Here is a 67,142-nt window from a genome sequence, read left to right on the forward strand (position 1 = left end):
CACATTTATTTTCTATTCATATATCTTGGTGAAATGTCTTATCAAATATTTTGCCCAATTTTTATTGCTCTCTTTCTTCACTATTGAATTTTCAAAGTTTGTTATATATTTTGAATGTTACTTATTGATTAAATATATGTTTTGCTAGTATTTTCTCATAGTGTTTGGCTTGTCTTTACATTTTCTTAACAGGGTCTTTCAAAAGGCAGGATTCCTTAATTTCGATTAATTATATTTGACCTTTTCTTTCAAGGACAGTGTTTTTATTCTTATATCTAAGAACTCTTTGCTGAACTTATGGTCATCAAGTTTACTTCTAGAAATTTTATATGTCAAAACCACAATGATATACCATCTCACGCCAGTCAGAATGGCGATTATTAAAAAGTCAAGAAACAATAGATGCTGGCAAGGCTGTGGAGGAATAGGAAGGCTTTTAAACTGTTGGTGGGAATGTAAATTAGTTTAACAATTTTGGAAAACAGTGTGGTGATTCCTCAAGGATCTAGAACCAGAATTATCATTTGACCCACCAATCCCATTCCTGGGTATATACCCAAAGGAATATAAATCATTCTACTATAAAGACACACGCACATGTATATTTACTGCAGCACTATTCACAATAGCAAAGACTTGGAACCAACCCGAATGCCCATCAATGATAGACTGGATAAAGAAAATGTGGCACATATACACCATGGAATACTATTCAGCCACAAAAAGGAATGAGATCATGTCCTTTGTAGGGACATGGATGAACCTGGAAGCCATCATTCTCAGCAAACTAACACAGGAACAGAAAACCAAACACTGCATGTTCTCACTCATAAGTACGAGTCGAACAATGAGAACACATGGACACAGGAAGGGGAACAACACACACCAGTGCCTGTTGGGGGACGGGGGGCGAGGGGAGGAAACATACAGGACAAGTCAATAGGTACAGTAAACCACCATGGCACACGTGTACCTATGTAACAAACCTGCATGTTCTGCACATGTATCCTGGAACTTAAAGCAATTTTAAAAACAAACTTTATATGTTTTAATATTTAAGTCTATAATCTATTTTGAGTTAATTTTTCTATACAGTGCAAGATATGGGTCAAAGTGCAATTTTTATGCATATGAATATCCCAGCATCGATTACTACAAAGACTTTCCTTTCTCAATTGAATTGCCTTTGCAAAGCTTTGTAGAAAATCAATTGACAATATTTAGCAAGTCTATTTCTGGACTCTTTTCAGTTTCATTCATTCAGGTGTCTATCCTTCTGCTAATGCCACACTGACTTGACTACTGCAGCTTTACAGTGAGCCTTGAGCCAGGTAGCGTGAGCCCTCCAATTATGTTCTCCCTTTTTCAGTGTGGTTTGGGTTATTCTTTTGAATTTTTACTAAATTTTAGAAGCACTGTGTCAACTCTTATTTTAAAAATCACGTGTGATGTTGATTCAAATTGCATTAATTCTATAAATTAATTTGGGGAGAAATGACAATATCACTTGAGTCTTCCAGATCATGACTAGAGAACATCTTCATGTCTTTTTAGGTGGTCTTTAATCAATGTTTCTTTCATACATTTTTTTAAAATTTTTTGACATACAGGTCATTCACAGAGTTTGTTACATTTATACATCATAATTATTTTAGGTTTTTGGTGCTATTAAAATGGCAATCTTGAAATTTCAATTTCAAATTGTTCATTGCTAGCACATTAACATGCAACTGATATTTATTTATTTATTTATTTATTTGAGATGGGGGGGTCTCACTCCATCACCTAGGCTGGAGTGCAGTGGCACAATCATAGCTCATTGCAGCCTCAAACATGGAGGCTCAAGCAATCCTCCCACCTCATAGCTGGGATCACAGGCACACACCAACATGCCCAGCTAATTTTCTTTTTTTGTAAACACAGGGTCTTGCTATGTTGGGCAGGCTCATCTGAAACTCCTGGCTTCAAGGGATCCTCCTCCCTCCACCTCCCAAAGTGCTGGGATTACACATATGAGCCACTGCACCCGGCCTGATTTTTTTTTTCTTTTTTTTTTTTGAGATGGAGTCTCACTCCATCACCAGGCCGGAGTGCAGTGGCGCGATCTCGGCTCACTGCAACCTCCGCTTCCCAGGTTCAAGCAATTCTCCTGCCTCAGCCTCCTGAGTAGCTGGGATTACAGGCGCGTGCCACCATGCCCAGCTAATTTTTCTATTTTTAGTAGGGACGGGGTTTCACCATCTTGGTCAGGCTGGTCTCAATCTCGTGACCTCGTGATCCACCCACCTCAGCCTCCCAAAGTGCTGGGATTACAGGCATGAGCCACCGTGCCCGGGCCCCGGCCTGGTTTTTAAACATTGTTTTGCTAATATCATGTTTCAGTTCTAGTAGCCTCCTATGGATTCATTTCTTACACAATTACACTATCTGTAAATAGAAACAGTTTTTGTTTTGTTTTGTTTTGTTTTGTTTTTTCAATCTATGTGCTTTCATTTCTTTTTTCTTGCTCCTTATTGAGCTACCTACAATGACCAATAAAAATAGTAACGGGATATCCTTTTCTTGTTCCTGATTTTAGAAAGAAAGCATTCAATCTTTTACTAATAAATGACTTCATTTGTAGGTATTTTGTCGGTTTTTTTTTTTTTTTAGTTGAGGACATTTTATTGTATTGAATGAATAAACATTGAATTATTTCAGGGTTTTATTTGCATCTCAAAAGATGATCATATGCTTTTCCTTCTTTAGTCTGTTAATATGGTTTATTAGCATTGATTAATTTTTGAATATTAAACCACCCTTTCATTTTCAGAATAAACCATACATGGTGATGACGTGATGCCATTTTTACATGCTGCTGGTTTCGCTTTGCAAACATTTTTAGAATAATTCACATCCTTTCTCATCCAGTGCCATTGTCTTCTGCCTGAAATATTTGCAATGCCACATTAGTCATTTCCTCCAATCTTATCCCCACTTGAATCCACTTGAGTCCCAGCACCATCCATCCAAAGTAGAATATCAATCATCCCTCTTTCTTAGCTTTCTAAAGACCCCTTTCATCTCTAAGTGTATAAATTCCTCAGCATATTAAAAATGGATCTCTAGCAAAAGCCTGCGGCTTCATCTCTTCTTTTTCCTGAAATATTGTGGTCTACAAAAGCTACATTTCTTGTCTTTCTGTGACTCTACTGTATTGCTCACACTATTTCTTTTCCTGGATTTTTTTTATGCCATATTTATTATGAAGACATATTTTCATCATTTTTTATGTCTCCACTCAGGCACCCTCTCATTCTCCAAGAAAAGGCTATTTTCCTCTTTTATGTATACCATAATGGGCAGTTCAGATACCTATTATATATGGGTATATATTTACATGCAAATATGTGAAAGGGAAGTTACCTATCTAAAGGTTGCCTTCCTTATAAGTCTAAGCTCCCGGAGAGCAATTCAGGTGGTATTACATTTATTTATTTATTTATTTTTATTATTATTATTTTTTTGAGACAAAGTCTCACGCTGTTGCCCAGGTTGGAGTGCAGTGGCATGATCTTGGCTCACTACAACCTCCACCTCCCGGGTTCAAGCGATTTTACTGCCTCAGCCTCCCGAGTAGATAGGATTACAGGCATGCACCACCATGCCTGGCTAATTTTTGTATTTTTAGTAGAGATGGGGTTTCACCATGTTGGCCAGGCTAGTCTTGAACTCCTAACCTCAGGTGATCCACCCGCCTCTGCCTCCCAACGTGGTATGATATTTATATCCCTTGCTTCTAGCCCAGTGCCTGGCTCCATAATAAGTACCCGATCATGTTTGTTGAACTATTCTGGGTTAAATAGCACTGACATGGGTGGATTCTTGAGGAAAGATGTCACCATGATTTGTGTCTCATTAGCCAGCGTCCCGACAACTTTGCTGGGCACTGGCTGGAGTGAAGAGTGACTGGAAGTCAGATAATCCTCTTCTGCAGTTCTGCGTTCACTATCTGTAATGCCCTTTGGACTCACAGACCACATCAAACTTACGATGAATGTAGAGAGTTCTTTACTACAAATAAATCTATCTAAGCACAGACACAGCAAGTTTTTAATTCCAAAAGGCTCATAGAACTGTCGGTTCCATCCCTTTCCCAATGTGTAAACAGGTTTTCTATTGTGAGTTGCACAGAGGAATTATAGCAGTGTCCGATAAGACCGGGTGATCCAGGAATGGAAGACGGGATGAACAGACAGATGAACGGAGGCTTGGGATAGACCCAGGGTATCTTCTTTCCACCTTTGTTGGAGATCCTTGGTTAGGAGACCGTAGGACATAAACTGTCGGGCTCTTCTCTGTCGTCAGCGCTGGGGCTTGAGAGCAACATCATGGGATATTTACTGTTCCTCTGCAGATACCATTCACAAATGGCCAGAGTCTTAATGGTGTTGTTTGGAGTAGAGAATTAATACGGGCAAAGCTCTAATAGCCTCGAGGAAGCTGTGGTTTTCTGCTGAGAAGTGTGTAAGGGTTGCTGCATGACAACTCTGCAGTAGAAGCAGACAACCCAGTTGTTAGTTCCTGAGGAGAGAGGCCTGTCCTCCCACCTCTCATTAAGGAGCCATTTCTCTCTGCTTCTCTACCCGCTGATGACATCCAAGCTCTTCTTTGTGCCAAGTTTTCCCTCTTTTAATGAGGCCTTGCCCTCAGCAAATAAACACAGTCCAATGCCCGTTAACAAAAAGGCAACAAAGCAAAACTAAAATAACAAGGGCAAAAGAAATCTAAACCCAAAACACAAGAAAGTTTCGTCACTCTGACCTCATCTGGCTTTCATCCAATCTCTCCATTCACAGCCAAATTCTGTAGAGAAGAGTGCAGGGCCTACACATCCTGCCTCCTCACTTTTCATTTACTCTCGAATCTTACGCGATGAATCTTGCGTTCATGTGGGTCACACTGAAGCCGCTTGTGTGAATGTCACCAATGAACTTGTCACTGCTTCACCTTCCCCTCCTTTAAGCAACTTTTCAGGCTAGTGTCTGAGATGCCACCGTATAAAAATCGGAATGTCTTTAGCTTTGTTTTTTTAAAAAATGGGTAAAAATGAAAGACTCTATAAGGAAATTTTATTATCTCAGGCAAACTAGCCACACTTGGCAACAAGAGCTCCCAATATCTGGAGTCCCCAAGATTAATTCATCATCAGGGCCCACATCATCAAGGCGCTACTGCTGCCTTTTTCAATGTGGCCATGTTCAGATGTTATGCTGATTTGGGGGCTTGATCCACTCGAGCTTTCGTGGTGTGTGTGTGTGTGTGTGTGTGTGTTTGAGAGAAGGCATAGGAAGTTGGAAGGAAGGGAAAGAGGGAAGGAGGGAGGGAGAGTAATAGAGAGAAATAGAAACAGAGAGTGCTGTGTGCATGTGTGTGACATGTGACAGTGTGAGAGTACCTGTGTTTGGAAAGAGCAAAACCAGACACATCACTGTCCACCAAATGCAAGGAAATTGTTTCTTCCCCGGCTTTGAGAACCTGAAAAAATTTTCTAGGAATCCTTCGGCAGCCCCTTGTCCCAGCATAAATGATTCACAGCCTAAAAAGAAAAGACTCCCCTTAGCTTATGAGTTCCTAAGTAGAGAAAGTCCTATTTGGGCTTAGGAGCCATTCCCCCCTCTAAATGATTCAATCCCATAGGGAAGGGGACCACAGGACAGGCTTACGCTCATCAGGACTGTCCTGATTCACGAAGAAAGGGGTGGCCAGGTTCTGCCAGTGTGGATGGAGGAGCAATGCTTGTTGAGTGGACGACCAGTAATGCCTGCCAAACTCCTTCCACTGGGTTCTCCTTTCCTAGTTCTGCGGTACAAGCTTCATGGTCTCAGCTTCTGCCCATCCATCAGTGTCCTTGTTAATGGAGGTGTTCAGGACCCTCTCCCATCACTTCTTCCTCCCCACTCTCCACTCACAATTTTGGGCCTGTCCACCGCCTGAATGCGCTTGACCTGGACATCCATTTATCAGGAGAGCTATCTCACTTGTGTTCAAATTGGTATTCTCTCCAATAGATAAGACAGAAAATCTGAACTAATCACACACACTTATACACACACAAATGCACTCACACTCAGACACACACATTCATACGCAGACATGCACAGAAATACAGACACACACACCAACACATGCACAGACACACAGACACCCTCAGACACACAGAGACACACACAAACACACACAAACTCATGGACACACACACAATGACACAGATGCACAGACTCATTCCAAATCTTTCCTCTTGCCTTGCACTTTTATAATTAGTGAATTAAATCATAACCCACACCATTACCCAAGCCAGGAACCAGTGAATATTCCTGGCTGTTACTCCTCTCTTGAGCCCCACAGTTGCTGCAAGGAGTTGTATCCTGCTGATGGCTCCCCTTCCCCCATGTCTCACCACCTTCTCCTCTCCTGCACTCTCTGAGATTGTTTAGTGCAGGCCTGTACAATTGCACACAGGTGCTGCCTGTCACCCCAACAGTAGGCTTGTTCTCTCCATCTGCACCCAGAGAGAGGCTTTGCAGCTGGGGGTGCGAATGTGGCAGGATTTCCATCCTTTCCAACACACATTCATTTTATGGCCCAGAGTGCGTTCTCTTCTCTCTTGGTGAATGTCCCAAATGCCTGTGAGCAGAATGTGTATTTGCTTCGGTTGGATGTGGTCACTAATGTCCCGGGCAGGGTAGAGTTGTCCGGCTCTTCTGTCTTTTCACAGATTGTCTAGGCACTGATTCTATCCATTACTGTGTTGAAATCTCTAGCTAGAATTGCAGACTGATTTCCCCTTTTCAGTTCTGTCAGCTTTTGATTCCTGTATTTTGAAACTCCAATATGAAGCCCACACTCATTTAGGATTAATATGGAAGCCAGCCTTTAAATAAGAATTTTATCTTAAAATTAATATCACTCTGTCATCTTAAGAAGATGTGAGGCCTGTGAGAGCAAGTACTGTGTATTTTGTGTCTGTATTCTTTCTGTTTCACACCGCAACCATAATCGATGATGAATAAATAATGTTCCCTCTTGAAGATCTGGTCCCTGTCTCCAGGGCAGTGCTATGTAAAAAAAAAGAGCAAATTCCTGCCTTCTAAACACTCCTCCACTCCAACAAACACACTGTGCTGGGAAAGCAGCAGTGATGAAGGTGCTGGGCCTCCGGTGGAAAGGTAACACACATTTCCCATCCTCGGGAGCTTGCAGCACCGGCAGGCTGGCCGTTACACAGATAACACAGTGTGCTTCTATGCCAGGGTGGACCCAGGAGTCGGTCCTCCCTGTCACTTACGAGACTGGAATCCTGAAAAGTTACTGAACTTCTCTGTGCCTTGGTTTATCCATCATGAAAGTCGGGTTAAAAAGAATACCCCACCCCTAGGGTGGAAGTGGGACTTGCTTGAATTGAAACAGTTGGTTTTTAAGTATTTTGCATAGCTGTTATTATTAAATTAACATCAAAAAAGTTGCCTGGTTATTTTAATATGGTCTTCACATAGGCGGTACAGCCGGCCAGATTTAGCGTTTGCATTTGTAACTGAGTCTCTCTTCTGCCTCCGTGAGACTTCCCAGGAGTTGCTTTGATGCTGCAGGGAGTCACACATCTCCAGATGCATCACTGGTGACTCAGCAAGCACCTGATCTGGTCCGTTACACATGGGGCTTATGTGCTTAACTCCTATGCGATGATGATTCTTCTCCAGTTCTTGGGGGTCGTTCCATTGCTCCTACTGTACTGGCTGTGTAAAGTCAGCACTGTATGAGTTGCATACATAAGCCAAATGTCATTGACTTCTTTTTTTTTTTTTTTTGACAGTCTTACTCTGTTGCCCAGGCTGGAGTGCAGTGGTGTCATCTCGGTTCATTGTAACCTCTGCCTCCTGGGTTCAAGCAATTCTCGTGCTTCAGTCTCCAGAGTAGCTGGGATTACAGGCATGAGCCAACGTGCCCAGCTAATTTTTTTTTTTTTTTTGTATTTTTAGTAGAGACAGGATTTTGCCACATTGGCCAGGCTGGTCTCAAACTCCTGGTCTCAAGTGATCAACCCGCTTCGGCCTCTCAAAGTGCTGGCATTACAGGCATGAGCCCTTGAGCCCAGCATAGATGTCATTGAAATTCAAGGGGGGAAATCATTTGGAATGATCACAGCGACTGGTCCAGAGATGACTAACAGCTTAAAATGACCCCACCTGAAACAGCGGCAATCAGTGGAATGTCCAAGTATATATATATATATATATATATTTTTTTTTTAATGAAGCTCTTTTGGACCAGAAACCCTAAGAATGTTTAGTCTGGAGTTCCATAATTATAAAAAATCTTCTGAAGTTAATCACCATTTTTATCTGGAACCATACTCTAACTCAGTAACTCTTTCTCAGGGTTTACTTCCTCTTGAGCCACAAGCTTCCATTTGTTCCCTACCAAAGGGACTGGACTTTCATGATGGATAAAAGGACACTAGTGCCAGATAGCTTCTGCTTCTAAATTTTGGTTTAAAAAATGAAACATCTCCTTTTAGATATTCTAAAAAGTCATCTCCCCTAAAATCATGAAGCCTGGTTTATAAACTATATAGAAGAAACTAGGTCTTTGAGGCTAACACATATTAGTGTATTAAAAAATACAGTAAACCAGCCGGGCACAGTGGCTCATGCCTGAAATCCCAGCACTTTGGGAGGCCAAGTCAGGTGGATCACTTGAGGTCAGGAGTTTGAGACAAGGCTGGCCAACATGGTGAAACCCCGTCTCTACTAAAAATACAAAAATTAGCCAGGCTTGGTGGCATGCTCTTGTAATCCCAGCTACTCGGGAGGCTGAGGCACGAAAAAGGCTTAAACCGGGAGGCAGAGGTTGCAGTGAGCAGAGATCCCATCACTGCACTCCAGGTTGGTCAACAGAGCAGGACTCTGTCTCAGGAAAAAAAACAAAAAGGTAAACAAACATTGCCTTAAACAAAAATTGTATCGTATAAGATTTTACAAGTTGCACATTATCAACACATTCTAGTTAAATACTTAAAAATTACTTCACAATTAACCCTATGGATTTTTAAAAGAAGGAAAGCTTAGACACAAACTCAGGAGCCAGATTGTTTTCCAACCCTTGGGCCTGCCACTTACTAAGTGTACCAGCCTCCCTCGGAGTCACTCTATTCCTCGTGGACTCTGAACAGTAAGTGTACACTTGACAGAACATACGGAGTGGTAATGTGAAACAAAAAAATAGAACATTTAAAGGACTTACCTAACAGTAAGAAAAAAAATAAGTTCACTTAAAAGTGTTTTTATTTTCATATTTGCAAAACACCCCTTATGTGGTAAGGTCTAACAATATACTATACATGTAAAAGTTTTACAGAAAATTACTGTAGCTTTGGATAATTTAATATATAACTCAAATACTTGAGATGGCATAATTCGATTTTATGTCAGTAATATCGAGTGAGACTAATCAAGATAGCAAGATTATGTCGCAAAATTAAAATGAGGAAACTGAGAGGATTTCTCAGGCTTCTGTGAGTCACTGCCTGGGCTGTATTAATACTTTCATTGTGCTAGGTGCAGTGGTTCATGCCAGTAATCCCAGCACTGTGGGGGGCCAAGGCAGGCTAATCACCTGAGGTCAGGAGTTCAAGACCAGCCTGGCCAACGTGGTGAAACACCATTTCTACTGAAAATACAAAAATTAGCTGGGCATGGTGGCAGGCGCCTGTAATCCCAGCTACGTGGGAGGCTGAGGCAGAAGAATCGCTAGAACCCGTGAGGCGGAGGTTGCAGTGAGCCGAGATTGCGCCATTGCACTCCAGCCTGGGTGACTATAAAGAAACTTCGTCTCAAAAACAAAACAAAACAAAGCGAAAAAACAAAAAATGTTTCATTGTTTCACCTACAAACACCTCTGTCTGCATTTTGAGCAATGGCCACGAGAGGGTAGGAAGAACCAATCTATAAAGCACACAACAGTTCCACGAACTTTGAAGTTCTACGTTAGAAGGAAAGTTGTCCACTAATATGTAGGAACGATTAATGGACACCAGAGGGCAGGAAGAACCAACTTATAAAGGGCACAAGGGTTTCATCAACTATGAAGTCCTCCATTAGAAGGAAAGTTGTCCACTAACATGCAGGAATGATTAATGGCCACCAGAGGGCAGGAAGAACCAATCTATAAAGGGCACAAGGGTTTCACCAACTTTGAAGTCCTCCGTTAGAAGGCAAGTTGTCCACTAATATGTAGGAATGATTAATGGCCACCAGAGGGCAGGAAGAAACAATCTATAAAGCGCACAAGGATTTCACCAACTTTGAAGTCCCCCGTTAGAAGGCAAGTTCTCCACTAATATGTAGGAGCGATTAATGGGACCAGAGGGCAGGAAGAACCAATCTATAAAGCGCACAAGGGTTTCACCAACTTTGAAGTCCTCCGTTAGAAGGCAAGTTCTCCACTACTACGTAGGAGCGATTGATGGGACCAGAGGGCAGGAAGAACCAATCTATAAAACGCACAAGAGTTTCACCAACTTTGAAGTCCTCCGTTAGAAGGAAAGTTGTCCACCAATATGTAGGAAATATTAATGGCCACCAGACAGCAGGAAAAACCAATCTATAAAGCGCACAAGGGTTTCACTAACTTTGAAGGCCTCCGTTAGAAGGCAAGTTTTCCACTAATATGTAGGAATGATTAATGGCCACCAGACGGCAGGAAGAACCAATCTATAAAGGGCACAAGGGTTTCACCAACTTTGAAGTCATCCGTTAGAAGGAAAGTTGTCTACTAATATGTAGGAACGATTAATGGCCATCCGAGGGCAGGAAGAACCTATCTATAAAGGGCACAAGGGTTTCACCAACTTTGAAGTAATCCGTTAGAAGGCAAGTTGTCCACTAATATGTAGGAACGATTAATGGCCACCAGAGGGCAGCAAGAACCAATCTATAAAGCACACAAGGGTTTCACCAACTTTGAAGTCCTCCGTTAGAAGGCAAGATGTCCACTAATATGTAGGAATGATTAATGGCCACCAGAGGGCAGGAAGAACCAATCCATAAAGGGCAAAAGGGTTTCATCAACTCTGAAGTACTCCGTTAGAAGGGAAGTTGTCCACTAATATGTAGGAACAATTAATGGCCACCAGAGGGCAGGAAGAACCAATCTATAAAGCGCAAAAGGGTTTCAACATCTTTGAAGTCCTCCGTTAGAAGGCAAGTTGTCCACTAATATGTACGAACGATTAATGGCCACCAGAGGCAGGAAGAACCAATCTATGAAGCGCACAAGGGTTTCACCAACTTTGAAGTCCTCCGTTAGAAGGCAAGTTGTCCACTAATATGTAGGAACGATTAATGGCCACCAGAAGGGAGGAAGAACCAATCTACAAAGCGCAAAAGGGTTTCACCAACTTTGAAGTCCTCCGTTGGAAGGCAAGTGGTCCACTAATATGTAGGAAGGATTAATGACCACCAGAGGGCAGTAAGAACCAATCTATAAAGCGCACAAGGGTTTCACCAACTTTGAAGACCTCCGTTAGAAGGCAAGTTGTCCACTAACATGTAGGAACGCTTAATGGCCACCAGAGGGAAGGAAGAACCAATCTATAAAGGGCACAAGGGTTTCACCAAATTTGAAGTCCTCCGTTAGAAGGAAAGTTGTCCACTAAAATGTAGGAACAATTAATGGCCACCCGAGGGGAGGAAGAACCAATCTATAAAGAGAACAAGGGTTTCACCAACTTTGAAGTCCTCCGTTAGAAGGCAAGTGGTCCACTAATATGTAGGAACGATTAATGACCACCAGAGGGCAGGAAGAACCAATCTATAAAGCGCACAAGGGTTTCACCAACTTTGAAGTCCTCCGTTAGAAGGCAAGTTGTCCACTAATATGTAGGAAAGATTAATGGCCACCAGAGGGCAGGAAGAACTAATCTATAAAGCGCACAAGTGTTTCAGCATCTTTGAAGTCCTCCGTTAGAAGGCAAGTTCTCCACTAATATGTAGGAGCGATTAATGGGACCAGAGGGCAGGAAGAACCAATCTATAAAGGGCACAAGGGTTTCACCAACTTTTAAGTCCTCCGTTAGAAGGCAAGTTGTCCACTAATTTGTAGGAACGATTAATGGCCACCAGAGGGCAGGAAGAACCAATCTATAAATGGCACAAAGATTTTACCAACTTTGAAGTCCTCTGTTAGCAGGCAAGTTGTCCACTATTATGTAGGAACTACTAATGGCCACTAGAGGGAAGGAAGAACCAATCCATAAAGGGCACAAGGGTTTCACCAACTTTGAAGTCCTCCGTTAGAAGACAAGTTGTCCACCAATATGTTGGAACGATTAATGGCCACCAGAGGGCAGGAAGAACCAATCCATAAAGAGCACAAGGGTTTCACCAACTTTGAAGTCCTCCAGTAGAAGGAAAGTTGACCACTAATATGTAGGAACGATTAATGGCCACCAGAGGGCAGGAAGAACCAATCTATAAAGGGCACAATGGTTTCACCAAACGTGAAGTCCTCCCTTAAAAGGCAAGTTGTCCACTAATATGTAGGAACGATTAGTGGCCACCAGAGGGCAGGAAGAACCAATCTATAAAGGGCACAATGGTTTCACCAACTTTGAAGTCCTCCGTTAGAAGGCAAGTTGTCCACTAAAATGTCGGAACGATTAATGGCCACGAGAGGGCAGGAAGAACCAATCTATAAAACGCAGAAGGGTTTCAGCAACTTTGAAGTCCTCCGTTAGAAGGCAAGTTCTCCACTAATATGTAGGAGCGATTAATGGGACCAGAGGGCAGGAAGAACCAATCCATAAAGGGCACAAAGGTTTCACCAACTTTGAAGTCCTCCGTTAGAAGGCAAGTTCTCCACTAATATGTAGGAACGATTAATGGCCACCAAAGGGCAGGAAGGAACAATCTATAAAAAGCACAAGGGTTTCACCAACTTTGAAGTCCTCCGTTAGAAGGAAAGTTGTCCACCAATATGTAGGAAATATTAATGGCCCCCAGAGGGCAGGAAGAACCAATCTATAGAGCGCACAAGGGTTTCACTAACTTTGAAGGCCTCTGTTAGAAGGCAAGTTGTCCACTAATATGTAGGAACGATTAATGGCCACGAGAGGGCAGGAAGAACCAATCTATAAAGCGCGCAAGGGTTTCAACAACTTTGAAGCCCTCCGTTAGAAGGCAAGTCGTCCACTAATATTTAGGAACGATTAATGGCCACCAGAGGGCAGGAAGAACCAATCTGTAAAGGGCACAAGGGTTTCACCAACTTTGAAGTCCTCCGTTAGAAGGCATGTGGTCCACTGTTATGTAGGAACGATTAATGGCCACCAGGGGGCAGGAAGAACCAATCTGTAAATGGCACAAGGGTTTCACCAACTTTGAAGTCCTCCGTTAGAAGGAAAGTTATCCACTAATATGTAGGAAGGATTAATGGCCACCAGAGGGCAGGAAGAACCAATCTATAAAGCGTACAAGGGTTTCAGCATCTTTGAAGTCCTCCGTTAGAAGGCAAGATGTCCACTAATATGTAGGAACGATTAATGGCCACTAGAGGGCAGGAAGAACCAATCTATAAAGGGCACAAGTGTTTCACCAACTTTGAATTCCTCCGTTAGAAGGAAAGTTGTCCACTAATATGTAGGAATGGTTAATGACCAACAGAGGGCAGGAAGAACCAATCTATAAAGGGCACAAGGGTTTCAGCATGTTTCAAGTCCTCCGTTAGAAGGCAAGCTGTCCACTTATATCTAGGAACGATTAATGGCCACCAGAGCGCAGGAAGAAACAATCTATAAAGCGCACAAGGGTATCACCAACTTTGAAGGCCTCCGTTAGAAGGTAAGTTGTCCACTAATATGTAGGAACGATTAATGGCCACCAGAGGGCAGGAAGAACCAATCCATAAAGAGCACAAGGGTTTCACCAACTTTGAAGTCCTCCAGTAGAAGGAAAGTTGACCACTAATATGTAGGAACGATTAATGGCCACCAGAGGGCAGGAAGAACCAATCTATAAAGGGCACAATGGTTTCACCAAACGTGAAGTCCTCCCTTAAAAGGCAAGTTGTCCACTAATATGTAGGAACGATTAGTGGCCACCAGAGGGCAGGAAGAACCAATCTATAAAGGGCACAATGGTTTCACCAACTTTGAAGTCCTCCGTTAGAAGGCAAGTTGTCCACTAAAATGTCGGAACGATCAATGGCCACGAGAGGGCAGGAAGAACCAATCTATAAAACGCAGAAGGGTTTCAGCAACTTTGAAGTCCTCCGTTAGAAGGAAAGTTGTCCAGCAATATGTAGGAAAGATTAATGGCCACCAGAGGGCAGGAAGAACCAATCTATAAAGCGTACAAGGGTTTCACTAACCTTGAAGGCCTCCGTTAGAAAGCAAGTTTTCCACTAATATGTAGGAACGATTAATGTCCACAAGAGTGTAGAAAGAACCAATCTATAAAGTGCAAAAGAGTTTCAGCATCTTTGAAGTGCTCCGTTAGAAGGCAAGTTGTCCACTAATATGTAGGAACGATTAATGGCCACCAGAGGACAGGAAGAACCAATCTATAAAGCGCACAAGGATTTCACCAAATTTGAAGTCCTCCGTTAGAAAGCAAGTTCTCCACTAATATGTAGGAGCGATTAATGGGACCAGAGGGCAGGAAGAACCAATCTATGAAGGGCACAAGGGTTTCACCAACTTTGAAGTCCTCGGTTACAAGGAAAGTTATCCACTAATATGTAGGAACGATTAATGGCCACCAGAGGGCAGGAAGAACCAATCTATGAAGCGCCCAAGGGTTTCAACATCTTTGAAGTCCTCCGTTAGAAGGCAAGTTGTCCACTAAGATGTAGGAACGCTTAATGGCCACCAGAGGGCAGGAAGAACCAGTCTATGAAGTGCATAAGGGTTTCACCAACTTTGAAGTCCTCCATTAGAAGGAAAGTTGTCCATTAATATGTAGGAATGATTAATGGCCAACAGAGGGCACGAAGAACCAATCTATGAAGCGCACAAGGGTTTCACCAACTTTGAAGGCCTCCGTTAGAAGGCAAGTTGTCTGCTAATATGTAGGAACGATTAATGGCCACCAGGGGGCAGGAAGAACCAATCTATAAAGGGCAAAAGGGTTTCACCAACTGTGAAGTCCTGCAGTAGAAGGAAAGTTGTCCACTAATATGTAGGAACAATTAATGGCCACCAGAAGGCAGGAAGAACCAATCTATAAAGGGCACAAGGGTTTCACCAACTTTGAAGTCCTCCGTTAGAAGGCAAGTTGTCCACTAATATGTAGGAACGATTAATGGCCACCAGAGGGCAGGAAGAACCAATCTATAAAGCGCACATGGGTTTCACCAACTATGAAGTCCTCCGTTAGAAGGCAAGTTGTCCACTAATTTGTCGAAACGACTAATGGCCACCAGAGGGCAGGAAAAACCAATCTATAAATGGCACAAGGGTTTCACCAACTTTGAAGTCCTTCGTTAGAAGGCAAGTTGTCCACTAATATGTAGGAACTACTAATGGCCACTAGAGGGCAGGAAGAACCAATCCATAAAGGGCACAAGGGTTTCACCAACGTTGAAGTCCTCCGTTAGAAGACAGGTTGTCCACTAATATGTAGGAACGATTAATGGCCACCAGAGGGCAGGAGGAACCAATCTATAAAGCGCACAAGGATTTCACCAACTTTGATGTCCTCCGTTAGAAGGCAAGTTCTCCAATAATTTGTAGGAACGATTAATGGCCACCAGAGGTCAGGAATAACCAATCTTTAAATGGCACAAGGGTTTCACCAACTTTGAAGTCCTCCGTTAGAAGGCAAGTTGTCCACTGTTATGTAGGAACGATTAATGGCCACCAGAGGGCAGGAAGAACCAATCTGTAAAGGGCACAAGGGTTTCACCAACTTTGACGTCCTCCCATAGAAGGCACGTTGTCCACTCATATGTAGGAACGATTAATGGCAACCAGAGGGCAGGAAGAACCAATCTATAAAGCGCACAAAAGTTTCACCAACTTTGAAGTCCTCCGTTAAAAGGCAAGTTGTCCACTAATATTTAGGAACAATTAATGGCCATCAGAGGGCAGGAAGAACCAGTCTATAAAGGGCACAAGGGTTTCACCAACTTTGAAGTCCTCCATTAGAAGGCAAGATGTCCACTAATATATAGGAATGATTAAAGGCCACCAGAGGGAAGGAAGAACCAATCTATAAAGGGCACAAGGGTTTCACCAACTTTGAATTCCTCCATTAGAAGGAAAGTTATCCACTAATATGTAGGAAGGATTAACGGCCACCAGAGGGCAGGAAGAACCAATCTATAAAGCGTACAAGGGTTTCAGCATCTTTAAAGTCCTCCGTTAGAAGGCAAGTTGTCCACTAATATGTAGGAACGATTAATGGCCACCAGAGGGCAGGAAGAACCAATCTGTAAAGGGCACAAGGGTTTCACCAACTTTGAATTCCTCCATTAGAAGGAAAGTGGGCCACTAATATGTAAGTATGGTTAATGGGCAACAGAGGGCAGGAAGAACCAATGTATAAAACGCACAAGGGTTTCAGCATCTTTCAAGTCCTCCGTTAGAAGGCAAGCTGTCCACTTATATGTAGGAACGATTAATGGCCACCAGAGCGCAGGAAGAACCAATCTATAAAGGGCACAAGGGTTTCACCAACTTTGAAGTCCTCCAGTAGAAGGAAAGTTGACCACTAATATGTAGGAACGATTAATGGCCACCAGAGGGCAGGGAGAACCAATCTATAAGGGGCACAAGGGTTTCACCAACTTTGAAGTCCTTTGTTAGAAGGAAAGTTGTCCACTAATATGTACGAACGATTAATGGCCACCAGAGGGCAGGAAGAACCAATGTATAAAAGGCACAATGGTTTCACCAACTTTGAAGTCCTCCGTTAGAAGGCAAGTTCTCCACTAATATGTAGGAACTACTAACGGCCACTAGAGGGCAGGAAGAACCAATCCATAAAGGGCACAAGGGTTTCACCAATGTTGAATTCCTCCGTTAGAAGGCAAGTTGTCCACCAAAATGTTGCAACGATTAATGGCCACTAGAGGGCAGGAAGAACCAATCTAAAAGGGGCACAATGGTTTCACCAACTTTGAAGTCCTACGTTAGAAGACAAGTCGTCCACTAATATGTATGAACGATTAATGGCCACCAGCTGGCAGGAAGAACCAATCTATAAAGTGCACAAGGATTTCACCAACTTTGAAGTCCTCCGTTAGAAGGCAAGTTCTCCACTAATATGTAGGAGCGATTAATGGGACCAGAGGGCCGGAAGAAACAATCTCTAAAGCGCACAAGGGTTTCACCAACTTTGAAGTCCTCCGTTAGAAGGCAAGTTCTGCACTAATATGTAGGAACGATTAATGGCCACCAAAGGGCAGGAAGAACCAATCTTTAAATGGCACAAGGGTTTCACCAACTTTGAAGTCCTCCGTTAGAAGGCAAGTTGTCCACTGTTAGGTAGGAACGATTAATGGCCACGAGAGGGCAGGAAGAACCGATCTGTAATGGGCACAAGGGTTTCACCAACTTTGACGTCCTCCCATAGAAGGCACGTTGTCCACTCATATGTAGGAACGATTAATGGCCACCAGAGGGCAGGAAGAACCAATCTATAAAGGGCAAAATGGTTTCACCAACTTTGAAGTCCTCCGTTAGAAGGCAAGTTGTCCACTAAAATTTTGGAACGATTAATGGCCACCAGAGGGCAGGAAGAACCAATCTATAAAACGCACAAGGGTTTCAGCAACTTTTTAGTCCTCCGTTAGAAGGAAAGTTGTCCAGCAATATGTAGGAAAGATTAATGGCCACCAGACGGCAGGAAGAACCAATCTATAAAGCGCACAAGGGTTTCACTAACTTTGAAGGCCTCCGTTAGAAGGCAAGTTGTCCACTAATATGTAGGAATGATTAATGGCCACCAGAGTGCAAGAGGAAGCAATCTATGAAGTGCATAAGGGTTTCACCAACTTTGAAGTCCTCCGTTAGAAGGAAAGTTGTCCACTAATATGTAGGAATGATTAATGGCCACCAGAGTGCAGGAAGATCCAATCTATAAAGCGCACAAGGGTTTCAGCATCTTTGAAGTCCTCCGTTAGAAGGCACGTTGTCCACTGATATGTAGGAACGATTAATGGCCACCAGAGGGCACGAAGAACCAATCTATAAAACGCACAAGGCTTTCACTAACTTTGAAGGCCTCCGTTAGAAGACAAGTTGTCCACTAATATGTAGGAACGATTAATGGCCACCAGAGGGCAGGAAGAACCAATCTATAAAGGGCACAAGGGTTTCACCAACTTTGAAGTCCTGCAGTAGAAGGAAAGTTGTCCACTGATATGTAGGAACGATTAATGGCCCCCAGAGGGCAGGAAGAACCAATCTATAAAGGGCACAAGGGTTTCACCAACTTTGAAGTCCTCCGTTAGAAGGCAAGTTGTCCACTAATATGTAGGAACGATGAATGGCCACCTAGAGGGCAGGAAGAACCAATCTATAAAGGGCACAAGGGTTTCACCAACTTTGAAGTCCTCCGTTACAAGAAAAGTTGTCCACTAAAATGTCGGAACGATTAATGGCCACCAGAGGGCAGGAAGAACCAATCTATAAAACGCAGAAGGGTTTCAGCAACTTTGAAGTCCTCGGTTAGAAGGCAAGTTGTCCACTAATATGTAGGAACTACTAATGGCCACTAGAGGGCAGGAAGAACTTATCCATAAAGGGCACAAGGGTTTCACCAACGTTGAAGTCCTCCGTTAGAAGGCAAGTTGTCCACCAATATGTAGGAAAGATTAATGGCCACTAGAGGGCAGGAAGAACCAATCTAAAAAGGGGACAATGGTTTCACCAACTTTGAAGTCCTCCGTTAGAAGACAAGTTGTCCACTAATATGTAGGAACGATTAATGGCCACCAGAGGGTAGGAGGAACCAATCTATAAAGCGCACAAGGATTTCACCAACTTTGAAGTCCTCCGTTAGAAGGCAAGTTCTCCACTAATATGTAGGAGCGATTAATGGGAACAGAGGGCAGGATGAACCAATCTATAAAGCGCACAAGGGTTTCACCAACTTTGAAGTCCTCCGTTAGAAGGCAAGTTCTCCACTAATATGTAAGAACGATTAATGGCCACCAATGGGCAGGAAGAACCAATCTATAAAACGCACATGGGTTTCACCAACTTTGAAGTCCTCCGTTAGAAGGAAAGTTGTCCACCAATATGTTGGAAAGATTAATGGCCCCCAGACGGCAGGAAGAACCAATCTATAAAGCGCACAAGGGTTTCAGTAACTTTCAAGGCCTCCGTTAGAAGGCAAGTTTTCCACTAATATGTAGGAACGATTAATGGCCACCAGATGGCAGGAAGAACCAATCTATAAAGCGCACAAGGGTTTCATCAACTTTGAATTCCTCCGTTAGAAGGAAAGTTGTCCACTAATATGTACGAATGATTAATGGCCAACAGAGGGCAGGAGGAACCAATCTATAAAGCGCACAAGGGTTTCACCAACTTTGAAGTCCACCGTTAGAAGGCAAGTTGTCCACTAATATGTAGGAACGATTAATGGCCACCAGAGGGCAGGAAGAACCAATCTATAAAGCGCACAAGGGTTTCACCAACTTTGAAGGCCTCCGTTAGAAGGCAAGTTGTCCACTAATATGTAGGAACGATTAATGGCCACCAGAGGGCAGGAAGAACCAATCTATAAAGGGCACAAGGGTTTCACCAACTTTGAAGTCCTCCAGTAGAAGGAAAGTTGTCCACTAATATGTGTGAACGATTAATGGCCACCAGACGGCAGGAAGAACCAATCTATAAAAGACACAAGGGTTTCACCAACGTTGAAGTCCTCCGTTAGAAGGCCAGTTGTCCACTAATATGTAGGAACGACTAATGGCCACCAGAGGGCAGGAAGAACCAATCCATAAAGGGCACAAGCGTTTCACCAACTTTAAAGTCCTCCTTTAGAAGGCAAGTTTTCCACTAATACGTAGGAACGATTAATGGCCACTAGAGGGCAGGAAGAACTAGTCCATAAAGGGCACAAGGGTTTCACCAACCTTGAAGTCCTCCATTAGAAGGCAAGTTGTCCACCAATATGTAGGAAAGATTAATGGCCACTAGAGGGCAGGAAGAACCAATCCAAAAAGGGCACAAGGATTTCACCAACTTTGAAGGCCTCCGTTAGAACGCAAGTTCTCCACTAATATGTAGGAGCGATTAATGGGACCAGAGGGCAGGAAGAACCAATCTATAAAGCGCACAAGGGTTTCACCAACTTTGAATTCCTCCGTTAGAAGGCAGGTTCTCCACTAATATGTAGGAACGATTAATGGCCACCAAAGGGCAGGAAGAACCAATCTATAAAACGCATATTGGTTTCACCAACTTTGAAGTCCTCCGTTAGACGGAAAGTTGTCAACCAATATGTTGGAAAGATTAATGGCCCCCAGACGGCAGGAAGAAACAATCTACAAAGCGCACAAGGGTTTCACTAACTTTGAAGGCCTCCGTTAGAAGGCAAGTTCTCCACTAATATGTAGGAACGATGAATGGCCACCAGAGGGCCGGAAGAACCAATCTATAAAGCGCACAAGGGTTTCACCAACTTTGAATTCCTCCGTTAGAAGGAAAGTTGTCCACTTATATGTACGAATGATTAATGGCCAACAGAGGGCAGGAGGAACCAATCTATAAAGCGCACAAGGGTTTCACCAACTTTGAAGTCCTCCGTTAGAAGGCAAGTTGTCCACTAATATGTAGGAACGATGAATGGCCACCAGAGGGCAGGAAGAACCAATCTATAAAGCGAACAAGGGTTTCACCAACTTTGAAGTCCTCCAGTAGAAGGAAAGTTGTCCACTAATATGTATGAACGATTAATGGCCACCAGAGGGCAGGAAGAACCAATCTATAAAAGGCACAAGGGTTTAACCAACGTTGAAATCCTCCGTTAGAAGGCCAGTTGTCCACTAATATGTAGGAACGACTAATGGCCACCAGAGGGCAGGAAGAACCAATCCATAAAGGGCACAAGTGTTTCACCAACTTTGTAGTCCTCCTTTAGAAGGCAAGTTCTCCACTAATATGTAGGAACGATTAATGGCCACCAGAGGGCAGGAAGAACCAATCTATAAAGCGCACAAGGGTTTCACCAACTTTGAAGTCCTCCGTTAAAAGGCAAGTTGTCCACTAATATGTAGGAACGATTAATGGCCACCAGACGGCAGGAAGAACCAATCTATAAAGGGCACAATGGTTTCACCAACTTTGAAGTCCTCCCTTAGAAGGCAAGTTGTCCACTAAAATGTAGGAACGATTAATGGCCTCCACAGGGCACGAAGAACCAATCTATAAAACGCACAAGGGTTTCACCAACTTTGAAGTCCTCCGTTAGAAGGCAAGATGTCCACAAATATATAGGAATGAATAATTGCCACCAGAGGGCAGGAAGATCCAGTCTATAAAGGGCAGAAGTGTTTCGCCAACTTTGAAGTCCTCCGTTAGAAGGAAAGTTATCCACTAATATGTAGGAAGGATTAATGGCCACAAGAGGGCAGGAATAACCAATCGATAAAGCGCACAAGGGTTTCACCATCTTTGAAGTCCTCCGTGAGAAGGCAAGTTGTCCACTAATATGTAGGAACGATTAATGGCCACCAGAGCGCAGGAAGAACCAATCTATAAAACGCACAAGGGTTTCAGCAACTTTGAAGTCCTCCGTTAGAAGGAAAGTTGTCCAGCAATATGTAGGAAAGATTAATGGCCACCAGACGGCAGGAAGAACCAATCTATAAAGAGCACAAGGATTTCAGCATCTCTCAAGTCCTTCGTTAGAAGGCAAGTTGTCCACTAATATGTAGGAACGATTAATGGCCCCCAGAAGAACCAATCTATAAAGCGCACAAGGGTTTCACCAACTTTGAAGCCTCCGTTAGAAGGCAAGTTCTCCAGTAATATGTAGGAACGATTAATGGCCACCAAAGAGCAGGTAGAACCAATCTATAAAACTCACATGGGTTTCACCAAGTTTGAAGTCCTCCGTTAGAAGGAAAGTTGTCCACCAATATGTTGGAAAGATTAATGGCCCCCAGACGGCAGGAAGAACCAATCTATAAAGCGCACAAGGTTTTCACTAACTTTGAAGGCCTCCGTTAGAAGGCAAGTTTTCCACTAATACGTAGGAACGATTAATGGCCAGCAGAGGGCAGGAAGAACCAATCTATAAAGCACACAAGGGTTTCACCAACTTTGAATTTCTCCGTTAGAAGGAAAGTTGTCCACTAATAAGTACGAATGATTAATGGCCAACAGAGGGCAGGAAGAACCAATCTATAAAGCGCACAAGGGTTTCACCAACTTTGGAGTCCTCCGTTAGAAGGCAAGTTGTCCACTAATATGTAGGAACGGTTAATGGCCACCAGAGGGCAGGAAGAACCAATCTATAAAGGGCACAAGGGTTTCACCAACTTTGAAGTCCTCCAGTAGAAGGAAAGTGGTCCACTGTTATGTAGGAACGATTAATGGCCACCAGAGGGCAGGAAGAACCAATCTAAAAGCGTACAAGGGTTTAAGCATCTTTGAAATCCTCCCTTAGAAAGCAAGTTATCCACTAACATGTAGGAACGATTAATGGCCACCAGAGGGCAGGAAGAACCAATCTATAAAGGGCACAAGGGTTTCACCAACTTTGAGTTCCTCCGTAAGAAGGAAAGTTGTCCACTAATATATAGGAATGATTAATGGCCAACAGACGGCAGGAAGAACCAATCTATAAAGCGCACAAGGGTTTCAGCATCTCTCAAGTCCTTCGTTAGAAGGCAAGTTGTTCACTAATATGTAGGAACGATTAATGGCCACCAGAGCGCAGGAAGAACCAATCTATAATGCGCTCAAGGGTTTCACCAACTTTGAAGGCCTCCGTTAGATGGCAAGTTGTCCACTAATATGTAGGAACGATTAATGGCCACCAGAGGGCAGGAAGAGCCAATCTATAAAGGGCACAAGGGTTTCACCAACTTTGAAGTCCTCCAGTAGAAGGAAAGTTGACCACTAATATGTAGGAACGATTAATGGCCACCAGAGGGCAGGAAGAACCAATCTATAAAGGGCACAAGGGTTTCACCAACTTTGAAGTCCTCCGTTAGAAGGAAAGTTGTCCACTAATATGTATGAACGATTAATGGCCACCAGAGGGCAGGAAGAACCAATCCATAAAGGGCACAAGCGTTTCACCAACTTTGAAGACCTCCGTTAGAAGGAAAGTTATCCACTAATATGTAGGAAGGATTAATGGCCACAAGAGGGCAGGAGTAACCAATCTATAAAGCGCACAAGGGTTTCAGCATCTTTGAACTCCTCCTTGAGAAGGCAAGTTGTCCACTAATATGTAGGAATGATTAATGGCCACCAGAGCGCAGGAAGAACCAATCTATAAAACGCACAAGGGTTTCAGCAACTTTAAAGTCGTCCGTTAGAAGGAAAGTTGTCCAGCAATATGTAGGAAAGATTAATGGCCACCAGACGGCAGGAAGAACCAATCTATAAAGCGCACAAGGGGTTCACTAACTTTGAAGGCCTCCGTTAGAAGGCAAGTTGCCCACTAATATGTAGGAACGATTAGTGGCCACCAGAGGGCAGGAAGAACCAATCTATAAAGCGCACAAGGATTTCACCAACTTTGAAGTCCTCCGTTAGAAGGCAAGTTCTCCACTAATATGTAGGAGTGATTAATGGGACCAGAGGGCAGGAAGAACCAATCTATAAAGGGCACAAGGTTTTCACCAACTTTGAAGTCCTCCGTTAGAAGGCAAGTTCTCCACTAATATGCAGGAACGATTAATGGCCACCAGAGGGCAGGAAGAACCAATCTATAAAGGGCACAAGGGTTTCACCAACTTTGAAGTCCTGCGTTAGAATGAAAGTTGTCCACTAATATGTAGGAACGATTAGTGGCCACCAGAGTCCAGGAAGAACCAATTTATAAAGGGCACAAGGTTTTCACCAACTTTGAAATCCTCCCTTAGAAGGAAAGTTGTCCACTAATATGTAGGAACAATTAATGGCCACCCGAAGGCAGGAAGAACCGATCTATAAAGGGCACAAGGGTTTCACCAACTTTGAAGTCCTCCGTTAGAAGGCAAGTTGTCCACTAATATGTAGGAACGATTAATGGCCATCAGAGGGCAGGAAGAACCAATGTATAAAGGGCACAGCGGTCTCACCAACTTTGAATTCCTCCGTTAGAAGGCAAGTTGTCCACTAATATGTAGGAACGATTAATGGCCACCAGAAGGCAGGAAGAACCAATCTATAAAGCGCACAAGGGTTTCACCAACTTTGAAGTCCTCCGTTAGAAGGAAAGTTATCCAGTAATATATAGGAAGGATTAATGGCCACCAGAGGGCAGGAAGAACCAATCTGTAAAGCGCACAAGGGTTTCAGCATCTTTGAAGTCCTTCGTTAGAAGGCAAGTTGTCCACTAATATGTAGGAACGATTAATGGCCACCAGAGGGCAGGAAGATCCAATCTATAAAGCGCACAAGGGTTTCACCAACTTTGAAGTCCTCCGTTAGAAGGCAAGTTTTCCACTAATATGTAGGAACGATTAATGGCCACTGGAGTGCAGGAAGAACCAATCTATAAAGGACACAAGGGTTTCACCAACTTTGAAGTCCTCCGTTAGAAGGCAAGTTGTCCAATGATATGTAGGAACGATTAATGGCCACCAGAGGGCAGGAAGAACCAATCTATCAAGGGCACAGGGGTTTCACCAACTTTGAAGTCCTCCGTTAGAAGGCAAGTTGTCCACTAATATGTAGGAATGATTAATGGCCACCAGAGGACAGGAAGAACCAATCTGTAAAGCGCACAAGGGTTTCACCAACTTTGAAGTTCTCCGTTAGAAGGCAGGTTTTCCAGTAATATGTAGGAACTATTAATGGCCACCAGAGATCAAGAAGAACCAATCTATAAAGGGCACAAGGGTTTCACCAACTTTGAAGTCCTCCGTTAGAAGGCAATTTGTCCAGTAATATGTAGGAACGATTAATGGCCACCAGAGGGCAGGAAGAACCAATCTGTAAAGGGCACATGGGTTTCACCAACTTTGAAGTCCTCCCTTAAAAGGAAAGTTTTCCACTAATATGTAGTTACAATTAATGGCCACCAGAGGGCGGGAAGAACCAATCTATAAAGCGCACAAGGGTTTCACCAACTTTGAAGTCCTACCTTAGAAGGAAAGTTGTCCACTAACATGTAGGAACTATTTTTAATTATACCATTATTTTCCCTCAATTTTATTTATAAATTAATGAATTCACAAAATATTTCCAAAGCTCAAGTGAAGTACATCCTAATCAACTTGATTTACAATTGGTGATTTTCCTCTGAATCAATCTATAAATAATCAATAAGAAGATAATTATTTAGAAAATGAGGCTCAGAAAAATATTTTGGCTTTACATTTTTTGCCTGTGCAAGTAAATATAAAAATGTCTTTTCTCACTTTTCTTCCATTTATAAACTGTTTTTAAAAATCATAAATTAAGACATGTATGTTTTAAAAGTCTCACAACATGCAGCATTTTAAAAATTGTCTTATCCTTTACTGCTCCCTCCCTTAGGTAATCACTGTTACATTTCTCATTTACTGCAAAATTCTCTGTGCATATTAAGCACATAGATGGATAGATAGGTGGGGTGTGTGTGTGTATATGAATGTGTATGTGTCTTTGGGGTGAGTGTGTCTATGTGTGTGTATGTATGTGTGTCTATTTGTGTTTATTTGTGTCTCTGTGTATGTGTATGCATATTACATATGTGTATGCACGTGTGTGTATACAGTATATGTGTGTGTGTCTGTGTACTTGTGTCTGTGTATTTGTGTGTCTGTGAGTACATCTTTGTGTTTATGTCTATGTGCCCATGTCTGTGTATTTGTATGTATGTATGTGTGTATTTACATATGTGTATGTTTGTATATGTATGCATATGTGTATATGTGTTTGTATGTATATACAGTATATTAAGTGTTTGAATGTATGTATCATATTTATCTAATTCCACGTTGTATTAATTGTTCTCACACTGCTATAAATGACTACCTGACACTGGGTCATTTATGAAGAAAAGAGATTTAATTGACTCACAGTTCTGCATGGGTGGGGAGGCCTCAGGAAAGTTACAACCTTGGCAGAAGGCAAAGGGGAAGCCAGCACATCTTAACATGGCCGATCAGGAGAGAGAGAGAGGGAAGCAGGTACTGTCACACCCTTTTAAACCATCAGATCTCATGAGAACTCACTATCACGAGAACAGCAAGGGGGAACCTGCCCCCATGATGCAATCACCTTCCACCTGGTCCCTCCCCCAACACTGGGAATTACAAGTCAACGTGAGATTTGGGTGGGGACATAAAGCCAAACCATATCACACGTCTTGCTTTTTCACTGAATGTGGGACCTTGGACACTTTCCCTATCAGCATGTGTGGCTGCACCACATGGATTTCAGTAGTGGCAGAATATTCCCTTCTATAGATTCCACAATTCATCCAATCAGTCTTTATTCTTCCAATTTAAGGCAAAACAAATTCCAATATAAAAGCTTAAGGCCAGGCGCAGTGGCTTACACCTGTAATCCCAACACTTCGGGAGGCCAAGGTGGGCGGATCACGAGGTCAGGAGATCGAGACCATCCTGGCTAACACGGTGAAACCCCATCTCTACTAAAAATACAAAAAATTAGCTGGGCGTGGTGGCAGGCCCCTGTAGTCCCGGCTACTGGGGAGGCTGAGGCAGGAGAAAGGCGTGAACCTGGCAAGCAGAGCTTGCAGTGAGCCAAGATTGTGCCACTGCACTCCAGCCTGGGTGACAGAGCAAGAGTCCGTCTCAAACAAAACAAAACAAAACAAAACAAAACAAAACAACAACTTAAATTAATATTAAAAATAGTTGTTGTTTCCTTCCAGTGGACTTAATTCCAACCAGGCTGGTGAAGAAGCCAGTTGGATCGCCAGTCCCTGCTGAAGGTGGATGGCCCCTGCTCTTGTCTCCCGGTTATCAGGCTCTCGCTGCTTTTGGGCCAGAGGAACAGGGCGTCCTACTTGAGGCTGTGAGTCGTCCCTCTGAGTGCCTCTCACCAAGGGATGAAGCAGCAGCCATTTGGCCAGAGAGCAGTCACTCACCCATCCTTGGGTCCAGGAGAGGCATTGCAGGCTTTACCCTCAGATCTTTCTTTCCAAAGCTCCTTCTCTTCACCCTGTATCCAGGGCACTTGGCCTGAAGAGCCTTTGTTTTCTGGAAGCTTCTGCTGCCTTCCCTGCCCAGATCCCTCAGACAAGGAGCTGTAAGGCCCAACTCCAGGAGGAAATAAAGGAAGAGGGAAGAAGGAGAAGCAGAGAGAGGAGAGATGCATAAATTAATACCTCCAGAAGCAGCCTTGCTACAGACACATCATTTGTTCCTATTTTTTTCTCTGTGTCACACAGTGCTATAATGCAGAGGAACTGCTGCTTCGAAGGGTACGTGCCTGCACAGTCTGAGATTGGCAAGTTGCTATCCCCTGTGTGTCCCCATCGAGGGGGACAAGACCCTTTCCTTCCACATTCTCACGTGTACACGACGGGGCTTTAACATTTACTCATATATATACCATCTTCTTGTCATCTAGAGTTTCAATTCTTTCATTATAAAGAATGTGGTAATTGTTCATTTGTTTACATCTTTATCATTTATATTATTCTCCTAAATTCTTGCCCAAGACATTTGAAGCACCCTAAAACAAGAAGGCATATCTGGGTAGTTCAAACTAAGATTTTATGAAAAGATGCAAATCATTTACAGAAAGGACAAATATATTCTAGACATCTGAGATTGAATTGTTGTAAATTTGACTATGAGCTATAAAAGCTGACATATAATATCAACAATATTATTATCTAATATTATCGAATATTAGATATCATCCCATAAATGAATGCTTTCATATTATTCTAAACAAAAAATTTAGAATAAAAACCTACAGGAAATTATCTTATAGTTCTAAAATATGGGCTACCTTTGCAACATAAAAAAAAAAGCACAGTGGTAGTAAAAAGAAGTAGAGAGGAGATGGGGAGTTTTCCATACTGAAGAATACCTGCAATGAAGACCTGGGTACATTTTTTTAAATTACAAAACTAAAACAATAAAGGCATCTAATATATAATTCAGTGTGGGGAAATAAAAACAAATTGCTAGTTTAACTTACCAATACTGTGAGCAATTTAAAATTGTTAGATTCCACCAAATAATTGTTAAATGAGATAAGCCAGGTAAATGTCCTAGCACAATACCTGAAGTATGGTATTCTCAATAAATTTCAGTTATTGTCATTTCAATAGTTACAATTATTTTCAAAAGTTGTTTAATCTTTTTTTCTTCCAATCCATGTTAATTCTAACTGACTCAGCTTAAAAGGAAACTACTTCAAGATTGAATTTGAACTAGAAATGGGATCCCCTTGTAGTGATGTTTGAGAGAGCAGGGATTACTCTCCTTAAGGCTTCTATTTAACTAAAATTTTATTGGAACTGGATAACATGTGGAGGTCGGTCATAATCAATCACTGATAGACGTAAATCTGCAAAGAATTCACTTGAGCGGGAGAGGAGTGTCTTCCACCCCATTCAAGGTTGCCATTTTCCACAAAGTTCGGGCAGTGGAGTGAAATGCCACAATAATACTCTATTAAATCAACACATTGGTAATGTGAAGGCAACACCTGTAGCCATTTCAGATACAGGCAGAAGCTCCCAGTTATTAAAGCCACATGGAGAGGGTACAGCAGGAAATGATGAAAGAGGGAAGAAGGAGAAGCAGAGAGAGGAGAGATGCATAATTTAATACCTCCAGAAGCAACCTTGCTACAGACCATCATCTGTTTCTATTTTTTTTCTCTGTGTCACACAGTGCTATAATGCAGAGGAACCACTGCTTTGAAGGGTATATGCCTGCACAGTCTGAGATTGACAAGTCGCTGTCCCCCGTGTGTCCCCATCGATGAGAACCACATTTATGGTTCTTGTGGTTGCTTGGACAGTCTTTATTTTCATCATGAGACAAAGATAAGGCAGACATTTGTGGTGAAAGTCTAACAGTTAAGTTGTGGTAAAAGATAGGATAGTTGGCATTGGGCAACTTCAGTGAAAAAGAGCTCCTTATAATATCATAATCTTGTCCTCAGAAACTCGTGGACTATTATTTGTGGCTGCCTTTTCATCCTTTACTTTAGCACCTTACCGGTTGCTTTCTGTGTATGTGGGGCCAGTTTATGTGAGATTTGAAGAAGGTATTTTCCTTTATTGGGAATGTCTAATGAGCACTTACAAGCAGAATTTCCTCCTGATTTTTTTCCTCTGCACTCTGAACACTGGAAAGTGTTTTGAGGGCCTTCTGACAGTACACCACAGTGATATTTTTTTCTGTCGTAATCCATTTATGACTAAAAAACATGATGCTTTTTGTTTTTGAGATAGAGTCTCGCTCTGTCACCCAGGCCAGAGTGCAGTGGCACTATCTTGGCTCACTGCAACCTCTGCCTCCCAGGTTCAAGCGATTCTCCTGCCTCAGCCTCCTGAGTAGCTGAGATTACAGGCGTGCGCCACCATGCCTGGCTAATTTTTGTATTTTTAGTAGAGACAAGGTTTCACCATGTGGGTTAGGCTGGTCTCGAACTCCTGACCTTGTGATCCACCCGCCTCAGCCTTCCAAAGTGCTGGGATTACAGGCATGAGCCACTGCATCTGGCCACATGATGCTTTTTTTTGGTTGCTCACATGACAAGCTATTATTTTTGTGTCACTTTAAACAGAACTTAAGGTATAGACTTCATGCATTCCTTCTTGAGCCCTCTTCCATTACAGCAGTTAAATTTTGTCCAGATTCTGTAAACTAGTATTGCTGCCTGAGTGGCCATGGTATTTCCTTTGAGCTGAACTTGGCCATTTTAGCTTCTTATTAGACAAAACAGTATACTTGGAGTCCTGGTGAATAACCAGACAAATGGAATTTCTTGTCCACAAAGCTCTAGCACAGTGGTTCGGCGCAGAGGCCCATGCTTCCCTACTTGTTCTTGTCGTCACTGGCTCAGCCAAATGCTATTTCTCAAAGTTCATAAATCTCACATCCTCTTTGTGGAGTCTTTCCCCTTTTTGTACATGTATAATCCCCGGCCTCTAAGTAGTCTATTCACTTCTAAGCTGTTGACTTGGCAAGATAACAACTGCATCATTCACACAAGCAAATCTGCTCTTGGAGGACAAAAAGAGGTTTATTTTGGCTTAGATGACTCTGATTGGTCATCTCCATTGAATCCTTGGCAGAAGATAGGTCCCTTGGCTACTGGGGAGAAAAGTCAAGTAAACCTATAGTGCCAGGAATGGTGTTTGTAAAGATTCGGCATGAAGTGGTACATTTCGTCCTTGGGCTTCTTACTGGCTTCAATCCAAACAGAATCACTTAGTGCTGTTCCCCGGGTTAATGATGTTATTAGAACAATTGACTTGAAGCAAGAACTGAAAGGCTGAGTGCTTTGTTGTGAGGTGTGCAAAAATTCAAGTCTATCAAAACAGGCTTAGCAGAGCTGCCACCAGCAGGACAGCGTTTAGCTTTTGTTTGCTGCTTCTTTGATTCTTCATAGGCAGCTGGCATTTCTGTTGCTGGTTTCTACTCTCTCAACCCTAGTGGACCCTACGTTTTCTCCCCTGAGTGTGCTTATCTGTCCAGCTGCAAAAAAAAAAAAAAAAAAAAGGTGTGCTGTTTTTTCTGCACTTCTCCCTGTCCTCATCTCTCGACATCATATGTGTGCAGAGAAATCACACTTGTTGCTCTGTTGTCTCAAAAGGTCTAGCCCTGAGTTTGCTGAGGTGATGATGAAGGTTGTGTGAAGCTGTGTCAAACACTGAGAAACATACACACAGGCTGTAGCAGATGTGTGTTATTCCCTCAATGCATGCACCAGTGATGGGGATTTAGAATGAGCCACTGTGCAAAGATGCCCCAGAGAGACTATTCCCTATACATTATTATTCAGTGTAAGATATCCAATAAAGCAACTAGATAAAGAAATGCCTATATCTAAACCTAAAATATTCACTCACTCCCAGCGTTAACTTCCCTCATCCTTAAGAAGAGGCCATCCATGGAGTTACCAAAATGCACTTTTAAAAAGTGTGTTCATGCGGCACTTCATATTCATGCTCCTTTTTCCCTTGACAATGTGTTATATGTTGAGAATCTTTAAATAAAACTGCTCAACCACCAAAAAATTATTTCTCCTCATTTCTGTTCATCAGTACTTCTTATCTTGAAGGCTGATTTCAATAATCATTTATCCCTCACAACTTCATACAATTTCTTCCTTTTAGAGTCCCACTGAATATCATTTATATTTATCCCACGCTATTTTTTTATTCTAGTTTATATTATTACTTGTGAACTTTCCTAATCTCGTCTCCCAAACACACAAACCCTTTAGCTACTTCCATGGGAGGCTATCTTATCTATTACTCTCCACACCCCCAGCCACGGGATATGCAAGAGACACTAATGGATCTAGTATATCACACAGGAAGCAGATCACCAGGATGACAATTACAATCAGCAAATCCCAGTATCCACTAAAGACAGTGACAAGGGTAAAAAGACAATAGCTGAGAACGAGGTAATAAGTGTTCATGAAGAATTTCTTAAGCCTCAGCATCTTAGCAGCTATAGCAGAATGCCATAACAAAGACAAAAGTATTTTGAGTGTGAAGTTATACCATGACATACAAATGCATCTGTCAATGAGGCCGTTAGAAATCTTCCAGACCGAAGGTCCCAAACACCCACCATAACCTTCTGATTCAATAGGGCACATATGGGGAAACTGTACTGTTAAAAAGCACTTCTACCAGGAAAAGGCAAAAAATGTCCCCTCACCACTCCTTCTCAACACTGTACTGGACATCCTAACTAATATAATAAGACAAAAAAGGAACTAAAATGTATACAGGCTGGGTGCAGTGGCTCATGCCTGTAATCCCAGCACTTTGGGAGGCCAAGGAGGGTGGATCATGAGGTCAGGAGTTTGAGACCACCCTGACCAACAAGATGAAACCCCATCTGTACTAAAAACATAAAAATTAGCCAGGCATGGTGATGCATGCCTGTAATCCCAGCTACTCATGAGGCTGAGGCAGGAGAATCGCTAGAACCCAGGAGGCAGAGGTTGCTGTGAGCCGAGATCCCGCCATTGCACTCCAGCCTGGGTGACAGAGTGAGACTCCGTCTCAAAAAAAAAAAAAAAAAAAAAAGATATACAGTTTGGGAAGAAAAAAATTAAACTGTCTTTGTTCACAGGTGACATTATTTGCTATCTTAATTTAATTTCCAAAGAATTGATGAAAAGCTTCTGAAACTACTAAGCAATTATAGCAAGGTTGCAGAAGACAAGATTAATATACAAAAATCAACTATTGTCCTATATACCAGAATTCAACAAGTGGTATTTGAAATTAGAAGCACAGTACCATTTACATTAGCACCCCCGAAAATGAAATACTTATGTATAAATCTAACAACATACGTATGAGTCCTATATAGGAAAACTACAAAACTCTGATGAAAGATGTAAAAATAAATAAATAAATCGAGTGATATTCCATGTTCATGAATACAAGGACTCAATATTGTCAAGACATCAGCTCTCCCCAAATTGATCTAAACATTCAATGTAATCCCATCAAAATTTTACTAAATTATTTTGTGGATAAACTGAATCTATAGTTCATATGAAGAAGCAAAAGACACAGAATAGATAACTCAATATTGAAGGAAAAGAACAAAGTTAGAGGACTCACACTACCTGACCTCAAGACTTACAAGAAATCTACTGCAGTAATCAAGACAGTGTGGTATTTATGAAACAGGCAAATGGATCAATGGAACAAAATAGCACAGAAATAGATCACCACAAATATAGTAAGCTGATGTTTGACAAAGGAGCAAAGGCAATACACTAGAGAACATTCAGTCTTTTCAACAAATGATGTTGGACATCCACGTGCAAAAAAATAAATCCAGACACAGATCTCACACTCTTCATTAAAATTAACTCAAAGTGGATCGAAGGCCTAAATGTAAAACACAACACTATGAAACTTCTAGAAAATAAGAGAAAATCTAGATGATCTTGGGTTTAGTGATTTTTTTTATTTTTATTTTTTATATTGATTACTGTGTTCCAGGATATTCTAATTTACTAATTTTTATTTTAATTTTTTTCTGTCTAGTCTCTGATTTTTTAATTTTAATTTTTATTTCAATTGTTTTGGGGCGACAAGTAGTGTTTGGTTGCATGGAAAAGTTATTTAGTGGTGATTTCTGATATTCTGGTGCACCCATCACCAGAGTAGTGTACATTGTGCCCAATGTGTAGTCTTTTATCTCTCACTCCCCTCCCATCCTTCCCCCTGAGTCCCCGAAGTCCATTATATAATTCTTATGTCTTTGCAATGACTTTTAAAATACAACATCAAAGGGATGAGCCATGAAAGAAATAATTGATAAGCTCACTTCATTAAAATAAAAATTTTTTTATTTTGCTAAAGACAATGTCAAGGAAACGAAAAGACAAGTTACAGACAGACTGGGAGAAAATATTTACAAAGGCACATCTAATCAAGGACTCTTATCCAAAATACACAAAGAACTCTTAAAATCCAACAATAAGAAAATGAATGACCCAAATAAAAAATGGGCAAAAGACCTGAAAACACACCTTATCAAAGATATACAGATAGCAAAGAAGCAGAGTAAAAGATGCTCAACGTCATAGACTTATGGAGTTTCTGTTAAAACAATGAAATAGCATGACACACGATTGCAGTGCAGTAGAGCTTCCCCCAGGAATACTGTTCCCAGGCTTGTGCAGGGCTGGTTCCCTCACTCTTTGCCTTTCTGTTTGCAGCATAAATGCCACTTCATTGAGGTGTTGAGGATTCCCTCACTCTGTCCCTTCCGCCTCTCACCACAAGCACCTGCTTTATTTTACTATAGCACCTGCTCTTTTTTTTTTCTCATGCATTTGCTTTTATGCTCTGTCCATTCATTCCTACAGATGGTGAGCTCCTGAGGGCAAGGCCCATGCAGGTCATTTTCAGCACTGCACCCTGGCCTAACTTGCCCCTTGCACAGGTGAGTGCTCCAGGCACAGTTTCTGAATGAATAAATGAGAGTATCGAAGATCCCCCTTCCCACCTGTGAGGAGCTCACATTGTGGAGATGGATGCTCACAGGAGATGCAAGTTGGGTGGGAGGCAGGGGGACACCCAGAGTGACCCTGGGAGTTTCTCTGGCTGCAGCCGCCCCACTGAGCAGAATGGGCAGCGCCTCCCCTGATGGCCAGCACTGAAGACCCAGGCAAGGAACCTAGAAACAAAGCCCTCATCTGGGTGTGGGTGTCCTCAAGGCAGTAGGACTCCCAGAGCTGAGGGGGGCAATGAAGGGGGAGCTGTAAGCTCCAGGAGAGATAAGAGGGGCGTCGGAAGGCTCCCTTGACCCCTCTTTCCCTCCACTGGCCCTGGGGGAGCCCAGTCCACCCCATCCACTTCCAAATGGGGGCCCGAGGCTGCAAGCAAGGACGCTCCCCTCCACATGCAGGGCTCGGCCTCCCCTGCACCACCCAGGACCCCCGCTGTCCTGCAAGCCCCAGCCGCTCTGGGCCAGGACCCAGGGAGTGGAAGGCATTTTCCAAGGGCACAGTGGCTCCCTGACGGGGAACCAAGGCCAGGCACGCTTCTCCCAGACTGGGGGCCTCGGGGCACCTGAGAATGGCCATCCTTGGTACAAGAGAGCAGGGACCCACTCCCGCGCACCCTGTGCCCCAGGGGACGCAGGACTCTGCACCCTGACCCTAGAGCTTGCCCTAGGATGGCCCGGCCATGGCGAGGCCCTGGAACGGTGAAGACTCTCTGCCCATCAACCTAGCACCTCTGCCCTACCCTCAGTCGCATATGCACCCGGTGCGAGGGAGAAGGCAACCAGGAGGTCACGCCTAAGGGGGGGGCGTGAGCGGCAATGCCAGCCAATTGTAAAACCTTCCCTGCTCCTGCGTGGCTCTGCAAGCCAATCGAAAACTCCGTCGTCTATGCCGCCGGCCAATCAGGATGTCCAGAGCGCGGTGCTTCCAGCCATTTGGGACTCCAGCTGGCTCTGCGCCTCCAGCCAATCGGGGTGCCCGTCCTTAATACAACCAGCCAGTCAGTGCCCGGCGCGCGACACCAGCAGTCAGGAAGCCCTGCGTTCATGCTTCCAGCCATTGTCGGAGTGTCAACCGTCACAAGGCACTTCCAGCCAGTCGCAACGGCGGGTCGCCAGCGCCGCAGTAGCTCGCGCGGTGCCTGTCGGTAGTCGCGTGCGGGGCGGCGGGGCGGCGGGGCGGCGGGGCGGGGGGCGGCGGGCGGCGGCCATGGGAGATATCCCAGCCGTGGGCCTCAGCTCCTGGAAGGTGACGCGGTCGCGGGCAGGGAGGCGCGCCTGACCTAGGGGAGCGCGGGACTTGGGGGCGCCCGATGGGACCCAGGCCGGGGCTGGGGAGAAGTGCGGCGGCCTCCCCTCCGCCTGGCCGACGCCCGGGAAAGGCGCTGCTGAGGTGGCCGCCCACCGCCCATACGCAGCCCGGCCCGGCCTTTCCTAAAACGGAGTCGGTGCTGCCCGCCGAGGCGCTCTCTGGGAGGCGGGGACCTCGGCAGCCAAGCCTCAGACTCTGGGGCTGCGGCCGCGGCGTTGGGCGGGGCTGCTCTGTGGAGAGGCCGAGCCCTTGAAGTTACTCAGAACTTCAGAGTAACTTCAGAAGTTACTCAGAACTTCAGAGTAACTTCAGAAGTTACTCAGAGCGGGGATGCCGAGGGGAGGCCTTGGCGGCGCTGGACTCGGCCGGAACAGGGAACCTCGAAGCCTCCTTTCCAGCAAAGAGAGAAAGGAAAGTTGGGGCCGGGCGTGGGGTGCGGGCTTGTAATCCCAGCACTTTGGGAGGCCGAGGCAGTAGGATCGCCTGAGCTCAGGAGTTCAAGACCAGCCAGGTCAACATGGCGAAACCCTGTTTCTACGAAAAATGAACAAATCAGCTGGGCTTGGGGGTGCGCGCCTGTGGTCCCAGCTACTCAGGAGGCTGAGGTGGGAGGATCACTGGAGACCAGGAAGTCGATGCTGCAGTGAGCTTTGATGGCGCCACTGCACTCTAGCCTGGGGGACAGAGCCAGACCTTGCTGGAAAAAAAAAAAAAAGGAAAATTGGAATTGCTGATTAGGCTTTAAAAGAAACTTTGGGATCTCATGTTGTTCCCTGTTTAGAAGCAACCCGCCCTGATGCCTGAGACATATAATCGCTCTGTGCATTTATGGGGTGCAGCGTAATGTTTTGAGCCGTGTATACAATTGCAATGTGGTTAAATCAAGCTAATTAACATATCTATCACCTCTCTCAGTTATTATTGTTTGTGGTAAGATGTTTGAAATGTCTTGTTATTTTGAAATACACATGTGTAGTAAATTATTGTTGACTGTTGGCATCCTAGTGCGCAGTAAGTCTTAAAAGCTGTGTCTCCTGTGTGTTTGAAACTTTGTACCCTTTGATCAGCAACTCCCCATTCCCTCCTTCCTCACCTCCCCCAGCGTCTTATAACCACCATTCTATTCCACGACCTTTCTCTACTTTGAACTTCACAATTCCTGCCAGTGATTTGAGACAGCACTGACTAAAAAGCGTTTAAAATTTGATCTTTAAAAAAAAAAGCTAAACTTAGTTGTTGATAAAAGCTATAAGAAGTCATATAGGAAGTTAGTTACTGAAGGAGTCAGAATGTTCAAGGCCTGCTCATGAAAATATTATTTAAATTATTTTTCTTACCTGCTTACCAACTCTTAGAGGCTAGGAGTGTCGTTTTGTTCATATTGGTTCTCAGCATCTAGTAAAGGACGTGCATCTGTCAGCCCTTCATTCAGTAAGCACTCGATGGATTAAACTGTTGAGTCTCTTGCTTCCCTTTATTTCTGCAACAATTTGGTGCAGGAGTCCAGACTTTCGTGCACACAGGATAAGGAAAAATTAGTGAAAACTGTGCTTAACAGGTCAAAATATTCTATTTATTTTTCTTGGACTGCAGGTGCATCAAATTGGATTAATCATAATCACTCATCACTGGTCTATGCAAAGGCTTATTGTTACTTGTCTATTTTTAATAGTGAATGAACATCACAGACCTATCCGTTATCTGTTGCCCCAGAAATGCTGCATCAATGGCCAAACACCAGACCTCAGTGGTGTACAGCAGCAAGTGTATTCCTCCAACACGGGAGGTCAGGAGAGCAGCTCTGTGGACCTTGGCTGGGCTCAGCTGGGATGGTTGGGGCTACTCCACTTGGCTCCACACATCTCCTGTCCTCGTGCGGTTAGTTAGGGAGTGTTCTCAAGATGATGGCTGAAGCACAAGAGAGCAAGGGGAGCGGTGAGATGTCTGGAGACCTCAGCCTGGGCTCTTCATTATTAGGGGCCACTTGATCCATCTGTGTGCCTGATCGGTGCTGTCTTAATTACTACAGTTCCTTGATAAGCGCCCATACCTAGTAGGGCAGGTCACCTCTCCCTGCTGTTGTAAATTTACAGTGTACAATTTGATGAGTTTTGACAGATGCATGTACCTGGGTCCTGGCTTTTTATTTTGGCACCTTACTCTCCACTGTAAGTTTTAGAACTAGCTTAGAAGGTTCCATGAGAAACTTTATTGGGGTTTTGATTGGAACTACATTAAATCTGTAGACCAGCTTGGAGATAATTGACATCTTTGTAATGTTAAATCTTAACTTTTCTACAAGCATGGTATTCTTCTCTGTTAATAAATTGTCCTGAATATGGTTCATTTCTAACATCTTTTCATATGGTTGTATAGTTTTTCCTGAAGAGAATATAAGTCTTTTGTTGGAATTATTATTGGGTTCTTGATAGTGTGTTATACTACTGGAAATTATATTTCTCTGAAATTACATTTTCTACTTGTTTCACCTGCTATATTCATTACACTTCCAGCCACTTTACTAAACTGTACTATTATTTCTGTTAATTTGTGTTACATTTGTTTGGATTTTCTACACAAATGATCATATCATCAGCAAATAATGGTAGTTTACTTTCCTTTTTTTCCAGTCTTTAAGCTTAAAATTGCTTCTTCTTAGTTGTTTAGGTGCTTAGTTGTTTAGGTGCTTAGTTGTTTAGGTGCTTAGTTGTTTAGGTGGAAAGCACCTCCAGCACAGTGGCCATTCTTGTTTTGTACCTTATTTTAAAGGATGTAAGATGGATATTTTTTAATATTGATACTCTTTATCAGATTAATTCTTTTCCCCAACTTACTGGGAGTTTAGATTTTGAATCTAAACTGGTATTGAATCTTAACAAATATTGATTGAGTTGACTTTTGTTTTTGTACTTTAATCTGTTAATATTGATGAATTACAGATTTTCTAATATCAAACAATCCTTAGATATCTGAGATACACTCAACATGGGTGTGGTATATTATCTTTTCATAAATATTGTTCCATCCAATTTGCTTTTATTTTACTTATGAATTTTGCAACGGTATTCATGAATAAGATGAATGTGTGACTTTTAATATTTTTGTCTGATTTTGATTCAGGGTTATGCTAGTTTTGTAGAATGAGTTGAGATAAGTCCGTCTTTTTCTGTTGTTTGAAAGTCTGTGTTAAACTGAGATGATTTTTTTTCTTGAAAATTTTATGAAACTGGTGGTTTTCTCTTTTTTTTTGAATTCCTTGCATTCTTTAATAATTATGTAACTATTCAAGCTTTATTCTTGGGTTAAATTTTTCTAGGAATTTTCCCATTTTATCTCATTTTTCCAAATTATTGATATATAGTTATTGGTAATATTTTCTTTTAAGTCCATTTTATCTGCATGTTTTACTGTCCATTCGTGTCAGTTTTTTAAAAAGTTGGCCTCTTCATCAACCTAGCCAGAAGTCTGTTTATTTTACTGAAGTTTTTCAAAGAACTGACTTCTGGTTTTGTTGATCTTCTCTGTTACATCTTTGTTTTCTATTTTATTGATGTTATTCTTAATCATATTTTTATCTTTCCATCCAATTTCTTGGGTTCTTTTTCTAACTTAAGATGGATACTTGGTTCATTAGCTTTCAACCACTCTGAATCTGTTGCCTATAAAATGAAGATAATTATGCTGCTCTAACTCCTAGGGTTACCGTGAAGCTCCAGTGAGAAAGTGGTTTGTGAACTATAAAGCCCTTGTCAGTCTTCAGTTTAATGAGACTGCAAACCCGCCCACCCCTATAGTCTTCCCTAGTTCTAGTCCCTTCCCTTGCCTGAGCTTCATTTAGAGTGACTGTTCTCTTTTCTGAACTACCTTATTGCTTGTAGCATTATACATTCATTTAGGTTTTGTTATATACTTCTTTTTGTATGGATACCTTCGTGTGAGTCTACACCTCAGCCTTTATTATTGGACGCTGTGGTATCTGAGTGTACAGGATAAATCTTAAGCCTCTTTGCATCTCAGTTATTATTCATTCTACACTTTTTTATTGCTTTGATCATTCAGGAAGCATACCATCTAGCTCAGTTTTCTGCAGACACTAAAAATAACCTATAGTTTTTTTTCCCAAAATATGTAAAGGAGTTGGAACTTAGATTATTCATAAATTCCTTCATAACTGATATTGCCTGTTTTTAGACTGATTATACTAGTACCAAATTAGTGACTTAATTTTTTATGTATTATGTTGTCCACATGCTTGGGTGAAAGGGGAGATTTGTGTTGGATTCCTCTGACTGTGAGAAGACACTTTGTTTTGTTGGTTTTGCAGGCTTCTCCAGGGAAAGTGACCGAGGCAGTGAAAGAGGCCATTGACACAGGGTACCGGCACTTCGACTGTGCTTACTTTTACCACAATGAGAGGGAGGTTGGAGCAGGGATCCGTTGCAAGATCAAGGAAGGCGCTGTAAGACGGGAGGATCTGTTCATTGCCACTAAGGTAGGGCTTCTCTATGCAAGGCTGGCAGAGCTTGGGTAATGCTACATCTCTGGAGGGCTTTCTACTTTCTTTATGGGAGTTGATGACTTTGTTTCATACTCAAATCGGAATAAACAAGAATATTCACAGCTTCATGAGCATGCTGAATTATATTGTGTGCAGGTTTGTTTCATATTATTTACTTGGTCATTCAGGTAGGAGTACACAGATATCCCCCAATTAACAATACATTATCAAAATTCAGTTAGTGATGGGCACTTTGACTACAGTGGTGAATAGGACAAAGTCCTAGCCCTCATGAAGTCTGTTTACACAGCGATTCCTAAATTCAGAATCACTGGGGTGATTGTTAAATGCAGATTCCAAATTCTACCCCACATCTGTTGAAGGAGAAACTCTGGGTGTGGAGGAAGCAGCTTGAGCACAGGCATAAGGCAGGAAGCAGCACGGCAGGTGCAGGGGTTTGTAGGAAGCTTGGTGTATTAGTCCGTTCTCATGCTGCTGTACGAACATACCTGAGACTGGGTAGTTTATAAAGAAAAAGAGGTTTAATTGACTCACAGTTTCACATAGCTGGGGAGGCCTCACAATCATGGCAAAAGGCGAAGGAGGAACAAAGGCACGTCTTACATGGTAGCAGACAAGAGAACGTGTACAGGGGAACTGCCCTTTATAAAACCATCAGTTCTCATGAGACTTATTCACTATCACCAGAACAGCATAGGAAAAACCTGCCCCCATGATTCAGTTACCTCCCACTGGGTCCCTCCCATGACATGTAGGGATTATGGGAGCTACAATTCAAGATGAGATTTGGCTGTGGACACAACCAAACCAAATCACTTGGTCTCTCTGGACCACACAATGTCAGGTTGCAGGAGTAATGAGAAATGAGGCTGAGTGGTGGATGGGCTAAGCCATGGAAGTTCAGCTGTGCCCTGTCAGGAGCTGTGCTTTTACCTAGAGACAGAGGAGCCCTGTTTCGTTTTTAAATAGGGCAGCTTGTATCATATGTGAGTGCAACTTGTGTTGTGTATAGGATATTTTAGTAGGTGAAAGAAGCTTGCATTTGAGGCAGAGGCAGGAGGCCAGGTAGGAGACATTAACAGCAGTGCAGGTGGAAGATGATGAAGGCCTGCACTGGCACAGTGGGTGAGGGAGGGAGAAGAAGAAATGGATGTGGAGGGTATTGGGAGTCAGGACCTGTGGAAGATGCAGAGTGGACTACGATAGTGGAGAATTCAAGAATTCCTTTGCTTTTGATTTGGAAGCAGAATGTTAAGACCATGAGATCAGGAGTCATGGGTTCATGGTCTAGCTGCCATTCAGGAGCTGTGAGTATTAGGGATTAGATGGCTCAGGCTCACAGCTTCATTATTTGTAAAATGAGACTTTGGATTTGAGAATTTCCTGAGTAACTTCCCAGCTAAAGTTTCATACCTCAAGATTCAATGTTGTTTCTATAGTTGAATTGCCTTCTGTTTTACTTTATGGAGGTTAATGTTCTTCAGGCACCATTGCTATCTGCACTAGAGCAGAGGGTGGTAAGAGAGCAGCCTTGGTGTGTGCTTGGCCAAGCGGGGAGAATGTCTTCAGAATAGTCCAGGTAGGGATGGGAGCAACTGGAGATTTCTAAGGCTCACCCTGCAATTTGGAGCAAGTTGCTTCTGTGTGGATCATAGTCAGCAGTGGAAATATGTTCATTATTTTGGAAATTTGGAAAAGTCATAGAAATGTAATTAGAAATAAATAAATCACACATATACGCACCACATGGAGACAACTGTGATTAACAATGGAATGCATTTACTTCCAGCATTCATTTTTTTATTTTTGTGAAGATACTGTGCTCGTTTGTTTTCATTTATTTGATTCCCCTTTCTTTTACTTTCTTTTACTTTACTTTCTTTTACTTTACTTTCTTTTACTTTACTTTCATGTTTTTCCCTTGCTGTGATGGAGCCTTCAGGTTAGCTTATGTCACAGTCAATAAAAGTATAATGAGGGGAAAAACACAAGTTTTTCTACATAATGAGAGTGTGGAAGGAAATAGCTAAAAGAAGTAAGGCAGTGTGAGCTAACTCACCTATAGGCTAACCCACATGGTTACAGTGCCTTAGGAACAGAGAACCCTTAATACGGAGTCTGTGTAAGTGAGAAACACAAGATAGAGATTCTTCTGATTTTTCGTCATATCTTTTCTGCCTGCAGGAATTTCATTTTCGTTTTTGTTTTTGGTCCCAGTGAATCCAAATAACCATCAAATATCTCTTGGATTCCTGAGCTTCCCTTGAGGAGGAGTCAGGCAGAAGGATCCCAGCTTTGGAGCCTCTCCCTGCAGGTGTCCTGGAACTCTTCTGAGGATAATGTCCCTGTCCTCCCATCAGAACTTGCTGTGTTGTATTTGTGGTCATCTCATCTTGGCTATTTTGGGTTCAAGACAGTAGCTTTGTGGGGCTACAGAATGGGTGCCATGCTGGCTCTGGGTGGGCACGTGTGACGCTGGTCCCCTCTCCTTTGTAGCTGTGGTGCACCTGCCATAAGAAGTCCTTGGTGGAAACAGCATGCAGAAGGAGTCTCAAGGCCTTGAAGCTGAACTATTTGGACCTCTACCTCATACACTGGCCCATGGGTTTCAAGGTACCGTTCAGTAGGTAGTTCGTTCTGCAGTTTGCAGGACCTTCCTCCCCGTGCTCACACCCTGTCTTGCGGTGGGGAGAGCATGGACCAGCATTCAGGGCAGGGGTTCCCAGGCTGCATCTGCCACATGCTAGCTGCGGCATTTGGGCAGTCCTCTTGATATCTCTGGGCCTCAGTTAAGGAGAGGCTTGGCTTGACCTCTGAGGCCCCCACAGGTCTGTCTTTGAAGCCAGTCGCTTTTTTTCCAAGCCAAGAGAGCAGTAGGTTTTTTTCCCTTAGGTTTTTAGGTGAAAGCAGTGATCAGATGAGGAAATACTGCTGCTCAGAGAAAGTTCCCAGTGAATTCCTAGGCCTTGTCTCTTCTTGCAGGTTCTGTTCTCTTTGGGGAGTAAATGCTGTTTTGCAATATGGGAGATATTTGCTTGTTCACCTGCAGCAGGGTCCAGTGGGTTGTGCTGGTAGTTGACTTTTCCACTTGGTTTTATTCTCTTAATTGCTTCACAGTGTGTCTGGAGCATGCATCTGAGCCATGGCTCTGTCACTAAGCGACCCCAGTCTGGCCGTGCAACTTCCCTACTCTAGGCAACCTGCTTCTGTCTCACACGGGTCCTGGCCAGGATGTCCCTGCATATTTGCCCTGGGCCGTGATGACAGCCTGCCTGGGCAAGGGCCTGGTCACACAGTTGACACCTGCGAATTGCCCTGGGCCATGATGACAGCCTGCCTGGGCAAGGGCCTGGTCACACAGTTGACACCTGTGAAATACAGAAGCCCTTGCAGGGATGTTCTTCCTACAATGGAATGGGGGACTGCTGCTCAGCAGTCTTCTACATACCAACCTGTGAGAAGGTCCCTTTATGTGTGCCACACTGTTGGTTACTGTTTTAGAGTAAAATAACAAAAAACACTTCATTCCTAGCACAGCTTTACTTAACTAAGGCTTTGTATCTAGTTTCCATAAACAATGTGGGCAGCTGTCCATTAGTCACACTGACTAAGAGGGGAAGATACCCAGAGGGCAAAACCAGAGTGATGTCTGTGCCTTGAAATTCATTGCATGCAGAAAATCATAATTAAAACAATGGCTACAGCTATATTACACTCATTGCCAGCCAGCATTGTTGTAATTATGTACCCAGAACTATGTTAGGTACTTTACACATATTAACTCATTTAATTCTCATGACAGTTCTACAAAGTTGACACTATTAACATCCCTCTTGGAGAGATGATGAAACTAAGATACAGAAAGTTTAAGGTTTAAGTTAGATGATTGGAGCCCAGAAGCATATGCTCAGGTCAGACATTTGTTACACTTTCCTTGCCCTCATCCTTTAGCAGATTCCTGTCTTTGGATTTCTGGGTCGTAGAAAAGGAAAAGGTCTCAGATCATCCAACAAATTACAGAAGAGAATAATGCAGCATCGTCAGCATGTCTTCTGGCCAGTAGGAACTGCTAGGCCTTGTGTGATGCTGGACAATTAGATCAGGGTCCGAGTATGAGTCCCGGGCTGCAATTTTGTGGAGGCTTGCATAAATGGCAACATGGGATGTGGCTTTAAAGTGAGACTGTTAGTTACTTCAGCTCATCATGGAAAATGCCTCTTTCATGTGTATCAGGCTGGAACATGTGACATTCTTCCACTGTTGTTTAGGAGTGTGATTAGGTGTCATTAAATAAACATGCCTATGCCATTCACCCTTAACACGCTACATGGGAGTGCATGAGGGAGGTAGCTGGATTGCACGTCAGTGCTTCTCTGAAGGATGACTTTAGGTTCTTGCCCTTTCAAGATGTTTCTCTCTGCCCTCTACCTCCTGTGTACCTTTGTGTTCTCACTTCCTTACCTGTCATCATGATGGGGATTCTAAGAAAGAAGACAAGACCCTAACAGTGGAGTTAGGAGAGGGTTGATTGGGCTCTATAAGACATGAAGAAAATGCACTCCTCACCCATTCTTTACCCGAAATTAGTAAACTATTTTCTGGAGGCAATGGGAGAGGACAACCTTGCATCAGTAAGGATACAGGGTCTTCCTTTCCCATCTTGTGAGAGATGAACAGTGAACATCAGGCTGGCAGAGGCTTTGCCAGCCATCCAGTCCACCAGCCATTCATCTTTTCTTAGAAAGGTGAAGACTGGGCCTGGTCACATGGCCAGGCTGGGGTTGCTTAGTGACAGGGCTGTGGCTTGGATGCAGGTCTCCTGACACATGGTTTTTGTTTTTGTTTTTGTTTTTGTTTTTTCACACATCTCAACTCTCCTTCTTCGCAGCCTCCTCATCCAGAATGGATCATGAGCTGCAGTGAACTTTCCTTCTGCCTCTCACATCCTAGAGTGCAGGACTTGCCTCTGGACGAGAGCAACATGGTCATTCCCAGTGACACGGACTTCCTGGACACATGGGAGGTGAGCTGAGCCACACCACCAGGCAGCCTCATCCTGTGTGGGTCTCCACCCAGGATGCAGTGAGCCCTGAGCTGCTTGTGTTCAAAGACATCAAGGTTGTCTACCTGAGATGTGGGGTTTGTGGAGCAAACAAGGAATCAATACCCGAAGAACTCAGAGACCTCAGTGACTTTCTTGTTACCTTTGGTTTGGTATGGTGCAGCTCTCTTGACACATTTGAGGGGTAGCTCGTTATAGACCTCACTTTTTTTCTCAAATATTTATTTATTTTTTGATTAAAAACCATATTTATTTCAGAAAATGCAGGAGAGTTCTTCCGTATTAAACTAACATTAAAAATTTTATTTTCCTGGCACCCAGCAGTAACCACTGTTAATGTTTTATAGTTCCTTTTTCTCTCAAGCATTTCAGAGTGATAAAGTTGGCAGCATGGAAGCTCAGGCTGGGGAGGTGAGACCAGTGTCGGGGAAGGTTACCAAGTGTCAGCCCATTTCCAGGGTTCAGACCAAAAACAGCCCTTTACTGCAGGGGCTTGCAGTAAAGACTTGAGCAGGAAATTAAGGGGGCGGTGGATTTGAGAGGTTCCTGGAAGTTGACCCACAGGCTGGGGTGGGTCTCAGGCTTGGGCTCCAGCATGGCTGACCGAGCACGTGTGGTCTTACGGTCTTGCTAACCATCATGTGGGATGGGACATCACATTTGAGGCCCAAGAAGAAAGTAAGCTTAAGCTTAAGCTTGCTGAGGTTAGGACAGAGCTTGCTGGGTGAAGCTCTCCAGGGCGGAGGCCAGAGGGAACCCTCGGACAGGGAGGAGTCCCAGGCTAGGCTCCCCCCATCAATAGAAGACAAAGACTGACCTAAGGTATCTGAGATGTCAGGACCAGGGCCCATGGGCCTCAACTCTTTCTGTCACAATGTTTTATGTCCTAAAAGATATGGGTTAAACTCTAGGGTGCTCATGTAGCACCAGCGAGGTTCCGGTGATTGTTGCAGAGTTGAGGCAGTAACTAACTGCTGCATGTTGGCCCATTGGTCACTCAGGACTTGCTGCTGACTGCGGACCCTGGCACAAAGCTATGCTCTTCCTGAAGCTCAGGCAGCCTGGCTTGCTGGTCAGTGACCAGCTCAGAGCTTTAGGTTGCTCTGCCCTGAAGTGTCTTAAAATAGTAAGTGGAGAAGGTGGGATAGGAGAATGGTGATGTATCCATGTGCTTAAGAAGGTCAGTGTCTCAGTGGAAAGAAAGGTGAACAAATAAAATCCGCAGCAGACATGCTTGCCAGACATCAGGAGGAATAGGAACAAGAAGAGCTCACATGTGTCGAGCGCTGGACGCCAGCCTTAGCTGACACTTTCTGTGATTCCACATAACCCCTAAACATCCCCGTGGCACAGGCCATGTAGACCTGTCCTGAAGCTGAGAAAATTGGGGCCAAGTGAGGCCATGCAACTTGCCCAGCATCCCCTAGCCAGAAAAGATGGGACTGAAATCAGACCTTGAGTGCAGAAATGCTTTTGAAGCTTCAAGTAAAATATTGTAAAAATATTGGGTCCAACCAGTTTTAGAATACCATACAGAACTGCTGAGGGACGTAGATTGTCAGTGCAGTAGACAGAAGCTTCACACCCAGCAGAGTTGTTCTCTTATAGGCCATGGAGGACCTGGTGATCACCGGGCTGGTGAAGAACATCGGTGTGTCAAACTTCAACCATGAACAGCTTGAGAGGCTTTTGAATAAGCCTGGGTTGAGGTTCAAGCCACTAACCAACCAGGTAAGCTGATGGACGCATCAGAGAGTTTAACCTGTGTGGCTGGTCCCCCAGCTGCCACCTCCACAGGGCTCTTCTGGAAATGGAAGAATGGGTGAAGCACAAAACAGGCCTGTTCTCCTCTGGCAGCACTCAGAATGGTGACGAAAGGCAGCAGCTAGGCAAGTGGCTTTCTTGAAGGTGCATCTGGGTAGATGGCACTGTTGGCAGGCAGGGCATGAGCTGGTGCTTGGCCCTCCATGTGCAGTGCAGGCAGGTCACCAGGTGTACTCAGAAGCAGTCAGGGTCCTGGCAGGTGCCTCACCCTTATCCAGGAACATGGGCCTCCCCTCTACCTCTTCCCAGCCTGCAGACTGCAGCAAGAAAGAGTGGATGACTAGATGGCTTCACGCCAGGCTCACAGGCTGCTGAAGGTGATGCAGGCACTTCGTTTTTTTAATGCAGAGAAAAGACTTGTGGGGAAATAACTATTGTATTTTCTAGACTAGCTTTGTATGTTCAAAGATCATTTATACAGTACTTAAGCTTTTTATTGAAGAGTAGAAGTGCACATGTGAAAATGGAACTGTATAAATTCTCATAAACTGAGCATAGCTCTGGGACCAGCATCCAGCTCAGTAAACAGCACGTCCAGTGCCCCTGTAACCCCTGCCGAGCACAGCATCATTCCCATTCCCAGCAGCTGGGATTCACGTCTGAACTTTACACAGGTAAAATAAAATAATAATGCAACATAAACTCCTCTGTGTTCGCCTCTTTCACACAGCACTGTGTTTCTGTACATGTGATTGTAGATAGTGCTCTCTTATTTCTTGTGGTATTCTGTTTTGTGAATTAACCACAATTGAGTTATCCATTCTGCTGTTAATGGGCACTTAGACAGTTTCCAGTTTGGGACTATTAAGAATAGAGCATCACATTCTATTTTTTTGAATAAATATGCTTTTTTAAAAAGTTCTGTATGGAGTAGATGCAGAAAAGTGTGTGAATCATAAAAGGCATACATAGCTTGATGAATTTTTGCAAGTGAACAAACTCAAGTATTCAGCACCCAGAACAAGAAAAAAGCCCTCAGCCATTCAGTAGCTCCCCTGGGTCCTGTTGTAGCCACCACCATGAAGAGCAACCTGGCTTCTGACCCAGCTTCTCATGTAGTTCAGCTTTGCCTTGTATACAACCCTATATATATAAGTTTTGATATATGTTTATATGGATAGTAGCTTCCGTTTTGTGTCAGTATTTTTAGTTGTTCAGCACTTTAAATACCTGGGAATGATTATGGCATAGTCTGAGTAGACAAGGTGGGGTGGAGGGTCTGCTTTCTGTTAGGTTGATGGACACCAGGAACACAGGATGCGGAAGGCTCCAGAAGGGCTGGCCTCTCTTTTGGAGGCTTTCCAAACAGGCTGATCTTGATGAGCTTGGCATGTTCCTGAGAGCAAACACACTATTCATAGTTCTCTGTAATTTACACTAAATAGCTATTTATTTTAAATCTCCTTATAACCTGGAATTATATGTGAGAGTTTGGAGAATGTGCAAGAGACAGAGATCCTGCTCTCTAGCTTCTTAAAATTTTCATTCAAGTCACCTGTAGAATGTATTTGTCACATGTAGTTCCTCAATTTCATTCATTCATTCAGTGGATATATTTTTAGCACTTCCTACATGTCTAGATTGTTCTTAGTGTTGGTGAGACATCTATGAACAAAACAAATTCAAACAAAAATCTCTATCTTCATGAGGCTTAGATCTTGGTGACACAGAAAGACAGTAAGCAAATATGTAAAATCTATGAGATGTCAGATAGTGATAGATGCTGTAGAGGAAAATAAAGGCCGGGGGAGATGAGAGCTATGGTGTGTTAACAATCTTTATCTGAGTGCTCAGGGAAGGCCCTGCAGAGCAGGTGGTATTGGAACATTCAGATGATGTAGGTGTCCCCAAGGCCGTGGACTCAGAGACCATGACACCTGCTGGCCTCTTGGAGATTGCTCTGTCCAGACTCCTCACAACAGAAACACTTAGGCCTGGAGCTGGGCCCCATGGCTACTCGGTGACAGCCAAGACTTTGACGCAGGTCTTCTCTTGTAGAGCTTTTCTTGAACACTAGTGGTCTGAATTTTATGTAAGCTATGATTCTGTTATAGATTGAGTGCCACCCATATCTTACTCAGAAGAATCTGATCAGTTTTTGCCAATCCAGAGATGTGTCCGTGACTGCTTACCGTCCTCTTGGTGGCTCGTGGTAAGGATACCTCAGTGGTGTGTTAGTCAGAGTCCGACTGGGAAGTAGATGCCACCTTCTCATTTCCTTGGGATGATTGAGGGAGGGCTTAATGGAGGTTTTGACAGGGTGTGGAGGGATGGTACTATAGGGGGCTGTCCACACCTCTCAAGCCTGGGGTTGAAGGCATGGTTTATTATTGGAAGCCAGGGAGTGGCTGTGAGTGGGCTGCCCTGGGAGGGTCAGGACCTCTTCAGGGATGTAAATCAGCCTGGAGTGACCCCTTTGCTGAGTTCCCCACCAGGGTGTCAGTCCCCTTCTGACCTCCTGACAAGGATGCTCCCCAGGCCTCTCCGTGGTTGGATGAGGCAAAGCCTGCTGTCATCTTTACCCAGGCCCTCCTGCAGCTGTACTGTGCTCCCAAGATCAGCTAAGAGACCTCCAGCCATTCAGCCACCTAAGCCAGAAGCTTGGAAATCATCCCTTCCCACATCCCGAGTCCAATCCAGCACCAAAGTCTATTGATTATTCTGCCAGGAGAAGTTGGACTTTGTTTCATGATTTCATTTCTGCCATCACTGTCACTGCCTTAGTTAAGTAGCATTCCCGAGGTCATTAGAGGAGCCCCTCAGCTCCCTCCCTGGCCCACTCCATTCCAATCCATTGCTCCCAGTGGGAGCTGAAAGGAGCTGTCTCTTTCCTTTCCTATGATCCTATCACTTTCCTGGGAAAAATTCTTCAGGTCTTGGTGTGGCCTGTGAGATGCAGCCAGCCTGACCTCTGCCTGCCTCTGGCCTCATTCTTTCCCATCCCTGTGAACATCCTGGGCTTCACTACATGAAGCTGCTGTGGGGTCCTTGGATAGAACATGTTTTCTCACCTCTGTGCCTTTGCAAATACTGTTCTCTTTACCCACAAATCTTTTTTTTTTAAATCTGGCAAACTCCAGTTTCTAATTTAAGGTTCAGTCCAGCATCATCTTCTCCAGGAAGCCCTCCTGACCCCTTATTTATGTTTCTCACACAGCCCTTGTCACACTGTCTTGTGATTTTCTTCTCAGTCCCTTCCACTAGTCAGAGCAACCAGAGTGCAGGTATCTTATTTATTCTTCTCTTCCCAGCTTCTAGCTCAGCACCTGGGAAACATTGGGAACCCCGAAAAGGCTGAAATTACTTGAGTTTTATCACCTGTGTGTTTTCCTTGTGAAGTAGGGCATGTGTGTTTGAACTTTGAACCAGCTGGAGAGTCTCTAGAAGGCTGGGTCCATTCCACAGCTGAGCTTTGGGGTAGCGGATCCTCTGATGGAGTGAGTCAAGGAGCTCTCAGACTGACTGGGGTGGGCAACTGGGCACTCTGTTTGGTTCCTTCAGGAGACCTCGAGGACAATACTAGCACAATGCCTGAAACAGGGTGATGGCTCAGTACACACTCATTAAAAAACTGAATCCTCAGAGTTCTCAGGGCCCACCCGTGCCTGAGCAGAGGATGCACAGGGACTCTATGACCATCTTCAAAACCACTTTTAAAGGTTCCACGTGTTCACAATATTCACTTTTTAGTAGTATTTTGGGCGAACTTTTCTGAAAGTATCATCATCAACAAATATCAATTCGCTGTGCTGTGCCAGGGTGTACAGTAGAAGCTGAGAAGTCAGAGAGCCCTGAGAGTCAGGGGGAGTCAAAGCTTGAGAGCCCACTGGCTGCATGCGCTGACATGGCCACCTGGTTCTTGAGGAGAAGCACCAAATACACATGAAAAGTGATGTCGTGTAGCCTTGTTCACCAAAGTGTTAGCAGTGGTTATCTCCATACTGGAAATGTGGGGCGATGTGCTTTTCTGCATTTTAAAATTTCCTGTAGTCGGCATGTGTCATGATCAGAAAATAAATCTTTCATTTTGGACAAAGATTTCTTCTTTCTAAAGAAAGGGGCATCCATGTTGGATCTCCTGGCTCACCCCCCTGTGCTGTGTCTCTCTAGTGAGGGGGTTGACCTGATAGACAACCCTGTGATCCAGAGGATTGCAAAGGAGCACGGCAAGTCTCCTGCTCAGGTAGGGAGGGAGGGCTGTTCTGAGCCGGGTGGGGTTCTCTGACCGCTCTACATCCTTGGGGAGTCCTGGGGCTTGGCAGGTCCCAGGAAGGGACTGGCTCACCCAGGTGAGTCCATGACTCATTAGAACCTCCCAGCGTCAAGCAGAATTTGGTCTGCAGCCGCATTCCTAGTCACTCAAGCCATGTACTCTTGCCTCCGAGCCTGTCTAGACTCAGAGGAGGAGTTTCCAGGCCTTCTCCCTCTGCCCCACCAACTGCATGCATGGTTAGTATGAGATGGTACAGAAAAGTTATTTATTCTAGTCTTCTTTGTTCTAATGTCCAGTGGGGGGCTGGGCGCATGTTAAGGAATTCTCATTAAGCAGATTCTCTGATCTCCTCCTTGGGCTGATGGCTGTCATTACCAACATATTGACAGAGCTACTCAGTGAATGCCAGTAACAATAGCTGCTGTCATTGATTCTTGGACTCTTACTGCATGATAAAACTCACATGTTAGAAAATAACTTAGACTACATGGGATTTCCCTTTGTGTGATAGTAGACTTTTTGTTTCCTTGCAGATTTTGATCCGATTTCAAATCCAGAGGAACGTGATAGTGATCCCCGGATCTATCACCCCAAGTCACATTAAAGAGAATATCCAGGTAGGTGTATTCCTTCTTTTATTTAGCGGGTTTCAGATCATGTGTTAGATGGGAAGGGATGACTGCTGTAGCATACAGCCTCAGGGTCGCGGGGCTTGATGCAGCAGGGGCCTCTCCCTCTGCACTGTGGGTGTGGGTGGTTGACCTTCCCCTCAGCGATCAAAGGACCCAGGCTCCTTCCATCTTAGGGCCCTTTCTCCCCTAGGGTGTTGGTGTATTCTCCATCCAGCCCAAGATTAGGAAGGAGGGAAGAGCATCTTGTTGGGAAGATTTGTATGGGCCAGGCTGGAGCATGTGCACCAGTCACATGGCTGCGCTAGCCCACAGGGGAGGCTGGATGTCTCCTAAGCGTGCGCTCAGGAGAAAGGGGAGGCAGTTGGTGGACAGGTCACCACCTCTGTCGCATGGAGGCATGCCTACGTGGCCTGAGGGCACTGCTTTGAGTTGTGTGGGAAGATTCTGGTCCTGACTCCTGTCTAGTGACTTCTGAGAGGCAGGAGTGAAGACTGGAACAGGTGGAGTGTGTGCAGAACACGGAGAGGCAGCGGTCCTTTTCAGGGCAACCTTTTCACCTAAGCCAAGAACCACAGAAGTGTGTGAAGTGTGTGAAATCTATTTTTGGAGCTATGTGAAGGAACTCTGTGTGGCTTCAACCCCGACGACATAGTCTGTAACCCAGTCAGGGCCATGGACTTGGGATTCCCACAGTCTCACTCACGATTTAACTGCTGCATGACCTCTTTCAGCCTTTGTTTCTTCAGTAGAGCACCCTTCTGATAGGATCACTGAGGGTGAAATGTAATGATACAGTGAAGGGATAGCATAGTGCCTGGCGTATGGAAGTACCTGATGCTCTTAGCTGCCAGTCACCCCCAGTCACGGATGTCACCTGTGATGATCTCACAGGCAACAACAGGCATTGGTGGCAGCCCACACCCATTGATCATGTTAGCACAGGTGTGTGTGATCCTGGGGCCAGCTGCACAGCTGCATTTTCATAGACAGCATGTGCCCAGGAGTATGCTCCCTCTTGGTGTCTGAGCTGCCCATGAGCTCCACAAGGCACTGCTGCATCCTGAGGGCTCGGTTTGGTTGTGCCAAGCAAGCATCGCCATTGGGGTTTATTGACCAATCTGTAGCAGTGCCTGTGCCCTCAGGCTTGCTGTGCATGCCAAGCTGGCTGCAGGTGGGCATAGCCCTGCCATTGGCAGGAGAGGCAGGCCGCCCACGATGGGAGGACCAGGGGATGGGCAGGTTCCTCATGGTGTCTACAGCACTCTCCCTGCCGGGCCCTTGTCCAGCTCACCTGCTGCCCGCATGCCCTTCTCCTCTCCTTTCTCAGGCGTCCTGCTCTTTGAATGGCCCAGAGCAGCTCTGGGTGACCAGCCAACCTTAAGCCTGAAAAGTATGGATTTGGCTAAGCTGTAAACTCAGTTCTCTCCAATGGCTGCTGACAGGCCTCTTGGAACGAGGCTGCAGGTCTCTTGTAGTGGTTAGAATTGAGCACTGCTGACTGACCGGCATCTGCTCCACATGGTGTGTCCGGAATTGGTGGGTTCTTGGTCTCACTGACTTCAGGAATGAAGCCGCGGACCCTTGCGGTGAGTGTTACAGTTCTTAAAGGTGGTGTGTCCGGAGTTTGTTCCTTCTGATGTTCGGATGTGTTCGGAGTTTCTTCCTTCTGGTGGGTTCATGGTCTCACTGGCTTAGGAGTGAAGGTGCGGACCTTTTCGGTGAGTGTTACAGCTCTTAAGGTGGCGCGTCTGGAGTTGTTCGTTCCTCCCGGTGGGTTCGTGGTCTTATTGGCTTCAGGAGTGACGCTGCAGACCTTTGCGGTGAGTGTTACAGCTCATAAAGGCAGTGTGGACCCAAAGAGTGAGGAGCAGCAAGATCTATTGCAAAGACCGAAACAACAAAGCTTCCGCAGTGTGGAAGGGGACGGGAGCGGGTTGCCACTGCTGGCTTGGGCAGCCTGCTTTTATTCTCTTATCTGGCCCCACCCACATCCTGCTGATTGGTCCATTTTACAGAGAGCCGAGTGGTCTGTTTTGACAGGGTGCTGACTGGTGCATTTACAATCCCTGAGCTAGACACAAAGGTTCTCCACGTCCCCACTAGATTAGCTAGATACAGAGTGTCAACACAAAGGTTCTCCAAGTCCCCACCAGAGTAGCTAGATACAGAGTGTCGATTGGTGCATTCACAAACTGTGAGCTAGACACAGGGTGCTGATTGGTGTGTTTACAAACCTTGAGCTAGATACAGAGGTCCTATTGGTGTATTTACAATCCCTTAGACATACATAAAGGTTCTCCAAGTCCCCACCAGAGTACCTAGATACAGAGTGTTGATTGGTGCATTCATTCACTAACCCTGAGCTAGACACAGGGTGCTGATTGGTGTGTTTACAAACCGTGAGCTAGATACAGAGTGCCGATTGGTGTATTTACAATCCCCTAGCTAGACATAAAGGTTTTCCAAGTCCCCACCAGTCAGGAGCCTAGCTGGCTTCACCCAGTGGATCCCACACAGGGCCGCAGGTGAAGGTGCCTGCCAGTCCCGGGCGGTGTGCCGGCACTCCTCAGCCCTTGGGTGGTCGATGGGACCTGGCGCCATGGAGCAGGGGGCGGTGCTCGTTGGGGAGGCTCCTGCTGCAGAGGAGCCCACGGAGGGTCAGGGGAGGCTCAGGCATGGCGGGCTGCAGGTCCAGAGCCCTGCCCTGCGGGGAGGCAGCTAAGGCCTGGCGAGAAATGGAGCGCAGAGCCGGTGGGCCAGCACTGCTGGGGGACCCAGCACGCCCTCCTCAGCCTCTGGCCCGAGTGCTAAGCCCCTCATTGCCCAGGGCCGGCAGGGCTTGCCTGCCGCTCCGAGTGCCGGGCCCACCAAGCCCACACCCACCCGGAATTCGTGCTGGCCTGTAAGCACCACGCACAGCCCCAGTTCCCACCGGCGTCTCTCCCTCCACACCTCCCCGCAAGCTGAGGGAGCCGACTCCGGCCTCGGCCAGCCCAGGAAGGGGCTCCCACAGTGCAACGGTGGGCTGAAGGGCTCCTCAAGTGCCGCCAAAGTGGGAGCCCAGGCAGAGGAGGCCCGGAGAGCTAGCGAGGGCTGTGAGGGCTGCCAGCATGCTGTCACCCCTCAATGGGGGCTGCCAGCATGCTGTCACCCCTCAATGGGGGCTGCTAGCATGCTGTCACCCCTCAATGGGGGCCTGGCCTAAGGTGCCCTCTGTGCCCTGCAGGGCAGCTAGGATTGCCCCTGGGAGGACATAGGCTGGGGAAGATTATCTGACCCTCCCATGGGAGGAGCCACCGAGTGAGCAGCTCAGCAGGTGGCAGGGGGCCACATCGCCCCAGTTCTGCCCTTCTGCCGTCGTGGCTCTCAATGCCCGGGATCCCCATGGCCTAGCAAAAGTGAATGTGACACGGGGACCTCGGGCCCAGCTGAGATGCCCCCATTCCTCTGTTAGGTCTGCTACACACTGAGGGGAAATGCCATCCTCAGGCAGTGAGACAGGACCAGGCTGACGTGAGACCTGAGGGCCAAAGCCGAAGTGATCTGATGGCTGAGGACAGACAGCAGTGGCGGGTTAGGAGGGGCCGGAGGAAGTGCTTATGCAGTCTGGAGGAGGTGGGAGCCGGGTCCACAAGACTCACCAGGGAGGAGAAAGGCATCCAGTGCAGGGGGCTGCCCCGGCCCGCCCCCTGTGGCCCCAGTGCCACTCAGAACTGCTGCTGCAAGGCTGCCTACCCTTTATAGGGAGTCTTCTAGAACTGCTCGCTGTTCCCCTTAAACCCAAGAATCCGCCTACCCCGGCCCCAGCACTCCCCACTCCCTCCAGATGACACGCTGAGGCTACTTTCTCCTGCCCTCAGGAGGGGAAGGCTCTTGTGGGGAAGAGGCTGGGGTGCTCCAGGTCCTTGCATTGGAATCACTCAGTGCACCCCTCCTCCCGCCGCAAGACAGCCACTCTGCCAGGCTGGGGTGGATGCTGATGCTGTGGCCATGGGTCCTGTTCCTCAGTGTGTGGGGACAACAAAAGGGGAGGGAAGGGCTGAGAAGAATACTATTTTCAAGGAAGAAAAATGGATCACTCAGAAAATGTACTCTGTGATATGGGTACTGTTAGAGTTCATAGTCCCAGGGCCAAGTGGGTCCCTAGTTGGCAGGTGTATGGAACAAATTGTTTTGTTGGGGTTTTGAGGGGTAGCAGAGTCAGTGGGAAAAATTCTGTGCCATCCTTTTTTTTTTTTTTTTTTGAGATGGAGTCTCACTCCGTCATCCAAGCTGGAGTGCAGTGGTGCGATCTCGGCTCACTGCAACCTCCACCTCCTGGGTTCAAGCGGTTCTCCTGCCTCAGCCTCCTGAATAGCTGGGACTAGAGGCATATGCCACCGTGTCCGGCTAATTTTTAAATTTTTAGTAGAGATGAGGTTTCACCATATTGGCCAGGCTGGTCTCAAACTCCTGACCTCGTGGTCTGCCCATCTTGGCCTCCCAAAGTGCTGGGATTACAGGCGTGAGCCACCGCGCCCAGCCGCTACAACTTTTAACAATTCCCATATGTCCTTTATTCCACTAAGATGAGTGCAGTATATATTTCCATCTGTCCAAGGCTTCCTAAATGTAGCCAAGGCCAAGCCAACACCAGTCACATGATCAAAATCAAAGGGCATTTGGGGAATCCAGGCTGTGATTCAGGGAAGTTCCAAGTGTCTGATGAAGTGTTTGTTTTACATCTTTGTGTCCCTTGCAGGTCTAGCACTGTGCTATGTAGGTAACATGTGCTCCATTAAATGTGAATTAAACTAAGTTTTCTACAAACATTGTGTTTTGATTCCAGGTGTTTGATTTTGAATTAACACAGCACGATATGGATAACATCCTCAGCCTAAACAGGAATCTCCGACTGGCCACGTTCCCCATGTAAATATGGCTCCTTCTTTTTAAAATAGAGGGAAGAATATACAGATTGAATGATTGGTGTCTGAATAGGTATTTATCATACACATTTTAGATTAATTAAACCTTCTCATTATAATTCTTTCCTGTTTGAAGATGAGCCACTGAATGAAGCTAATTTCATGCACTGGGGAGTTTAAAAGTATATACCATTTAAAATGTTTCTCTTAAAAAATAATCACTCTTTGTTCCTATTTTTGATTTGTTTTTCTGTTTTTCAGAACTAAAAATCACAAAGACTATCCTTTCCACATAGAATACTGAGGACAGCCTCCCCTTCCTTGTTTCTGCTCAGCCCAGATGCACAGACACCATTGGTAATGTTGACCCTCCTCTGTCATCACAGCGCCAGGGCAGCTGTGCCTGGGACAGGAGCCACACAGTCAGAGGGGGATGTAAGAGCCGCCTTCTCTGACAAATCTGGAGAATTGAGTGTGTTCTAAGTGAAGGCAATGGGGTTTCTCCAAGACAGCCTGTGTGGCCTCTACTCTGAACAAATACACTGATGAGTCATCAATGAAATTTGCCTTCACATTTTAAGAAAACTTTATCTTATGGAGTTATTTAAGCCATCTACAGAGCTGAGGAAACAGTGTAATGTGTCTCTGCCCCATTGCGCAGCTCCACCCATTGTGCCCCAGGCCAGCCCGCGTCACCTTCACTTCCTTCTGTGCCCTGCCAGTGACCCCCAGGTTATTCTAAAGCAGAGTCCTTCCCTTCCCCCAGTGGGAAGGAAAATGGGATAAGTCTGGGACACTGTTTCAGTTCAATAAAGAGGCTTTTTTCTTCCTTAAAAATCTGAATTTTAATTTTTTTTTTTTTTTTTTTTTGAGACAGGGTCTCACTATGTCACCCAGGCTGGAGTATAGTCAAGTGATCTCAGCTCACTGCAACCTCCGCCTCCTGGGCTTAAGTGATCCTCCTGCCTCAGCCCCCCAAGTAGCTGGTTAATTCCTAAATACTAGTTTTTAATACGGTCTTCTGATAAGTCAGATTATACCTGGGGAACCCCCATAGCGGAGATGAAATACAGCTCACTTTCTCACATCTGCTCATTCAGCCTGTTTAGATTCATGTATCAGAAGGAGGCCCTGCAGAGCATGGTGTTCACGCCCAGGCGTTGGTAGAGCGTGTGGGTTAATGGACTTCCTGTGGTCCAGACGCCATGATCCCTGTCTTTGCTGTCTGCTCAGTGAATGTGGCCTAGCTCCTGTGCCCTGGGATTCACACCGGATCTCCAGGGATATAACTTCTCAACTCACAGGCCCTTGGCTCCTATTCAAAATGAGTTAAGCCAGAAAGAAATTGATGTCTACTCCATGGTCTCTTCCCGCTTCTTGTGTCCCCCACATCAGCCTCCAAACGAGCCTCTCATTTCCTCCTCCCTCTGCATCAGGTTCAGGGAAGATATGGAGGTGTTGCCCAGTGGCTGAAGGGGACTGTTTGGGGACAGTTCCCCTCCACATCACTTCCCATTTTCACTCTATCACAAGCAGGCCAGCTGAGTCAGAGGTGTGGGTTCTGCAGATAAAAGTTGTGCTTTTCTAGCTCTGTGATCCTGAGCAGACTGCCTCACCTCCCAGCCCTCAGTGTCCTTGTCCACTCAGTGGAGGAATTGCAGCACCTCCCAGTTGTGGAGACAGCATCTGGCCCAGGTTATGTTCTAGGAAGAATGCGTTGTTACTGCGACCAGTATCATTGCCATTGCCTCATTCCTCAGTTTCTCATCCACCTCCCTGCCCAGCCTTCCAGATGTGCAGGGACGTGTAGAAACCTTCTAGCTTGGCCTCAAGAGAGGACTTTGCTGCGGGTGTCACCAAAACGAAAAGACATGACTGGTGCAAGAGCTTCATGGGAGCCTTGCCCTAGTGGGGGTAGGATTGAGGGTGGGGTGTCATGGTTTGACCAAATTTCCAGGGAGAGTTTAATCAGAAGACTGTTTACAAAGGACTGAGGAAATGGGAGAGTCTCTTGACCTTCCTATGATCAGGCCCTGTCCACCACCATGGAGCTTTAATTTTTCCATGTTTGTGACTCCTTATCATTCATTAGCTGTGTGACTTTGTGCAAATTACTTAACCTCTTAAACCTTTAAACTCTTTGTCACTGTCTACCTAGAGGTGTTAGGATTCAGTGGCATAGTGCCATGTAGCAGGTGACACAGTCATCTGCATGTAGCACTCTTGTGAACACATGCGTGTGTAGGTGTGTGACTTGTATTTTATCTCCCACAGAGTCAAAAATCTAACTGCTATTTTGTGAATTTTCCTTGTCACTTATACCTAAACCATTGTTCATTGACCTTAAAAGTAGAGAGTAGAATGGTGGTTACCAGAGGCTGGGAAGGGCAGGGGTGGATGGCTGATGAGGAGAGGTTGGTCAGCAAGGACAAAGTTGCAGTTGGGAGGAATGAGTCTCAGCGCTCCATTGCACAGTAGCGTAAGTTGGTTAACAATAATACGTCAGGTGTCTCACGATAGCTGGCCAATGAGGATCCACTACGTTATTTGCATTTCATGGATTTACTTCCAGCCGGCATGAAAACTGAGTGAAGCTGGCCACCAGGTGGCGCTGGGAAGCGCTTAATGGTCCAGTGCATCTGCGGCTCTTAACAGGAGATGGCCGCCTTTTACTGTCTTTGATTTTAAGACCTCTTCAACTTTGTACAATCACAGTGAGGAAGGAAACAATGGATAGCAAAAATAGGCAAACACTGGGCAATTGCAAAGCTTAAAAAGTTTCACAGAAGTTACGCAGCCTCGTTCTTGAGCAGTATTTCCCAGTTCCCTTTTCAGATGGTAATTGATAACCCGGTCCCTCTTGTCTGTTCATTCTGAGTGGAGCTGACAAGCCCTCCCCTTCTTTGGTTCCCTGCTTTTCTCTAGGGAATGTGACTTCTGTGTAAGTTCTTCCCCACTCTGGGGCCTGGAGACCAAGGTCCACAGAGGAGGTGTAAACGTGTGCCCTTAAGGGACCCTCTGCGTCAAATGATTGTGGGCATATCTCCTGACTTTAAGACTGGGAGATACTCAGATACTCGTTTCAGTAGCTGCTTCTCCTCATTGGCACTTTCGTATTTTATTTGAATGGAAAATCCAAGGATAAGTGGTAATCAAAGGCTTAAAAAGCTGGAAACAGATTCGGGAGGTGTGGATGGGCATCAAATGGGCATCAAGGAGCAAGAGACCTTGGGGAGGATGGCAGGGGCTCGCTGACTGATGGCAGTTTATGTTTGATTGTTTTGAGAAACTGCCAACTGTTTCCCAAAGTGCACAGGCTTACTGTCGCATCGGCAATGTGCGAGGTTCCGGTTTCTCCACACCCTCGCCAGCATTAGTTTTGGTCTGCCCCTGTTGTTGTTACAGCTGTTTTAGTGGGTGTTCAATGGTGTCTCATTGTGAATTTAATTACAATTCCTTACTGCCTAATGATCCGAGCATCTTTTCATGTGCTTATTGGCCATTTGTATGTCTTTGGTGAAATCCCCCATGGCATTCCTATGAGTTCACTGTGGGTGCCGCAGGGTGACTATGTGCACAATCTTGGAACTGTGCATTTAGACACTATTTATTAGTTCCCAACTTTAATCAGTGATAAAATTCGCATTTTAGCACGTTTATTTCTCCATCTTTTCTCTTTCTTCCATTTCTCCTTTTCTTCACACAGACATCTAATATGCACCTTAAACTTTATGTGTCTAAAACAATGCTTCAAGCACAACCCAAGCTCTCCAACAAGCTTTCTTTATTGTTATTCCTTAGTTATAAAGATGAGGGAGACTTGGTCTTGCCCTTAAACACCCAAGTTGAAATGGGACAGGCACGCATGTGGAGGCGATCACAGAACAGTGACATGTGATGCGACCAGCTCTGGCTGGGTTTGGGCACATTTTCATTTTATATCATGAAATTGATCAAGACCCTGTGTCTTCATTGTGTTCCTTTTTCTTGTTATGCGGCATATTTTCACAGGACTGAATTCTTTTACATATCCATACACTGGGGCAAATCAACTATCCAGACCTAGGTTAGCAACATTAGATGATGTGACATCCACCATACTGTGGTCATTGTCACTCCCGGTTGGATTCTGCTCTGGGCAGAGAGGGCTAATGGGCGTGACTCTAGGCCCAGTTTCCATAGCCTGGCAGTCCTCACTAGGAGGCTAGAGCTGGACTGGAATCCTGTCTTCACCAACTGGTTTCTGGTACTTTGAACACATGGAGAACAAGGAAAACTACAATTTTTAATGTGCACTTCTGTCACGTATCGCCTCTGCCACTTAGAATTATATCCATGCTCCAACACCAGTCCCTCCCTAACATTAGCTAGTACTAACTCGATGCTTTCTGTGTGCCAGGTACTATTCTATAAGTATATTACAGGTTTTAACTCAATCTTCACAGAAAGGTAGGATTTACCATTATTTCTGTTTTATAAATGAAGTAACCAAGGAATAGAGAAGTTAAGTAAATTACCCGCAAATACCCAGCTAGTAAAGTGATGTAAGTAGAATTTGACTCGGGAAATCTGGCTTCAGAGGCTGGGCTTTTAATTACATACCATGTGGGAAACAGTTAACTATGTACTCTTTCTCTTGGAATTAATCTTTTTAAACTATGTAAATAAGAGGGTGAGACTTTTGGTGTTGATTCCCGAGAAGATAGGACACATTCCACCCCGCAGGACTGGCATGTGGCCCAGTGGCAGTGCCAGACCCTTTGAACACACAGCTCCATTCCATGTGACGCCAGTGGAAAATCAAACATTTCTTGGCAGTGTTGACGAGTATTTGGATGAAAGAAACAGAAGAGCTCATTAAACCTGCAAAACTCTATTCCAATGGTGACCAGCATTACTTCACCTGGGAAATCGTTGAAAAACAATTACTGTGAGACTGGATTGGTGAGTCACATGAATTCAAGCCATTATATGCTTAATTTACTTCCAGCCCTGATTTTAAACAGAGGCGGTATATTTAAATCAGAAGGAGATATGGAAACAGCAATTTCTTGGCTAGAAAAATCAGCATCTCTAGGGGGAAGTGGAACATTCTCAAAGAGCTGAAGAGCATGAAAAAGGCTCCTTCTCTTGTCAAGATAGATCACAGCCCTCATTAGTGAAGAAGATTCTACAGGCACAAAGGGCCCTGAACAAATGCTGGGCAACAACAGAAACTGTGGTGCGATTAATTCTTGTAAAATAATAAGACAGAAATAGCTCCATCAATGGAAGGAGAATACAGTTAGCTAGAGACTACCCAAAAGAAGAGAATCTCTGAAATTAAGTTAGATTAAGTGGGATTGAGTTGTGACAGCTGCAGGGACAGACCTTCACCACTGTGCCACCCCACCTAGCGTCTAATGAATTTACGCTGAAGCAGGTTAGGACAATTTGCAAGCAGAAAATACAACAGAGATGGATGGGCAAGGTCTGCTGGAATTGCTGCTGCTTTTTTATTTTCATTTTATTTTGTTGTTGTTGTTCTAAAAATATTTTATTCTTTTTTTTGGCTTACACGGCAGAAATTCATTTTCTCACAGTTTTAGAGGCTAGAAGTCTAGGGTCAAGGTGTTAACAGATTTGGTTTCTTCTGAGGCCTCTCTCTAGGACTTTTCCTTCTGTGTCCTCACATGGTCTTCCTTCTGTGTGTGTCTGTGACCTTGAGGGATATTTTAAAGCTGAAGAGATAAAAGAGGTTGTGGGGCTATGTCTTAAGACAAAAGAACATTTAGGAAACCTCAGGAAATGATCAGAGTGGGACAGATGTTACTAGAAGAAACAAAGAAATTGAATTCAATTAGGAGTTATAATCATTTACAAAGCAAGGGGGAAAGTAAGCCCCTAAAAACTATTGTAGCATATAATAACCAGAGCCAAACTCTCATAATATATTCCCCAAGGCAAAAGAAAAATATTTACAAGATTGGTGTTGTTTTATATGTTTGCAAACTTACTTAATAAGTCTGGCTTTGTAGATTTCATATCTGAGTCTGCATTCAGTCAAAATGTCTTGGCTAAACTTCATGAAAAAACCCCAGCCTCATAAATTAGTAGTTGGAAAAAGGAGGCATATTTAGAGCTTTTTCAGATAATTGTATTTCTTTGATACATTAGACTGGACACACAGTAGTTTGTTTAAGGTTAATTGCAATATTGCAATGAGGAACTTGTTGCCAAAAAAAAAAAAAAAAAAACCCAAACTCTGTAAAATATCTGAAGAGATTGATTCTAAGCCAAATATGAGAACCATGACCCACGACACAGCCTCAGGAGATCCTGAGGACATGTGCCCATTGTGGTCTGGTTACAGCTTAGTTTTATATGTTTTAGGGAGACATAAGACACCAATCCGTATAAGTGAGGTAGACTTTGGTTTGGTCTGGAAACATGGAACAACTGAAAGTGGGGACAACTGTCAGAGGCATTTAAATCAGAGCAACTCCACCTTGAATAGGGGCTGAGTAAAATGAGACTGAGACCTATTGGGCTGCATTCCCAGATGGTTAAGGCATTCTAAGTCACAGGATGAGATAGAAGGTCACACAAAATACAGGTCATAAAGACCTTGCTGATAAAACAGGTTGCAATAAATCCCCCAAAACCAAGATGGCGATGAGAGTGACCTCTGGTCGTCCTCAATGCTACACTCCCACCAGCGCCATGGCAATGTCAGGGAGTTACCCTATAGGGTCTAAAAAGGGGAGGCAGAAATAATGTACTCCTTGTTTAGCATATCATCAAGAAATAACCATAAAACTGGGCAGCCAGCAGCCCTTGGGGCTGTTCTGTCTATGGAGTAGCCATTCTTTTACTCCTTTACTGTTTTTTTTTTTTAGACAGAGTCATGCTCTGCTGCCAAGGCTGGAGTACAGTGGCACTATCTCGACTCACTGCAAACTCCACCTCCCGGGTTCAAGTGATTCTTCTGCCTCAGCCTCCCGAGTATCTGGGACTATAGGTGCGTGCCACCACATCCAGCTAATTTTTGTATTTCTAGTAGAGATGGGGTTTCACCATATTGACCAGGCTTGTCTTTAACTCCTGACCTCGTGATCTGCCCACCTTGGCCTCCCAAAGTGCTGGGATTATAGGTGTGAGCCACCGCACCTGGCCTACTCCTTTACTTTCTTAATAAACTTGCTTTCACTTTACTCTGTGGACTTTCCCTGAATTCACTCATGTGAGATCTAAGAACCCTCTCTTGGGGTCTTCTTCCAGACCCTTTGCTGTAACATCTTTCTTGTGACCACTGAAGGGACTATAGTGAGGAACCCCCCGCCCCGACCCAGAGGCTAACTTTGGGTAAGTGGTGGGGTCCAGTAACATTTTTCTCATGAACCACAAAAGGGCTGATACTGAGGAGACCTACCGCCCAAAGGAAATAGACTGTAGCAGTGATCAGCGGACTTTGGGTAAGTGGGGTGTGTATACCCAGGTAAAGAATGGGATTTGGTAGCAGGCCTAACTTAGGGGAGTTAGGGTCTCTCCTAAGACAGAGTAGGTTAGAGGCCCCTCTTCATAAAAGGCAAGGACACTTGACTGACCTTGGGTTAGAGGCCCCTCTGGGTAAAGTCTCTTTCGGCTAAGAATGGGTTTGGCACTATGGCATGTTAACTGCTATTGTCTTTGGAATAATCTGCCTTGCCCTCTTTGCTGATGGCTATGGGTGACAGGATTAGACATGTACAGGATCATGGGACATGGGGAGCTTTTTCCTCCCTAAGAAGGGAAACTTGAGAGCTGATGGGACTGCTGGAAAAGATCGCTTCATGACCACAAGTTGCCACCTGAACTTTTCAGTGTAGCTGCCTTTGGGTGGGTCTTTCTCTGTCCTCCCTGAGCACCTTGCCTTTCCCACCCTGCCTCAGGCAGTGCTTCACCATCCCTGCAAACAGGTTGAATGAATGGTAAAAATAACTGTTTATCTTCTCTTCTCTGTAAAGTGTTGATTAATGGAAAAAAGGATTTGTGAGGCTAGTCATAAGCTGGAGCAAATCTGATGTGCTTTGTGTGTCTTTCTGTATTGTTCTGTCATAAGGAGGAGTATCTTAGAATAGAACATGGGCTTAGGACAGCTATACACCTGCTGTTCAAGATGGCCAAGCAGACGTGTCAGTTATAAACTTTGCTCTAGGTCCCAGAAAAAAACTGGATGAGATTTCCCCCTTGTCTTGTGTGTCCTTGCGAGCTTGACCTTGTAACCATGTGGCAGTACTTTCTCTTGGTTTCTGCCATCACAATGGCAGCCCAGGTTCAGGGTCCAATTCCTGGCTTAGGGAATGAGTCCTTTATCTTCTCTCTGTCTGTATTTGTATGTGTTGTGCATGTAATATTTACATACAAAAGAGCTTTAATTTATTGGCTTAAAAAGAATAAGAGCTTAAATCAAACATTTTGTCAGAAAAATAAAAGGTGTAATGGCTTTTAGTTCATGTGACTTAAGTAATCTTTGGGAAATAAAGACAGTTTTAAAGATTATTGGTAAAATAAATACATTTGGTCTAAATTAGGCAGGTCAAATATTAGGTTTGCTAAATGCTTTAAGGGCATAAACTGCTTCTTAGACTTTTGAAAACTGTTCAATTTACCTAGTTCGGAGCATTCGATTCTAGATAAGGCCTGGGGAAATGTGGAGAGCCATGCCCCCTAGCTGTGCTGGAAACAGTCAGCCCTTACCTGAACTTCTGTCTGCTGTCCTAGCCTGCACACCTAGTACAAAATTAAAATCCCAAACTTACCAAGGTTTTTCACCAAAAGTAAAAGTCGCTTAGAGTTAACAGTGTAATATATATTTGAGACTACTGGAGAAACCGTTCTACATGCAAGGTATGTAAAGAAAGTAGAATGTGTTTTTGGTAAAAGATTATAAGAAGTCATGGGAATGGGGATTTTTCTGCTAAAGGGTTAAAGAATTGTCTAAGTTAGAGTAAAGCTGAAGGTTTAAGCTAGTCAGTCGTGGAAGGTTTGTGAAAAATTAATCCTGTAAAAGAAATTCTGTTTGTGAACATATTGGCTAAAGTTAAAGGGGTATTATCTAGCTTTTTGTAGACTGAATATTGGAATAAAAGCACAACAGGTTTTTCTTAGAGCAAAAACCTGCTTATGACCTGCTCTTTAACAAAAATTATAAAGGGTTATAAAAGCTCTATAAGAATCTTACCTTATGGTCAAAGTGAATACGATTGGATACATTTATCTATAAGGTTTTATTAAGAATTAGGTCTGACATCAATAATGCACTAATGCAACAGTGACAGTTGACTTATTTGGTATAAAAGTCATACAGGAAGCATTGTCAAATATGAAATGGTGTTTGATTTTCTTTCAGGTGTATTTGTATAAATGTATTATTAGTATATGTTCCAAAATTATGGGAAACTGCTATTATTCTGATATGACTTAGTGTATGTTATTAATACACTAGTTGTTACATAAAATCATTCCATGGCACAGAGGTAACCAAATTTCTTTGTCAATTATGTTTTTGACTGTAACTGTCCTGAGACTTTTGTCATCCATGGACAGTTTTTGCCTTGTTTTGGTCCTCTTTAGAAAATGGTTTATAATCAACTGTAGAACTCTACTGTTCGGTGGTATTAAGTACATTCACATTGTTGTGCAACCATCACCATCATCCGCTTCCAGAGTATTTTCATCTTCTCCAGCTGAAACTCTCTACCTATTAAACAACAACTCCCCATTCCCTCCTCCAACCCCTGGCAACCACCAGTCTACTTTCTTGATCTATACATTTGACTCCTCTAGGGACCTCATATAGGTAGAATCACACAATATTTGCCTTTTTATGCCTGGCTTATTTCACTTACCATATTGTTTCCAAGATTCATCCATAATTTATTAGTTCACATTGCGTGCTTGTATCAAAACATCTATGTACCCTGATATGGTTTGGATCTGTTTCCCCACCCAAATCTCATGTTCAGTTGTAATCCCCAGTGTTGGAGGTAAAACCTGGTGGGAGGTGATTGGATCATGGGGTTGGAGTTCTCATGAATGGTTTAACACCATCCCCCACTTGGTACTGTATAGTGAATGAGTTCTCATAAGATCTAGTTATCTAAAAGTGTGTAGTACCCCCCCACACACACATCTTCTCTGTCTTCCTCATGCTCCAACAATGTGAAGTGCCCCTCCCCCTTTCCCATCTGCCATGATTGTAATTTCCTGAAGCTTCCCCAGAAGTTGAGCAGAAGCCAGCATCATGCTTTCTATACAGCCTGTGGAACTGTGAGCCAGTTAAACCTCTTTTCTTTGTAAATTACC

At 44.3% G+C, this 67,142-nt stretch overlaps 1 protein-coding gene across 8 annotated transcripts; it reads left to right on the plus strand.

The window, feature by feature from the left end:
• The first annotated feature begins 33,675 nt into the window (after positions 1-33,675).
• AKR1E2 (aldo-keto reductase family 1 member E2) lies at positions 33,676-59,807 on the plus strand. 8 transcript variants are annotated; one of them, XR_008537656.2, is made up of 11 exons: positions 33,676-35,491; positions 39,984-40,151; positions 42,675-42,791; positions 45,067-45,201; positions 46,849-46,971; positions 49,119-49,216; positions 51,175-51,247; positions 51,811-51,894; positions 55,364-55,482; positions 56,738-56,820; positions 57,078-57,378. XR_008537656.2 is itself a non-coding variant. In XM_001153988.8 (10 exons), exons 1-10 carry the CDS (start codon positions 35,237-35,239, stop codon positions 57,118-57,120), a joined length of 1,284 nt encoding a protein of 427 aa, XP_001153988.3. In that variant the 5' UTR covers positions 33,676-35,236; the 3' UTR covers positions 57,121-57,653. The 8 variants fall into 8 exon arrangements, 6 of the variants coding, with proteins under 6 accessions (XP_001153988.3, XP_009456148.1, XP_009456149.1 ...); XR_008537657.2 differs by lacking the exons at positions 55,364-55,482; positions 57,078-57,378 and adding an exon at positions 59,742-59,807 and having other exon boundaries at positions 33,676-35,596; positions 56,738-56,889; XM_001153988.8 differs by lacking the exon at positions 55,364-55,482 and having other exon boundaries at positions 33,676-35,596; positions 57,078-57,653.
• Positions 59,808-67,142: the final 7,335 nt, after the last annotated feature.

This window comes from Pan troglodytes, chromosome 8 (genome assembly GCF_028858775.2).
Source record: "Pan troglodytes isolate AG18354 chromosome 8, NHGRI_mPanTro3-v2.0_pri, whole genome shotgun sequence".
Lineage (NCBI taxonomy): Eukaryota > Metazoa > Chordata > Mammalia > Primates > Hominidae > Pan > Pan troglodytes.

Excerpts from the sequence above, each read along its gene's own strand:
- AKR1E2 (XM_001153988.8), top strand. The coding sequence starts at position 35,237 with ATGCCGCCGGCCAATCAGGATGTCCAGAGCGCGGTGCTTCCAGCCATT. Across the intron at positions 35,597-39,983 it reads TGGGCCTCAGCTCCTGGAAG|GCTTCTCCAGGGAAAGTGAC; the intron begins GTGACGCGGTCG and ends TTGGTTTTGCAG. Across the intron at positions 40,152-42,674 it reads ATCTGTTCATTGCCACTAAG|CTGTGGTGCACCTGCCATAA; the intron begins GTAGGGCTTCTC and ends TCTCCTTTGTAG.